This window comes from Lytechinus variegatus, chromosome 7 (assembly GCF_018143015.1).
Source record: "Lytechinus variegatus isolate NC3 chromosome 7, Lvar_3.0, whole genome shotgun sequence".
In the NCBI taxonomy this organism is placed as follows: Eukaryota; Metazoa; Echinodermata; class Echinoidea; order Temnopleuroida; family Toxopneustidae; genus Lytechinus; species Lytechinus variegatus.
The window spans coordinates 7409892-7468292 of NC_054746.1; the positions used below are offsets into that span (position 1 = coordinate 7409892).

Below are 58401 nucleotides of genomic sequence, written 5' to 3' on the forward strand. Positions count from 1 at the left end.
AGGCCATTCGTGACATTGATGAGTTAATGACGAGAGAGTATGGAGAGATTTTGGCCGGGGATCTCATAGTGTGACTCGTCATGCAGGACTGCGCTCCCCCCCCCCTGTAGGTATGCTAGTCCCCCTTCTTCTCGTGGAACTTTGGAGGAGGGACGGGGAGTGCCCCCAATTTCCATCTATGCTATCGTGTGTAAAACATGTTTCCTAATTCTTCATCACTATACGCTGTTGAGGTGACGGAGGTTTTGATAATTTAATTTTCAAATTCAATGAATGGCGCTATTTCAATTACGAATTCAATCGATCAATTTGATTATTTCCGTACAATGCAGGGGTTGGGTGCTGTTGTAAAAAACTCACTGAACAGTGTTGGGGTAGACTGATGCGGGGTCGTGATCAACAGTATTGTTAAATAACCACGTTGCTATGACAACTGATTTGTATACGCCGACGTGTGACAAAACGAAAACACATTCAGGCACAGAAGTTGAGTCAAAATGAGAGATATTTTGATTTCATGAATAGTAAATTGGCAGGGGTGATCTTGTGATATAATCGTAAATCATAATGGATTCTTGCTGGTATTTTTCAGTCAAAGCACTTTTTTTTTTACAGACGATATCATTTTAAGTTGGCGCATGAATTATTCCGATTATCTTTATTGTTTCATAGAAATTACAGGATCCTTTACAATCTCTGATGATTTGTTTTTTAAGAATTGCAGGCTCGATATAAAAACCTCAAATCCTTTTTTTCATTGTCATTATTATAAGTCTATGGTCACTTGGCATACAAAACATATCTTCGATTTTCGGCTACACATACAAACAATTTCGGTCAGTATTCTATTCGGGGAGTGTTTTATCAACATCTTTGTCCGACAGTTATCGGATTTAAAAAAATTTCCTTGACTTTTTTTTACTTGATAGAGAAGCAATGTAAACATGCCAGATACAATGCGACTTGTCAGATGAAACGTTCATAAAATCCTCTCGTGAAACGCTCTTTTCATTTTCTTAAACCCGTCTATAAAAATGTGCAAAGTTCAAAATCGCCCCGATCGATGACTGTGACCTCGGAGGGATAACTCAATATAAATGCTAAACCGAACTTTGAACGTTCAATGTGTTATTCTATTGGACCCTTTTCATGTTCACTATTCAATAATTATAGTCATGGCACACCGTATTCATAACAATATATCCGTTAATATTCGGGCATTATAATATATTATATACCCGGCTCCCCGCTGATAGCTGCAATTGTGAGGTGCTAATAATGTCTGTAAGCAAGACAGATATTACTTGTTATTGACTGGGTGAATGCGGAGCAAAGCGATTGCCTTGCGAAGGAGGACTGTCAATCGATCAATAAGCGGAGAGCCTTGGATGTTAAACCTCAACCACGGGATGTTCCATAGCTATCTCTATTTTTAATTAATAAACGAGACTGGGTGAATGTATAATATAGCCCACGCAACTCAGTGAGTGTTGGACATATGGAATTCCCATGTATCACTGTGAACAGTATTGATGATTGGTGTCGACTCTTGTCGATGCGTTGTTTTGACTGTTAAAAAGTGTGTTCACAACAGCTACCACAAGGACTTACGGTTTTAAGTTACAATTATTATTGGGATTAGTGGCGTGATTTTTCACAACCAAGATGATATAGTTCAAATCTGAAGCACTTACCTTTCTACTTAATTGATGACTATACTGAGCATGCCTGCTGAACCACTGTTTGCCAAGAGCTATATGCGTAAGTGAAAGACTGAATAATTTTCGTTGTCATAAGTCATCTAATCATGGCCTTAATTGTTGCATTGATAATGAATGTAGGAGTTTTAACTTCCATCTCCACAGTGATTTTGCAAACGGTAATATTTGACATATATATATACACCAATGGAATATTATACATATTTACGTCATACACAATTTCTATTGGACATCTCTCAGTAGCTAGTTTATGACCACGTCAGTTAGTTAGTTGCTTATTATCTTTAAACCAACGTTTTGTCACGTGCTGTCTAATAAACACTAAATTGGGCATTAGATGCCAAACTTTTGTTTATTGAATTTACCTTTTTTGACAAATTTCTTTGTAAGCAACGTTCAATGTTTCCGATTGACCATAATTTATATTTAACGAATTTGACCATACAGCTGTCCATGAAACAGTTAACATTCATACAGGCATTTACGCCCAACTAAGCATTCACTTACTATTGTGTTACAATTTCTCTGATTCTTAAAAAGAAAGTTTATAGCGTTTTACTGGACATACTTTATTCTTTCTTATCTGATTGATATACAAGAATGACAATGTCATCTCCGTAGGTCTGTATATAATTTCGCATGAGCTTTGTATTCAAGTATAAACCAGGCATACGTCAAGAATATTCATTTCCACAATTTTATAGTGCCGGCCGGAGTATCAAAAGGTTAAGCAATAATTTTAAGAAATAAGTATGCCAAGCGTATATGTGACAAGAAGTGTTGCATAATATTATGACCAACAGTTGGAGCATTTTTAATATTGCCCAAAGTGGCTTGATTGTATTTGGGCAACATTTACACATATGTGGTTAAAAAATTTTTAAAAAGAAAGCAGTGCGTTACTAAAAAAAACCTAGTAAACTTTTTTTAGGAGTGTACGGTTCTTGTTGATATCACAACTATTGATGCTGGACTTAAAAAATCGACTTAACTCACAGTTGTCAGATCTATTCATTTATTTATGCTATGTTTCATTTTCCAGGTGTAAATACACCAAAACATCAAGATTACAATAAATCAACATGTAGACATTGAAACCCTCGATGGACAAGGACCACTCTGAACTTACTGAAGATCTAGGCGAAAAATTAGTTACCACGCCATTCACGATGTAATAAGATTTCATGGTGGTATCTCGATCGAAAAGTGATTTGCTATTATTCTGTAAGAACCATAGTGAACGAAACCAAGCATGATGCGAAACGGTCCGAGCAGTGACAAGGTGGAGCTTCTTGGGGATACCTCGATCAACCACCGATTAGACCCTGCAGTCGAGTTACCCAACCAGATACCCGTCACTTCAGAAATTCCCAAGTCCTCTGCGATATGCAACGCAACCGTGAAATGGAAGTCTCGAATATCGACGACCCAGGCCCCAGACAGGAATCTGCTGGACGCGCCGCCATCGCCTGCAAAACGAGCAGCAGGAGCGGTAGATCATCCAGAGACCAGAGAGAAGAATCCGGAGGTGGTTATCACCGCTGTCGGCTCCGAGTCCAGTGTTCATACCGGAAGTGGGTTGATGAAGAATGACAAGCCAACGGATGTTGACAACCTCAGCCAGAACTCGGTCTGGACCAGGCAATCTAGGAATGGATCCATCCAGGGTTCGGGTTCGAGGCCAAGCTCAAGGAACTCACTTGCATCAGGTCGAGTGGCATCTGCTTTTATCGCCATGGGGACGGGGGCATCGTTCACTGAATTGCCTAAAGGTGGAACGGGTGATAGTCAGCAGCAGGTGTCTCGGGTCAACACTGTGGACAATCCCCTCCTAGCTGCTATTCCGTATCTACCAGTCAAACTGGCTTGGATCCTTCTTTTATTCAACATTCTTGTGCCAGGTTTAGGTGAGCATTTTTCAATTGAAAAGGACTGATATATTCCAGCATACTGTCATCAGAAACAAAAATAATATATAAATACACATTTACGAGGCGATTGAAACGGGTGTTCTAAGCGCACTGGCAAGGTATTCGTTTTAATCAAACTTGGTAATGAATTTAGGTGACACCCCCACACCATATACGGTGGTATATAAGTATAACCATGAACATAATCATTTTATCTTTCAAGTTTAAAGGGCTCTCACGATATTTTTTCAATAGCTATGAGAAGACTTGACCAAAATCGCCTTTCATGAAGTGTTATTATGGAATAAATGCGGCAAATGATCATAGCGATCGAACAAATTTTCAGTATGTGCACGAAAGAATGGTGTCCAAAAGCCTCTTTCAAGTGTAATTATCACATCACGGGCTATATTTGTAGGGGTATGTAACTGCATACATAACACTTCTATCTTCCACCTGAAGGACTCTCACGATGTTTTTTAATGGATAGGTTGTGACGCAAACTACTGAATTGCAGTTAATATCCAAATGCGAGCGAAGCGAGCTAGCAAATTTTCAATAGATGGAAGACAGAATGATAACCAAATCGTCTTTCAAGGGGCTTATATGGGAAAAGTTGCGGTAAGTGAGCGTAGTGAGCGAGCCTTTAAAAATTGGCTTCAGTCGTTTAAGATAATATGCATTTGTTACATAGGATGATAAGGGTAAATTATCAATAATGTAAACTTTAGAAGAAAAGGAATAAGAAATAAATAAAAAGAGCAAAATGGGTTTATTGTCCAGAAAATTTCAAATGAGATTTATTCCAACATGTAATGTTGAAATAAAACTCATTATAGTCGAGAAAATGTCAAATGAGTTTTATATAAACATTTAATGTTTGATCATTTGATCACTGGTTAAAGGTGAGATGGGAATGGGAAAAAATGGGATCATTATTATTAGAAAACAAGGTGATGTGATATGAAATGATCATAGGCCCTCACAGGCCAAAATATAAACTTAAAAAAACGTGGAAATAGGACAATGATGCATATGGGAAGTTAAGATTTTGAATAATCTTTAAGAATCATATTGAGAGATTATACAACATTCCAAATATTTAGCAAAATTCATATTTGAAATATTTATTACATTGTTGTATTAATCAATATGATTTAAAGTCCCCTATAAATTGATAAGTTTGTAAAGATGAGTGTTTCATTAACTGCATCGATTTGATCAATGATGATTATACAAGCCACCCTCCCCTTTCCTAAAATTGGGGGCATATATCCCCCATTCCCGGGATTTACGCCATTATGTTATGTCCAAGGGGCAAAGGAAGTTTGCTGGAGAGTAAAAAACACCAAACAGTCATCATCAATAGCTATGATTAATTACTTTCAGAATACAATAGAGAATAATCAAATTTCAACTTGGCCATAATGATAAGAACAGTAATAATAATAACAATGATAATAAATGAATACAATTTCTAAAATATTATATCCATCTCATAATGCTAAATGCTCAGTATGATGGATTTATAATATGTTTTTATTTTAATGCTTACTTTGATAATTTGTAAAAATCTATTTATCTAAGTATCTATTTATTTATTTTTTCACTCATTTTTTTTCATTTCTATATCAATACCTTCATTATATTTGTTTATTTATATTTTATTATATTTTGGGGTAGGTAGTTTTCCTAGGATACATTTTACCTTGCAGCTCTACTATCTTCCTTTTCATAATTTGATATAGGTTTGGTTTTTCATCAAAACAAGGTACAAAATAATTATTATTACACCGGTATTATACCAATAATGTCACAAAATGAAAATAACAGTTATATGGCAAACTTCAAACTTACAGGACCTTAAAAAAATCTACATAGCGATAGCACTATATATCATTTCGCTTGCACTTTGTTCGTGTTTGAACAGTTGGCAGAACTCGTTCTATACCTGCATCATCTGATGCATGCGAGAATGCATCGATTAATTCGATACGAGTCCGTCATAACGTTATTAAAAATGAATTACCCACGGATTCAAACAATTTGCGTTGCCCGAGGTATGAATTAAAATGTCAGAGATCAAGGTCTTCTTTTATTATATTGATCGCTTATAAATTCTGACATCTTTCAAACTAAATTGAAAGAAATGATGCATATCATAATGTTTAATAGGCTAGCCGGGCTACCGTTCTTATAATATTCCGTTATTTTTTTCATTACACTCTCCACTCATTTTATTGCCCAACAGCCATAGCTTTCCATCGAAAAAAGGAAAGCAGATCTTTTACCCCGCCGCATTTGTTAATTTCTTATTCGTATTTAACTTTGTACATTTTTAAAGTTCCATGCGGGGTCTTCGCCCCCACTTTTTCAAAAACCTGTTAAAAACGTAAAAACAACCATAATTATGATTGTGATTTTTGCATGGTCAGCCCCCCCCCCCCACTTTTGGCTCAGCCCCCCAATTTCAAAAACCGTTCCGCGGCCCCTGCAATATGCCTATATTCGTTTGAGCATTAAGCATGTTTTGAGAGTATGGAGCAGATAAATTTATGGCGGGGGGTGGGGGTAGGACCAAACACCTGCATATAAGTGATTAAAATTAAGGAAATAAAAAGAGAATGTATGCCTAAGGGGGCTAGGTCAGGCTATGATTTTTTTTGGTTTTTTTTTCAATGACGCAATAAATCACAACAAGTGGAATGCCTCTGGCCGTCTCACCTGCGGTTCAATATAGCAGCAGTGCTGACTTTGAATACTACTCTAACTCGCACAAGATGTTCAGTGATACATGGTTACTCTTATGTCCACTTTTTATGAACTAGACCAATAAACTTACAGAGATATGATGGTTATTCAACAAAAAAAACCAACATGGCTAAAGTTCACTGACCTTACATGAACTTTGACCTTGATCATGTGACCTGAAACTCGCACAGGATGTTCAGTGATACTTGATTACTCTTATGTACAAGTTTCATGAATCAGATCCATAAACTTTCAAAGTTATGATGGTAATTCAACAGATACATCCAATTCGGAGAAAGTTCATTGACCTTTGACCTTGGTCATGTGACCTGAAACGCACACAGGATGTTCAGTGATACTTGATTACTCTAATGTCCAAGTTTAATGAACTAGACCAATAAACTTTCAAAGTTATGATGGTAATTCAACAGACACCCCCGATTCGGCCAAAGTTCATTGACCCTAAATGACCTTTGACCTTAATCATTAGACCTGAAACTTGCACAAAATGTTCAGTGATGCTTGATTACTATTATGTCCAAGTTTCATGAATCAGATCCATAAACTTTCAAAGTTATGATGGGAATTCAACAGATATCCCAAATTCGGCCAAAGTTCATTGACCCTAAATGACCTTTGACCGTGGTCATGTGACGTGAAACTCATGCAGGATGTTCAGTGATACTTGATTAACCTTATGTCCAAGTTTCATGAACTAGGTCCATACATTTTCTAAGTTATGACGTCATTTCAAAAACTTAACCTCAGGTTAAGATTTCGATGTTGATTCCTCCAACATGGTCTAAGTTCATTGACCCTAAATGACCTTTGACCTTGGTCATGTGACATGAAACTCTAATAGGATGTTCAGTAATACTTGATTAACCTTATGGCCAAGTTTTTTTAACTAGGTCCATATACTTTCTAAGTTATGACGTCATTTCAAAAACTTAACCTCAGGTTAAGATTTGATGTTGACGCCGCCGCCGTCGGAAAAGCGGCGCCTATAGTCTCACTCTGCTTCGCAGGTGAGACAAAAAGGGTGATCTTGATCCCTTTCAAATACACTGGACATCGTCCCTGATACTAAAAACATGAGTATCAAATAACATCTTGGATCTCCATCTTCACCATTGTAAAGAAAATAAAAAATGTAAAATCAAATAGCGGATAGGGCGACCCCGTTTAGTTTATTGAAAGGGGAAACCATTTTAGGCGACGTCAATTTTTCTTTAAATTATTATTTAATAATATGAGTATCACAAAGTTACATGACCTAAACCTTCTCTCTCTCTCTTTTTTTTTTTTGGGGGGGGGTCTCCCCAATTTCTTTGTAAAAAAACTTGTAGGGGCGATCGTTCCTCCTCTGTCTTGATTGGTCCAATGCCTTCGCCCTTGGGAAACGGTCAGGATTATCAATAATTTTTGTATTCCAATCCCCAATTCTGGTCAGTATTCACAATATTTCTGATAGAGTACAGTAATCATTCCTTTGATAGCAAACCGGCATGAAAAAAAATCAAATTCGACTGGAGGATCACGTGATCAGTCTGGTTGCCATGGAGATACCAAACACCTTGCGGGGATACCGTGGAATCTATTTGCCCAGCATTGGTTAGATTGATGCCGAGATGCGACTTTAATAATGAAAAAAGCTGTGAGCATATTTAACAGAATCCTCTTGTCAATTTGTATGCATGTTTCAGGCCTATATTAATCCACTTAATCAAGCACAAAGGCTTCAACAATCTTTTATTCGCGGTGAATATGAAAAGTGATGCAATCCAATCTTGGAATGAACTTGCTGCTGCCGCCCTTATAAAAGGACCACGTAATGGATAAAGATTGTTGTTACAAAAAAAGATTAAGTGGCTTCACAAAATGTTTACCGGAAAAAATTCTGAATCTTTTGAAATGCATGCGAAATAACATGCTTTCATTTTAGATTACTTGCCCTAACATATTTCTCGTGATATTTCATTTCCTTTTAATTCTATTTATTTCTTAATCCTATTAATCTGTTAATATAAATTAATTAATAGATTAATTGATTTATCTATTTATTTATCTATTTGTTTATGTATTTATTCATTTATCTATTCATTCATTCATTTCATAAGGGGAGAAAGTATTCTGCATGTCTGATAGATTATTAAAAACTGTGTTTGATCGTAATTACAATGTAAGATTTAGTGGCTTCACAAAATATGTTTACCTGAAATTAGTCAGACTTCATTATCTATTTCAATGCAATTTTGAGCAGCCTAAATATTTGATGAAGGCAAACTTATCCAAAAACACCACATCAAACGGATTTCTTATCATTGCGTTTCTTTAATTTTGATTGCATACACACAGGTACAATACTGGCAGGTATTAGTATGCTATGCTGTGGAACCCGGCAACAGAACAACAAACAAGATGATGAAATAGGTCTGTGCTGTACGAATATCTTCGTGGGCGTGTCACAGCTTTTCACCGTAACATTCCTTTTGATTGGCTGGATATGGAGCATCACGTGGGGAGTCTACATGGTAGTCTTTGCAAGTAAGCCCAATTACACCACTTTCCCTTTTCACGTTTATATCGTTCATACATGTTAAACGTACAAACTTCCCATGACTGCCACAATCGTAAGACAAGACTGTCATTTAATCGCAGAGCATGGGACAGTCACACACCAACGAAATCAGTTCTGTTTCTGTTTCTGTTTGTGGTAACTCCCGTAGGAACTCGACAGGACTTTTCTGATCGATAATATCGATCCATAGGAAATAAAATGACGGATTTGATCGGTCTGGAGTCGGTTTCGTTTGTGTGACTGTGGCATCAACGAATAAGAACCCGGGATAAGAACATTTCATAAGTTCATACAGGAGAATCCAAATTTACATGCTATTGACATGCCCGCTGATTCTTGTTCTTGATGACTCGAATGATGTCTTTCCATAAAGGTCTGAGATGAGGGTGGCTGTTGATCATCAATGTAGCAAGATTGAATAAATCCGAATTATGAATAACGCGAGAGATATAGTGAATGATCCTCCCAAGAGAGAATATATCAGATTGGATGCTGCTGTACTCTCCATCTAAGATGTATTCAGGAGCGAGATGCTGATAGACCACACCCAATCTGTATCCTTCCATCTCGTGATTGGTCAGGTTGCGATTCTTATGTGGCATGGTCACCGTGGTGACATTACCCATGTCAATGATGTAAGCCTTCCATCTGTCATTTCTGTGGAGTAGGATATTGTTCGGTTTTATGTCGTTGTGAAGGAGGTCTCTCTCATGCATGGCGTGGATGCCTTCGGTGATATCAACAACGACGCTCAACCATTCTTGATCCGACAATGTAGGATTCTTGGTCTTGATGGCCTTGCTTAGCGAATGCACATCTCTTGTATCTTTGTCACCCAGGAACTCTAGGACGAGTCCTGGAAAACTGGTATACTTGGTGTACCCATGACATCTTGGGAATGCTTGGTGTTCCCCAAGGAGACGCAGTACCGCCACTTCCTTCATAGTCCTGGCGTGGTTCAAGGACATCGCTCTCTTGGCGTCGTCTTCGTTGACTTTCTTGCCTTTGTGTATACCTTGAACCTTGACGGCCACTGGATCGCTTTCAAGTCGTTTCAGAAAGACCACTCCGAATGTGCCTTTGCCAATTGCCTTGGTGTCGTCTTTGTCCCAAGGTTCTAGTTGCGATTCCATCACGGTTGGGATTTCTTCTGGAGGTATCAACGACAAGACAGCTCTGTCTACTGTTGGAACATCACTTGTTTCTAAAGATCCTTTGTTTGACAATGCACTCTGTTGAAACCTTCGAGAGAACAAATTTACAAAGAAGTTAAAAAAGCTGAATTATTCTTCTGTTTATTATTATTATAGTAACTGTATTATTATCATCATCACCATCATCATAATATTAAGGCTACAATGTATGCTTGACAAGATTTTCCCCAATTATTGACAGATGAAATCAAAAGACTCATGGAAAAAAATATATAATAATTAAAAATCATTTTGCATATTCCACGTTGTCTAACAAGAAAGTTTAAATGAGCTTTATGTATGAAACGTTCCTGTCACATTTTTTATTAATCGTTATTGCAACTAGAAAATATAATTGTAAAGTAAAGATAATCCGTTATCCAGGCGCTGCGCGCGCCATTTTTTTAGGGGGCTGAAAGGACCCTCTCCTATTGAAGAGGATTAAAAAATCCAGGGGCACTATACGCCCCTATGGTTGTATCATGCGGACAACCCTAATTTTCCTTGAGATGAACTTACGTTGATAAACTGTACCGGAGTTTGGTGATCATAATATCTTGGCAACTTATCTTGAATTTAAGTGCTTCTAATTCAGAGCCGCACTGCCCATCCTATGGTGATATTCAAAAGAGAATAAAATATGAATAAAAACAACGATCAAACAATTATAGTAATTACAGAAACATATAAAAAAACACAATATTTTATCACCACTAGTGCACTGTTTACTACCGCCAAGAAATATATATATACTGCCGCTAAGAAAATATTGCTCACCCCAGCCAGCAATTATAAACATGATGCATATTGTTTTCGAAATGTAATATTACATTCAGAATTAAAATATTTCAAGTATCTGTCTGAAACAATATCATGATATTAGACATTATTTTGATAGTGAATGAAGCATGGGGGAAATAATCATAATATATTGTGCTCGCATTTTGTCCAAGAAGAAAATTAGACCGATTTGAAAGTATTGATTAACATGACCGTATAGCTCCGTTTGCCAGTTATGGTCTTAAATTGTGGGAACTGTATGACAGAGTAACATACAACAAAAGCGCTTAACACACAATGTTTCTAAGAGCTGGGTACATAGACAAATATGTAGGTTTAAGAGTTATATAGAATTAACGAATTCAAGATAATCTACCGAAAATTAAAGGAAAACTGCACAATACCATCGAACTTACCGATGGAGATATAATACACGAAATCACCCCATCCTCGACCTGTGATTCAAGTTTCGAACACCGTTCTTTTAACTCTTGGTACGATTGAACTATCATTCCAATATCTATCTCTTGTTTGTCTGACGTGATCAGTCCAGTGGACAAACCAGCTGCTATCAGCATCTGATGGAAAGTCTAGACAAGAATAGATAATTCGAATAAAAGGTTGAAACGAGATATATTTACATTAAAAATTAAATTGTAATTGTAAAGTTTGCTTCGTATATCCAAATGTATCGCGAACAGATCTGACGGGAGCGGCTTCGGAGCCATTGAGCCCCAAACTTCTTACGATTAAGGAAAACAAGAGAAAAGTACATAGCTGTCATAAAATTGTTTTTTTTTTAATGAGGCCTGTATCATGTGGGTGCTGTATATACAAACTTCTGTCAGATGAAAAATCACCGTGACGATATGAACACTGACTGCATGGTGATATCGAAAAAGTTTATACTTAATTTTCAAAATATTGTTTTTTTTCTTTATTTGCTTTGACTTAATTGTATAATACATGCAAATATTATGTTTGCATATACAATATTAAAAATTATGATTCATATGCCTATTAGGCCTCTGTAGTCTTAATAAATAAGGAATAAAACGATGTCAAGTATAAACCTTTCTTTGAAGAAAATAATTTAATGAATGCAGGAGACCGTCATTATAAGTGGCGAAGCTTGAAATTGCAGGTGGTCTCATATAATATTAGGGACTTTTCGCACCGTGACGCTGAACAAATTCAAATCACAGTGAACAGTTCGGGTCTTTGTCGAATTGGTGAACTGCATGGAGCAGCATTTTATGGTCCTAATAAAGAGCTGACGAATAATTGCAAACATGTCGAATGTCTAGAGTCCAAGACGAAACTTCAGTTATTGATTCACCAATTCTCGACAAAGACGTCTTGGTTGCTTTTTGTCATGAAGGGCATTTGTTAATACATTTTCTATGTTCTTGAAAGCATGCTGCGTCCCAGTGCAGCGCAAAGCCCCTAATATCCTAGAGAGTAAAACTTTTTTCTTCGTGTAAAGCTATATATAGCAACATTATTCTTGACCCCCAAAATAATAATATTGGGAGTATCCTGAATTCTTACCTTCTGTTTAGAGCAGAGTTTCACATTTCCCTGCTCCAATTCAAAACACCTCCTTTCAAACTCTTGTATACTTTTTGATGTTTCAATCAGCTTATCAGACGAAATCTTCGGAAGTTCAGGAATAATAGAAGAAATATAAGAAATTTCAGTGGGAATTACAAAACATCCGATAAAGGCTAATCAACAATTAGTGTTATCAGAATTAACTTTAGTGTACATACAACATTAGCAAAGTAAATTGGAAATTAACAGTCATTAGATTATTAGCAAATGACGTATGAATGATTAAATAATTAAACGGTCTGTTTAGCATCCCTTTAATGTCCGTTTGAGTGTTTAGTATCGACTATTTATTTATACATAAATATCAATATTATATAGACCAACCCTATTCAAGTGGATGCCAATTTAGCTTGCAAGTCAAAACAAATATAGTCTTGCCAATTTTCAAACTAATAAAGTTCATATAAATCTATCTGTCCATTTTCAGGATTTATAGGGTTTTTGTCACTTTACAGATATTTCCCAACGCTTTTGGCTGTATAGTTGTCTATACAAGGGCACCCGCACATCAAAGTACAAAAAAGTAACATGAACGATAAAGCAAACTAAAAGCGAAATGTGATCGCGAATAAAACATACCTTCAGTTCATTTGACAGTCTTTCATTCTCGTGAGTAATATCACGAAAATGTTTCTGAAGTGAGTAATGTTCTTCATTTTTCATTTTGAGCTCTCTTTCCATTTCCTATAATACCAGAAAGGATATATACCTTAATTTTCCCTCGATTGCATTTTTTTATTATTAGTTTATTTAATTTCTCTATCCATCGTTTAACATACAAAGAGAAAAATACGTAAATGCAAATCAACCATGAACCCCCCCAAAAAAAATAATAATAATGATCTTTCAGTAGCAATTGCGTAGTATAAATATAAACAAATTCAATAAACTCATATCATTTTCTAAAGAATTCAACATTTTAAAAGTAAGAAAAATCAAGCATATTATGCTTTAAAAAGTAATAGAAATGAAAAAAGAGGCCAGTTAAGAAGCCATGAAAGTAAGTCGCTTATAGTCTCTCGACAACAACATCATCATACAACATATGAACTTGAGTCAATTAATTTCAACGATAACACAATAATATTATAAACAATATGTAATGAATTTTAATGAAGGAATTCATTATTTATTGATTGATTGATAATTGTAAGAAGTAAAGCGGCATTCAACATCTCAAACATCTGAGATAATATTGCTTCGATTGATTTGGAGGCCATCCCATAAAACTGGACACAAACGGATTTAATTTGCCTAACAATTAATTTTAAGCATATTTCAAGTGTGTCCTTTCAAGCATTTAGAGGCAATATTATGTATTTAGTCTATCAATATCATATCATTGCGGATGGTGCGAAATTACCATATAAAAAGATGAAAAAAAACAACAACGAAATCTCGGGGGACTTCAAGACCAACCCCCCTTTTTTTACCAACGATTTAATACGTACCAAACACTCCTCGTGCGCTGAATCTAACTGGATCATTAGCTCTTTATTTTTCTCTAAAGTTTTTCCGATATTGCCCTTCATTTCTTCCATTTTATCTCCAGTCAGCCGGTTATCTATTTCAAGTTTCTGAAACGGAAAGCATAATATCTTATGTGTAATTGAGAATAGCCATGGTATCGTGATGAGTTTCTTTTCTATTTGTTAAATTGCTATATAGGTACATGTAAATTTTTCACGTTTCCTCAATCAGAATATATAGCCTCCGTCCAGCAAGTGAAATGGACACGATCATGTAATAAATATAATCAATAATGATCCTCATCGTTATCAACGAAAAAAACAAGATCATTATCAACAGTAGCATCGGTACCAACGTCGCGACGATGGTACTGACGGGTCATTTCTATCATCATCGTCATCATCATCAGCATCATCGTCGTCATCATTATCATCATCAGCATTATCATCTTCTTCATAGCTGCTGTCGTCGCCATCTTAATTAGGTTTCATTTTATAACGTTTTGAAACTACATGCTTTATGAATATTCCACATCAAAAGTATATGAAAAGTAGCGTAAAAGATCGAACTATGTATTCACAGTAATGTACCACAACTATAACTTTTTATTTTCAATTTGTGTATGATAATAATTATTATTATTAATAGCCATACCTTTTGTATGGAGCGGAGATCAGTATTTTCCTGTTCCATTTCAAAATAAATCTTTTCGAAATCCTGCAGACGCTTGGCTTTTTCAGTCAGTTTTTCAGACGTTATCTGTTTGGAATCAATAAAAGACACTGAGTGCGAATTGGCGGAGTATTAAAGGCATAAGTTATGTACACACTCCATATTCCAGTGCTTTCCAATTAGATTGTTCACGTTTTAAAACAAGATTATTTCATTTCTCAACAATAATAACAAAGCAAATTGTTACACATTAAAGAAGATGACAATATAAATGAATATCAAATACATAGGCCTACGATTAAATACTAAGACCGTATACTATCTTATATTTCACGCTTAAACGCAAATAGGTTATAGGTTGAACATGTGAAACGGGGGTCGTGGATTTGAAAGTGTGGGGAGATGGGGGTGGGCTGACAATGCAAAAAAAAAAATCACAATGTTCATACGTTTCTGTGCACATTAATTGAAAAAAAAGATGGGTTGGTTGAAGTCCTCCCCTTGTCCTCGGCTCCGCGGCCCCTGTAAAATAAAGTCATTGCGGGAAAGGATCATAATCATGATAATGTAGGAACAAAATTCGAGAAATACAAGCTTTTCAGGATGGGTGATATCAAATGAGTGAAATCATTATAATTTGATACCTGTAGTTTTTGTTGGTATTCGTCTTTTTCTGTCTCCAGAGATGAAAGAGTTTTCTCAAGTTGATTGACGAGTTTCTCCATTGCCCCTGACTTCCGACTCAAATGCTACGTCATATAAGATAAAAATAAAATATCTAATCATTTTGAATATCCCATTCCCCCTTTTAGTTTTCAGGAAATACACTGTAAATTCCAAGGATTTGAAATAAATCCAGATAAACTGTGAATAATGACCAGCCGAATATATAATTAAGATTAGAACATAAAGCGAAACGATTTGAATTTAAATCATTAGAGATTTTAAAGTTAATCCTAAAGATTAAAAAAAAGGAAGAAGAATTGGCTGGTCACCATTCACAGCCGATCTGGATATATTTTAAATACGGCTCGTATTCTGAAGTCGGGTTTAACTTAAACTCAGGTTTAAAGTTGTGGTTTAAGTATGGATGTCCACTCGTAACATAAATCACTAACGGTAGAGATATCATATTTCAGCTCATTTGGCTCTTAAATCATTCATAATTATCTAAGAAGTATAAATAGAAGATTGTCTTCACCATCGATGAATCAGGAAAGAGCAGAGTAAACATAAGAAACATACAACTTAATAAAAATTTTGATACTTTTGGCTTCCCATACTTAAACCACAACTTTAAACTTTAGTTTAAGTTAAACCTGACTTCAGAATACGAGTATGCATTATTTTCTACGCATAGGCCCTTTTGTTTCAATCCATGGCCAGATGGGTATACGTTAATAATACAATTCAGTGGAGTAAATCTATATATTCAGATTTGACCATGCACTTACCAAAAAATCCAGCAATGGTTCAAATTAGCAACGTTTCTCAGTTTGAATTGTAATATATCTAGTTGGAAAATTGCCAGTTTGTCAGTCTTGCCGCATACATTCGTAATTCCGAAGCTTCGTAGTTCCGAAGCTTCGTATTTTGGAGGGTCGTAATTCCGAAGGTTCGTTTGTCCGAAAACGAAGTGAAGTTCGTAATTCCGAAGGTTCGTTAATCCGAAAACGAAGTAAGGTTCATAATTCCGAAGGGTCGTTAATCCGAAAACGAAATGAGGTTCGTAATTCCGAAGGGTTCGTCAGTCCGAAAACTGAATGATTAACGAACCCTATTTCATTTTCGGACTAAAGAACCTTCTTAACAACGAACCTTATTTCGTTTTCGGATTTATAACGAACCTTCGGAACATCGAACCTTATTTCGTTTCCGGATGATCGAACCTTCGGAATAACACCACAAATGTTCGGATTAACCAACCCTTTTACGTTTTCGGATTAACGAACCTCGAGGTATACGCAATTCACGTGTTTCGGAATTACGAACCTTCGGAATTACGAAGTGTAACCAGTCTTGCAGTTACCCGCCAAAGTTTCTTAATGTTGAGAGATGGTGCAGAGAAATAACAATTGTTCGCAAAGTTGAGTAAATTTGAATGGTGCGTTATAATGCAATGCGCGGACTATGAAAGTAAATTTGAATGGTGCGTTATAATGCAATGCGCGGACTATGAAAGTAAATTTGAATGGTGCGTTATAATGCAATGCGCGGACTATGAAATTCAACGAGCTGTTATAGTCTGATAGAAGTTTTGACAAGTGTATCCCACTAGACCTACCTCTATTTGTAATGTCATCTCTTTCTTGACCTCATCGGTTCGATATTTCTCTTCCTTAATAGCATCATCAGCATCACTCTCTGCTTTTGAAAATTTCATTTCCATTTCCTGCGAGCAGAGTGAATGAGTAAAAAATGTTTTTCCTACCAATGAATGTGGGGTGGGAGATTGATTTCATTCCCCGCCTTATTATCAATGATATTAAGGAAAATATATTTAATAAAGTCTATCTTAACCATTATGTAAAGGAAATGGGAAAAAATGCTCGAAAATACAAACTTTTAGAATCAAAATACGAAATCATTCTCATTATTTTGATCGCTATATCCAACCAGTGACAGTCGGTTGTATTATTTTGATTAATTTAATCTGATGGAGATGGGGAATAAAATTTGGTAATGACAATGCATTTTTTGGTTTATTTCAGTTAAATCCGTTTTATCTTATGTTATCAAAATTATATTTCGTTAACATCATGATCAAAGATGATGATATAAAGGATAGTTGTTTTTTAACATACCTTTAATTGTGATTCAAACTGCTTTTTCTCCGATTTCAAACGAGCGATTTCATCTTGCATTTCAGCAATTCTACTTGTAGAATTCACGTTTTGGTCCTGACTAGCCTGTCACACACAAAAAGTTAAAGGATATTGTAACTTCAAATCTTCTTCATATAGGCCTACACGTAAAGAACGTACTTCTTGAAGTGATGTATATAATTGCGAAATGTTATGATAAACTAGTATGCTGATGCTGAATATGAATGATATTCTTGTACATGTACGCACTTTTATGTTTGCATTATTAGTAAAGCTATTACATTATTGTCGGATCGCTGTCTCCTGTCATCAGGGGAGCGTTTCATCAATATTTTCATCCGACAAGTTGTCAGATCTGACATCTTTCCGTGATTTTGATTGGCTGAGAGGCACTGTTCCTATGGTAACTGTCGGATAAAATGGGACTTGTCAGATAAAACGTCCGACAAGTCCTTTCATGAAACGCCCCCAGACTGTCACATTGTAAATTGACTTCAAGTAGACTCATCCATTCATTCATTAATTCAAATTAATAAACACATGCACACATAAATAAATAAATATATACATATATATATTTTCGTAATCAATGAAGCGAAGATCTCGATACACTGATATACCTATATAACAATAACACAGCTTACTTCTAGTTGTGCTTTCAAGTCGTCAGCTGATTTGATCACTCCGAGATACTGTGTTTCTATCTTGTGAATATGTTCACCCTGGCCTGAAACTTTTTCTTTCTCCCTCTGTCATAATTGAAAAACAAAACACTCAAATTATTCACCTGAACGGAGATAACTCTATTTTAATTTATTTTAGTGAATTTTGAATTTTAAAACACGATAATATTTAAAATGTTCTTTTACTCTAAATTCATATGAAAACAGATAATTGATATAAACATAAATGAATCGGTTTTTTTTAAGTGATTCTCTATATTGTCACCAGAAAATTGCGTTTCTGAAAATCAGATTTACATGCATTTCAATTTTGCGAACACCATCAGGAGAATATTTTACAAATATGGCAATTGTAGGAAAATAATGATGTCAAACCTTTAGCTCTGAAACTAATGAAGTCTCTCTTTCTTTCGTTAGTATTAGTTCCTCCTCCATCCTCTGAAAAGATTTATCTGCCTCTTCCACTTTCAGACGCAATGACTATTTATGAAAAAGATTTAATTATAGATAGTAAATAGATATGCAGCAGGGGTGCGTCCAGTTATGGGAAGGGGAAGGACACATCAATTTGCAAATCTGTTTAGGCAATATATAAAGCAAAAGGATTAACCCAGGGGCGGACACAGGATTTTTTCCAAAGGGGGGGGGGGCACATTTTCCCGATGACAAGCCCCCAAAGTTGGGTAAAAACGGCATATTTACAATACAAATTTTGATTATGGCTCTCAAGGAGGGGGGCACGGGCTGGATCCCCCCCCCTGGATCCGCCAGTGGGTTAACCTTCCAAAAATGTATATTCTCAAACCAAAAATCGTCCAAAACCAAACCATCAAAATTTAAACAAATTTGTATTCAGTCAAAAGTCTCACTTTCAAAATGGGGGTGTACAACTTTGCACATGTAGGGGGGGGGGGGGGAGGGGGCTAGGTTTGTCCCTTGATTGATAGATAGGTTTAGTCAGAAAGAGTTTGAGAAGGTTTAGTCTGAGGTTGGTCTGACGAATTTTTTATCTTTCGGAGGGGCTTTGTCCTAGCTCGGATAAAATAATTTTATCACCCAAGTAGAAAATTGGATTGCATGATAATGTACCTTTATCGTCGAGTTTTGTCGTAGGACCTTTCTCCGCAAGTTTTTTACATCCTTCTTTTGTAAGAGGTAATTGGATTTTATTTCAACAAACTTTCGTCTGAGTTGGCAGGTTATGGAGTCATCATCATCTACATTCCCAGCACTTCCAATACCCAAGTCAATTGCGAGATTCTGTTTGATAAAAAGCCAGGAATTTGTGGATATTCTTTCATTAATAAGGGTAGTTATGATTTTGCAGAATTTCGACAAAAATGATCATTCACACTGCACAAAGTGTTCAATATTGAATGTATATAGGCCTATATAGTTCATCTCTGATCAACGACTCTCAATTTAAAAGGCTTTGGTAAACATCTTAATGCATCTCCTTACGCAATATTTTGCATTACTGAATCCATCTATTTTCAAAGTAACATATCAAACGGAGTATGACGGACGTTGACGATAGTGCAAACGCGGAAAAAGACATGTGACGTCATAATTATCTCAAAGCAGTCGGTGGGGTGGGTTGCGATACAACAGGGGAGCGTTTTATCCGACAACTACCATAGTTACCTCTCAGCCAATCAGAATCAAGGAAAGTTGTCAGATCTGACAACTCGTCATACAAAAATGTTGATGAAACGCTCCCCAGATCATCCCCTAAAAAAGATCTGTCCGAAACAGTACTCCAGCAGAAGAGACAAGGATATTCGAATTCAACTTTATTTCCATAATAGAAAAAAAGTATACAAATCATTGACATGCAAGAGATATTTTAGATGTTTTCTCAGCATTTTCTCCAATCCAATTGTTTTAATAGAGTATGAATTATCTTTTATTAAAAAATGAAAAGAAAAATAGATTGATTCTTTATTATTTGGATTGTACCTTGATGTCGTTGAGCTTCGGGTCGCGGTCAGCCATCTTCAGCTGTAGTCTACAAACTATATCAGCGGGGGTCGCGTTGCTCGGGAGACCGAGGGTGATTAATAAGAGTTCAATCAAAGCATTCACATCCTGTGATGAAATTTGAAAACCGTATGTTGTTATAAACGAATGTGCGATATTTTGTTTATAACACAATACTACTCCGAATTGACTACTGATGATGATGATGATGATGATATAGTGAGGACGGCGACGACGAGGATGATGATGAAAATGAGTATAGGCCTATTGATAAAAATTATCATGAGGATGATGATGATGTCATGATGATGATAACGATACTAATGATAATAATGATGGCGATGATGGTGGTAATGATCATGAAGGTGATGATGATGGTAATGATAGTGCTGATGATGATGTTGATGATAAGGAGGAGGAAGAATATGGTGAGAATGAGGATGAAGGTGATGATGATGATGACGACGATAATAATGATGATGATAAGAAGGATGGTGATGAGGATAATGAAGATGATGATGAGGATAAGAATGATGATGATGATGAGGGTAATGGTGGCGATGGTGATGATGATGATAAAGATAGGGAGGATGAAGATAATGAGAATGAAGGTGATGATGATGATGTTGATAACGATAATGATAAGGAGGAGGATAAAGATGATGAGAATGAAGGTGATAAGGATTATGATGATGATGAGGAGAAGGATATAATAACGATGATGAAGATGATAATGATGATGCTTGTCATGAGAGTGACATCAATGATAACAATCATACTTAATGCAAAAAATGACAATAAAACAATACATAAACGGGTATCATAATTGAATATATCCTTTCTATTTTTTTTTACTTACATCTTGTTTGAATCTTTGTATGCGACGGTTGATGATGCTATCTTTGGTAACCGGTGTCAATGGCTTTAAGATCACCGGACATGGGGTCCTATTAGCCATCACAGTTTAAGTTGCCGAGTTGCTGATAAAAAACATGGCACATTACGAAATCAAATTCTCCAGAGATCATTGAAATCATAATATTATCTTATTTTTTTTACATATTAATATTACATCTAATTTAGATCTAGTACTAAATTATAATTTCGACTTATTATTGATGCTTATTCTTGATAATCACTTTTTTAAAATTATCATAACAAAGAAGGTATACTGTTCAACTAAAATAATAAACGGTTGAATTTATTTGTCTTGAAATTGAATCACCATAAAAATTGTCGAATTCATGTAAGTCTCTGGTGTCCAAATTATGGATTGATTGCACAATTTGCTAAACAGTAAACTGTCACTTGAAAAAATATTGGGTAAAAATGCTCCATTAGGGTAATATTATTATGTGTGCAACCAACATTGGGCATTTTTTTATAAGGGGCATTTTTATTTATCCGGTGTGATGAACATTTTGCCCATTCTAAAGTACTTGCTGCTTAACCTTATGGACATTATGCTTCCCGCATTGGAAAATACTGCCCAAATTTAGTTGGACACATAATTAACCTCGTGCTAGTTAAAATTTTACCAAATATTTTTACAGTGTTGCTTAATATAATGTATTAATATTGGCTAGATAGAATACATGTAATTAAAACAAAAATAAGAATTACCTTTTGATGATGATCGTATACGGCATGTTCCAAGTAACTTCCAGATAATAAGGCTTGATAGTTCCTAAAAATTAATGTCAAACTCATTTCTTGTTTATAGAAACAATATTTATTCACGCTCAGTGCGCAGGACCATGACGTAACAATTTATTATCTCTAACCTGGTGTGCGCGCGTCGCTGATGCATAAAACCAAACACTGTTTTCTCGCTTCATTTTCCCGACTATTCGTATATAATTATAAAAAGTCAAAGAAGCCCCGATGTACTTCTCATGTCAAGTAGTCCGGCCGACTTCTCCGGTTTCTTGGGAATCAATCTGTGATTGGACTCAATGGCGTGTAGGGGGGCTTGGGGTGCTTGCCCCCACCCCCCAAAAAAAATCACTACCAGAAAAAAAAAGAGAAAAGAAAAGGGACAAAGGTGCAATACGATATTATTTTCTGAATATTATCTTAAAATCTATCACAAAATTTGATTTTTACAATAAAAATTGTCGAAATTTTTGCTACCTCGCTTCGCTCGCATTTTTTGTTGTTGTATACCTGATGCGCCATATCTGGCCCCCTCAAATTTTTTGGCTCATTACACCACTTAGAATAATAATTGTGATTGGGAACCGAACAAATCCAAAAGTAGATTTGGAAATTAATCATGGTAATTTTGTATTGTCATCTCGTTGCATTCTAAATAAATACATTACAGAGTCAATGAAAAAAACGTGTTTTCCAGAAACGACGAAGTCTAAGATGAATAAAACATTTTGAAATATTCGTGTATAAGGTTCTATACTACGTAATGAGCATAAGAACCAATTGGTACTAATTTACTTATCCTCAAAGGTTTTTTCGTTTCTCTCTTTTTTTCCCAGAGGAGCATAAAAGCTTGATTGACCAGGAAAGAAGATTGAAGCGAGTTCAGACGGCAGCTAAGGCATTCAAAGCTGGACGTTCTATCCCTGGATCCTACTAGAAAATTGGATCAACCGTCAGACCGCTTCTGAAGATCTCCCGTGAGAAGGTTCTGCCCCAGGATGCTACAAAAGAACTTGCCCGATTGCCCGGGGCAAGTAAAAGTTAGAATCGGGCAAGTGTTTCGAAGTGAAGACCAAAACTACTTGCCCGAATTGAGCAAGCAAAATTCTTACAGTAGAATGACCAAATTTCGGGTCGATGATATATTGACCCTAATTTTGGTCATGGCAGGTAAAGATAAAATCACTTTGGAAAAAGGAATGCAATAACAAGGTCGATCAGTTCATGTCAAAAGAGAGAAAAAAAGGTCAATGGTTTATAAAACCACAAAACTTTCTTTTGAAGAGGTAAAACTTTCTTTCAAGGATTTTTGGGGCAAGTGAAATAGATTTTTGGGCAAGTATATTCGAACTATTTAAAAATTTACTTGCCCGACTGGGCAAGTGCTTCTAAAAAGTTTTGTAGCACCCTGTACCCCAGTCGCACCGTCCAACTGAACAAACCTATTATATATTATTACAGCAAATATGTTCCATCGGTTGATGTTTATGTTCTATTGTTTGCTTGTTTCGTTGGTTTGCCATGTTATCTGGTTTGTTTTATTTCTCTTCCATTTTCAACATGTAAATCAGAAATATAGCAATACAGATCGACGAGCAAAAACAATGAGCTTACTGGGTAAAAGGTCGTGATTATAATTTCTTTGTATACACAATGCACCGGACAAAAAATTGAAAAAAGAAAAGAGAAAAAAATGTAATTTTCTGATTATTATGCCAAATCTACCATAAAATTTGATTTTTTTTGCAATAAAAATGTCAAAATATTTTCTAGCTCGCTCACAACTTTTTTATAATAAATTCTATGCGATAAGCCATATCCAGGCCCCTCAAAAATGTTGGCTCATTATACCACAGAATTCAGTGACCATATTAACTGCTGTATCAGTAAAAATCAGAAAGCCAAAATACTATTCTTATGGTCCTATTATCTTTGCTAATCACAAGGATGCATGGTATTTGAATAAATGGAAATGCAACTAAACATTTGTATTTTAATTGATAATATATATTTTTTTTTCAGATAGACCTACTGAAGAAACACCTTGTAGATATATTGTTTTTATTCCTTGTATAAGCTTAATTCATCAACACCTTGACTTTCCTTTATCATGTGCAAATATTAACTTACACAAAACTTGTATATAAAAAAGGCGTACTTCTTTGGGCGGTTTTATTATATTCATGAATACCAAACTCTTGAACTGACACGAAGGAGGAAAATGAGAGAAAATTAAAACGTATTTTGCCGTATTAAGTTTTGTAAGGCTATGTTTCTTACAGAATCGTCTTTAAATTCGCAATTTATATCGCTTCCTGCATGTAAATGACGATGCAAGGGCAAAATCAGTGCACAGACTTTGAGATACAGTTTGTGACGAGGAAAACGGCAAATTATTCATTATTCTGAAAGCATATGCCTATTCAGGGTTGATGCTACTGACAGTTGGTAGTATTAACACCCCCCCATTTTTTCTCTTAATATATAATTTCTAATTCACTTTTGTGTGTTCTACATTGTTATGCGCTTTGATATGGATTTTATGAAAAGCGCTATATAAGACTTAGTCGTTATAAAAAAGAGAGATATTGAACACTACTACCACTGGCGTACAGGTGGGTGAGTTGGGGGGGGGGCTTTCCCCCACCCCCACAATTTTTTTCATGACCAATAGAAAAAGAGAAAAGGAACGAAAAGAAAAGACTGAACAGCGAAATATATAATTTTCTGAATATTATGTCAAACTCTATCACAAAATTGGATTTTTGAAATAAAAATTTTGAATTCATTGGTTCGCTCGCTTGCAACTTATTATTTTTAAACAATATGCCAGACCGAGCCCCCTCAAACTTTTTGGCTCATCACCCCTGCTCAAAATACCATGGAAAACCCTCTCCCAATGTGCATGATCATGTGATTTGAATTTCCAACACGATCGACTCTCCGAAGAGATATATGAAGTCATTATTGTCATGATTTTACTGTCTTTCAGTTCATTTATTTATAGTGTGTGATAGGCCTATGATTATTCAATTGTCAAATTCATATTCATTTAATGCAGTCTCTACAAATTTGTTGTCACACTTATCATGCCATCTGTGATGACAGAACTTTGTGATATGAAATGTCGTCAAAGATAGTCTAATCAACAATGATATTTTCTCTTGTAGCGTATGTCCATTTCAGGATTGATAAAGTTTTGTTGAATGCCATGTCCATCCGAACAAAAAGTTGTTTTGATTAGTAAGAAAGGAAGAATAGAGAAACGCTACATTGAAGATTGTATTAAACTTGCATGAGTAATTTTTTTTGTTTAAATCCTTTTAATTCCACAGAACAATTTATTACTCTTATTCCTGTCTACTGTTTTTAACTTTAAGTTAGTTTGATTTTTCTTTATCTATTACTAATTGAAGACAACTAATATGCAATTTCATCATCCATAACACAATTGATGTAAATATTGATGATTGGGCAACAATGGAGAAATATGCCCCACAGGTCCAATTTCACCACAAAATTTGTCGTTTTGTACAGTTTAAGATTGTATTAGTATTTGATTTTATTGGCATAATTTTCACACGATTAAGTTTATCTCAAAATCCAACCAGAATGACTGAGTTGACAGTCTGACAACCACAGTCTGAGTTGACTCGGTATTTCCGCTATAAATACATGCTTCTGCAACTCATTTGGTACAGGTTCATTATTTATTTCTCTTCATTTATAAAGTCTTATGCAATTTGATCTGTATTATCTGAAATATTCTTAATAGAAAGCGTCTTTCATTATATTTGCTTCTTGTTAGACTTTGATTGTATATAGTAAATAAGTTGTAGGCTTGTCTATAGGGATATATGGATGAAAAGTAAGCAACTCTTGTTTCATGTGCTATCTTTATTTCATCAAAGTTCAAAACTTGTTTTATGGGGGTTAGAGGTAGTTGTGAGAGCATATACATCATAAGTAAATAAATATGAAGTTATGTGTTTTCTTCTTGTTATAGTGGGTATTAAAACAAAATATGTAACACATTTTGATGTTTTGTCTGATTGATCTTATTCCTTTGTTGCATGTAATAAATGTGATATCAACTGCAATGAGAGTTTCTCATTGGCCCAACCAAATACATGGATGATAAAAAATACTTTCCAGTTTCCAAAATACAATGTCATTACAATGAATCAAAAAGCCCTCTCATAATACACAGGACTTCTAATAATAATAATAAAAGCTGGATTTATAAAGCGCTTTTTGCCTGAGGATACAAAGCGCTGCTATTACACCCCGGCTTTAGCTCGAGCTACCATCACCGGTGCTCAGTGCATGCAAGGAATTACTCCTGCCAGGTACCCATTCACCTCACCTGGGTCGAGTGCAGCAGTGTGGATAAATTTCTTGCTGAAGGAAAACATGCCATGACTAGGATTTGAACCGACGACCCTCTGTTTCAAAGGCGAGAGTCAGAACCACTAGACCACGACGCACCCAAATACTTCTACACAAATTTCGAATTATAAACAAAAGCATTAATGTAAAAGCTCTCTTGTAATACACATGACTTCTATACATATTTCAAGTGATAGACAATAGGATACTGTACAATGATTTGCAGTAATTTATTTCAAATAATATTTTCAACACAGGTACATGAAAGTCATAGAAGTGTTTGTGTGGATATGGGACCTTATTTTTCAAAATCCCCATTATCAGTGAACATCCCATTTAAATGCAGGTTAATGCTGAAACATACATTAAGATGGAATGGCCGAGAAATCTGAATTAAAACTGTCATTCAAGGAGACTTACATCCAGGAAACTCTTCCACACACACTATGGGAACTTATAGGAAAGAAAACATCACATTTTCATCAAAATAACATTTATTGTTTGCTGCCCTCTATTCATTGGTAGATCAGGGGGGCATTTCATGAAAGGACTTGTCGGACGTTTTATCCGACAAGTCTCATTTTATCCGACAGTTACCATAGGAACAGTGCCTCTCAGCCAATCAAAATCATGGAAAGATGTCAGATCTGACAACTTGTTGGATGAAAATATTGATGAAACGCTCCCCTGTTTGTAACGTTCTTGAAAACAAGATCTGAATGGCCTATGATACAAACTCTTGTTTAGTCCAACAAATATCACTTTTCTTTTCAAGTGTAACCTTTTCCTGATAGTTCAATCAAAAGTTTGGTAATTTCACATGTTTGTTCAAAGGTTTAAGGACAAGCTAAGTATTGCAATTACTTAACATGTTCAGAAGCAGAAAAATAGAGAGATGATTTGAAAATGGGTCAATGAACAGAAAATGAACATTTTTAGAATGTGAAGTTAATATATAAATCCCTATAGTGGAGCCTTGCCCATCTGCATTTGGCGATCTGGCCAGAGTTTAATACAGTTAAGAAACCATTCTGAAGGAAATTGATGGTGGTTATTAAAGGACTACTTTTTGTAACATGTATTTATAGATTGTTATGAATAATCAGTAATACCTTTACTGTTTTTCTGAGATGGAAATATATGTTAAAAAATACAGAAAATCAAGGCTTTTAAGTATTTCTGATTCTGACATAGTAACTCTCTCTCACAGGAACTTGACACTGCAACTTTCTGCCGCAACACCAAGCTGGCAATTACCAATTACATTGAAAATATTTAATGCTTATCTTAGTTTTAGTTAATCAGTTGTAGTGTCTGGCCTTATGGATGACAGGAATTACTATATGGCCTTTTGTATTATTAAACTGGAGGTAAGAGGTGACCACCCTATTCCAATACTGTGTTCTTTTTAAATCTGATATCGTATATTATAATCTAATATTCATCACTCCAGTTTAATTGTTCAAGCATTTATTGTATGATATATATATGTTTTATTGGAATCAAATAAATTAATTTAATAGATGAATTGGATTGAATAATGGCCCAGCAGGAATTTGAACTGACAACCTCACATTCATAAATCCAATGCTCTAACCACTCGACCACATGACCCATGTTAAGTGAATTGGATGAGAAGAGGACCCTGAATGCATGACGGCCGGTCAGATAAACAAGGTCCATCTTCATGATTCTCTCTTCAAAAAGGTCTCTTAGGCCGTGCTGGTGTAAATTTCAATTTCAACACAACTTAAAATCAAAAGCAACTGTTAAGGTCATGCTTCTGATTGGATGAGCCAAGTAGTGCGTGGGTTTCCTGTGGTGATATCAATGCAAGGTTTGTGCAACAGGCCCCCGGTAGGTCCATTCATAAAATGAAGTGATTCATGAAAATTTTTTATAACCATCTCGTAATATCTCCATGGTATAACAGGTCCAGTAACACAAGGGAAGCAATTGATCATATGATTGATTTTTATGATTGAGGGTACATTGTGGCAAATGCAATCAATCATACAAATATTGTTCTTTGATGATTGCTAAGTTTTGTGTATTGCGCCCCTGGTGGGGTGTTTTCATAAAGCTGTTCATAAATTAAGAGCAACAACTTTAAGAACAACTGGTGAACCTTTCTTAAGCGCTAAATAATCACCAATGAATATTCAATGGTACATATCATTTACCACAAGAAAGGATCACCAGTCGTTCTTAAAGTCGCTCTTGACCTACGAAAAGCTTTATGAAACGGCCCAGGGCATGAATACTCATAACTTGGATGAATAGCAATTACATGTTTTTCATTTGAAAAAATATAGCATTTCTTCACAGCCATCTGCTAGATACTCATACATATGATATCTGTATGGAATAATATTCATGAAAGTCTTTGCTATATTTATACACTAGATTTCCCTTAGTGTTGGACAGTTTAACTGCTGAAAAACATTTTAATAAAACGAGGTACTCGACCATTAAAGTGACATTCTAATAGCTGTACAAAAATGGAAATATTCACAGGGAAAAAATTGTTGCTATGGTTACAAGTCATCCTCGTCAGAGCTTGATGGTTCTTCTAATGCCTCCTGTTGAACAAAAAGAAAAAAGAAACAAAACAAAAACAAGATGAGAAGAGTTAAATTGGAATCTAAAATTCATAGACATTGAAAATTCAGATTATTCAATTAAAAGAATACATGGGGCAATTGATACTGAGATATTCCCACGCAAAAACAAATCTAATTATTCTTCCATAATTTCAATGCAATGATAGCATTTAGTAAAGTTTATTTTTCCTGTTTTAAAATGGAATTTATTTTGAAAAATAGTTCTTTATCACTTAATATAAGTAGAGAATATTGTAATCTTTTTTCTGAATATCACTTTTTTTGTATTTTCCATGTGTACTTATAATTTTCAATAAACAATTTAAGAGACAATAATTATTAAAGTTTTAGACTTCATTCAAAGCACTTCATTGTGTAATGCAAACTGTTTTACATGTCCTAGAAGGTGAAACATGTCACATCCACATTCTTGTAATTGCTTGGGACAGTTTCGATGTTTGTGTTCATTTCATTTTCATTTCTTCATTTTTCTCTTATATCATCCATATCTCAGTTTTATTGAGGGGAGGGGCCATGGAATTTCCATGATTATAAAAAAACTTTGATATGACCGTTATTTTTTGATATTAGTATTCTTATATTATTTCAAACTATAGGTCCTGCTCGTACGTTAAATAGTAGGAAATACTTTAAACCCAATGGAGACATGCTAATTAATAATAAGCAACATTATATAGCGCTTAATAAAATGGTTCTAAGCGCTGCATACTATTACCCCGGCTTTAGCAGGGCTACCCTGATCGGGGGCATCGAGCATTCAAGGAATTTCTTCCTACCGGGTACCCATTTACTACACCTGGATCGAGAATGGCAAATGCAGATTAACGCCTTGCCAAAGGACGCTAGTGCTGTGGTCGGATTGGAACCCCGGACCTTGTGGTTCACAGTCCAGAGACTTATCCAAAGAGAGCCACAAACCTCTAATTAAGATAGAAACACAAATTATATTATTACCCCAGTGTGTATACATGTTTAAAAGAAGAAACGCCGTGGTGTAGCGGTTCTGACTCTCGCCTTGTAATCAGAGGGTCGTGTGTTCGAATCCCACCGGTAGGAAACAACCGTCATTGTGGTTGGTTTAGCAAGTTTGCGCCTAACAGGCTGCTTGGAATGCTATGAATCCAGTGACCGGGTAATGATAATTGTGAAGCGATTTGAACAGTCGTAGATTGATAAAGCGCTATATAAATGCCAATTATTAATAAAAAAAACTTGCTTACCTTGCCATACTTGATAGCTTCATCAGCGATCTTCTTTGGAACTAATTCATGACGACCATCCGTTACCTTACCAACCCAGCTAAGCTCTAATTCAAAAGCCTTATCCTTGATTTCGTCATGTACTATGTGAATACTGGAAAAAGAGAGAAGAATTATGAAAAATATTCATGAACTAAGCGTTTCTGTGCAGTGCAAGTAAAAGTGTAATCCATAAGAAAGTTTCTAAAATGAAATACAGGAAACTTTGCCCAAGTTGAATCTTTGAAACAGAAATCTTTTTGAATTGGGAGAAATTTGGAAAAAAAATTAACAGTGGAATATATCTTTTTTTGCATAATGTGGCAAAAAAAGCTTCAACCTGAGCGAATATTTAATTTATGGAAGTTTGACGCATGACAGTTTACCGGTACAATTTTCTTTATTCTACTACTGTTCAATTTTTCACTTTCATCATTGCAATTTTAACAAGATATCATTTCATTTAACATTTGAGAGGAAAGATAAGAATCTAGTCTTCACTGTCAACAGATAACCATTTATGCAACTTTTCTTAAAGTTTCTGTTACAGGGTGGCAGCAGAGCTCAATTGGTTATAGCGCCTGTTTCAGATAAGATTGAATGATCTCAACAACAGGTCCCGCTCAGACCAAAAGAAGTCTACCAAAAAAAAGATGACATTGCTCTCAGTGACAGCATGCCTCAACATTCTTTTCAGTGTAAATGCAGTTGGAAAACACTCAGTCCATCGAAATGCACGTAAATGCTAGTCCTGTGCAAAGGAGACCAGCAACTCGCAATCGAAAAGGACACTCATGCTGGTCCTGTGCAAAGGAGAACCACAGCCGTGTAAAAACTAATAGAATATTCATCACACAGTAGGGTGTTAAGCCGATGCATTGCACCTGCCGGTTCACGGCAAAAACTCAACAGTACGAAAGTACATGTACTCCAAATAAGGTGGTTGTACAATAAAATGGAAGAAGGAAGAAGTTTTTAAAACTCGTTCACCAATCGTTATTTTCAAGAATGGTTCTACCAAAATGATGAATATATTTTTTTATAAAACTCATACTTACATCTTGGCGACCTCTTTGAGGGCTTCTTCACACGTGAGGTCCTTGAGCTGTTTATCTCCCGTCAGAAGTTTCTCAATCTCCGTCTTTGCACCTTGCTTTGCTTTTCCTATCGCACATCCATAGTATCCCTAACGGAGACAACCACGGTAAAAAAAAATATTTATAAAGCTGTTTGAGATCCATGCCACTAGCTTGGGTGGTTACAATGAAAAATGTTATCAAGTAATCCAATATCAAACAAGTCTTCGAAAATAGAAATGACAGAGAGAAATTTGTTTTGCTACTGTTACAAATTACAAGCCAGTAACCGAGCAAGGCAATGTCGAGACCACAACAATGCCAACAATGCCATGAGACAATGCCATGAGACACGTTATATAATGTCAAATAAATTCAAAGTCATGGCATTAGTCATGTTACGACTCGTCTGTTTTACACTAAACATCCAAAGAATTTTATTGGACTATGTTTCTGGCTGTCTTGCGATAAGGACAATGCCTCCAACATTCTTTGATGGCTTCTATACCATCAGGCAATGGGTGGTATAGTAAATACAAAAATATAGGTTAACCCTAGTCTAAACTAGAATTTTGGACCATACTTCTAGGAATGCTTGTTTTAATAAAAAATTTTCCCATGTTAAAAACAAAGATAATGTACCAATTACAAAATTAAAAATTATTGTATTTTTATGTTTTCCTGTTCTTTTAATTTCACACGATAATTTTTGACAATTTTTTGCTTCATGATTAGAATGAGTTGACACTCCATAAAAAAAGTTTACCCAGGCTTAGCTAAACCACAGCTAATAGAATACAACCCACTGACTTTGTACACATAATTTTGCAGTGCTTTGTTATGCCATGTCTGAATGAGCCAATGAAAGAGAAAGAGAGAACTGGGGCCTGTCTTACAAAGAGTTGTGATAGATCCGATCAATCAGAACTATGGAAAATTAGCAACGTCAACATCTAAAATACACATTTGTTCAAAATATTTTCTAGTTTTAAATGATGTAAATTCATGTAGTCACTGTTTTCTTGACGATTCAGTATGCTTCTCTTTATTTTCAAAGGACACTGAGCAAATTTCCTAAAGAGAAAATTATGACATTGATGGATTTCCATATACTTGATGAGATTGATCTTATCAATTGTATCTCTTTGTAATCGGGGCCCAGGGCCCCGTCTTACAAAGAGTTACAACTGATCCAATCAACTGCAACTCTATGGAAATCCATCAGCATCATATAATTTTTTTCTATAGGAAAATTGCACAATGTCCTTTGTAAACAAAGAAAAGCACAGTGAACTATCAAGAAAACAATAAATGCATGAATATACATCATAGTTAGAAATATTTTGAACAAACATTAATAATACATGTTGATGTTGCTGAACGTCCAGAGTTGTGATTGATTGTAACTCTTTGTAATTGAGGGCCCAGAGATACATACCCATGAGACTCCTGATGGATCTATCATAAATAGGTTGGGTGTGTCTTTCTCATAGGATCCTAATAAAACACTGATGACAGATAACAAAGAGAAGAGATAACCATATAATCAATATTATCAATACATGATTATGTTTATGATAATAATAATAATAATAACAACACTAACAATCATTATCATTAACTGTATCAGACATCTGAGCAGGGCAACTTTAATACATAATTGCCTGCTTAAGACTTGGATCAAGTTGTTGGTCAATAAGTTTCCATATGTTTAACCACAGACAAATTTATTGCTCGCTCAGGAAAGTCTATGAGAAAATGCGTGGAAATGTAGTGGGCAATAAGGCAGAGCTAACATCCAGGTATTCTATGAATTTTTGTACGTGCTCTTGCACCGTGCAGTGCTGTACGTCAAGTTGAGACAATGCGCTGGATACTGCATCCCCAGGCCAGGGACGCGTCATGTCAATTACCTCACAATGGTAAAGTTCAGAGGCCTGGTCTGATCTATGTAGATTCCCATTCTTAAACTGTACAATATCTAGATTTTCACGATTTTTGATCTAGATGTCTGATTTGGTTAATAATAGCAATGATTTTCCTGGGGGTGAAAGGACATTTATCGCCCTCACTAAACTGATATCACCCTCGTCTACGACTCGGGCAACATAAATAGAGTTTATGCGATATGTGTTGTATCTCCCCGAGGCCAGTCAATATTGCTTTAATATTTAGGTGGTGCTAAATTCAAGAAGTACTATAGTGTGCACAATACATAGATATTTATATAATATTGACTAGCCTTGAGGGGAACATCAAATATATTGCCAGCAAATGAATCATATTGGCCCGAGTCTTTAGACGAGGGCAATATGGGTCATTTAAGGGCAATATATTTGATGTTCCCGAAAGAAGAGCTAGTCAATATTTTTATTATCATCCAAATCAGATATCTAGAGCAAAAATCATAATAATGGGGATATTTCTTTTAAAAATAGAGTTCTATTGTGTCATGTTAATATCGGTCTAGGCTCTGCACTTTACCATTATGACGTACTTGCAAGCGCTCGGATCCAGCGTTGTCTTTATTATGACGTATATTGTTGGTGCGCAGATCCTTATGAAGCGTATCTCTTTATACGCATCCTAAAATGCCCGGATGTGAGACCAGGGAAAATACAAAGGTATATTTTGTGTCGTCTCTGCATGCAAAGTAAATACGCGCATTGAGACCGAGGGAAATACAAACAATATACCTACCCTTCCCGATATTCAGAAAATGTAGGGCAATACGGTTTTGTAAATGACCAGCTCAGATGTCTGATACGGGTGATAATAATTAATAATCAATAATAATATAATTTACAATGATAACCGCAATCAGTCATTCAAGAAAAATAAAGAAATAGATTAATGAGGGAAAGCCATGTTCTAGGTAAGATCTGAAGCCGACAATACTGGAAGCATTCAGAGTTTTTACAAAATGTACTGATAATACAAAAAAGACTGAAACACCTTAAATGTTCACTGGTTAACCTTTGATCTGGAATCAGTTAAATGTCAATGATTTTTTTAAAATAATTGTTTCCGCATGTATCTAACTCGTTCTGCACCTATTTATGAGAATCAAATATATTCAATCTTTCTATCACTGATTAAAAATATATTTAAAAGATTGATTTAAACAGAAATATTAGGAATCTACAATTTGTGCCCACATTGACTTCAAAATATACCTGAATTATGAAATGTTATGAATTAAATTATTGAATTATCATTCTAACTTTTCCAACTGCCTTCATATCAAATTTCATTATTTGAATTCACCTGTGGGCACTGCTCCAAAATTTTAAGCTCCCAATTGATATTTGTAATACAATTAACCCATGTTCCTTGAGACAGGGCTGTTAACAGTTTAAAGAAACTTTCTCAAGCCTGAAATGAATCGATAAGACTATGGATTGATAAACAAAGAGAGTACACTGCATAAATGAGACAATAAGGTGTACTGGTTTAAATTCAACTGCCCGTTTCATTACTGCGGTAACTGTGCCATTATGGTAACTACCATGGTAATAGGGCTCAGCAGCCAATCAAATTCAAGGTTACCATGGTAGTTGCCATAATGGCAAAGTAAGGACAGTCAGACCAGCCAACCTCTGGGAATGAAAAAATGTATTCTGTGATAAAAAAAAAAACTGTATTTTTCCACAAAAAATATATTTTCTAATAAAATGTGTGGCGCACGCGCTCTTCGCAGCGCTCAAGCTGCATGCAAGCTAAAATGCGCATTGCTCTTGCAGATGAAAAAAGAAACATTGAAGTAAGTGCATATCTCACCCTGGTTTTAACAAAATGATTGAAAAAAAAAAAGTTGATTGAAAAAAAACAAGTTACCTGAAATTACATTGATCTAATAACCATATTTGAGTAAGTTTTATGAAATAGAGACATATAGAGATGAATTTTCTAAATAAACTACGATTTTGTAAAAAATTTTTTTTTTACAAAATCGTATTTTAAAAATAAACAAGTGGAATGCCTCTGGCCGTCTCACCTGCATCACGCGATACAACATAGCAGCAGTGCTGACTTTGAAAACTACTATAACTCGCACAAGATGTTCATTGATACTTGGTTACTCTTATTTCCATGTTTTATGAACTAGACCAATACACTTTAAAGAGATAGGATGGTAATTCAACAAATACCCCCAATGTGGCCAAACTTCATTGACCTCACATGACCTTTGAACTTGATCATGTGACATAAAACTCTAATAGGATGTTCAGTAATACTTGATTAACCTTATGGCCAAGTTTCATGTACTAGGTCCATATACTTTCTAAGTTATGATGTCATTTAAAAAACTTAACCTTAGGTTAAGATTTGATGTTGACGCCGCCGCCGCCGCCGTAGCGGCGCCTATAGTCTCACTCTGCTATGCTGGTGAGACAAAATCGAACTGTCGTATTTTGGTTGCAAAAATTTACTAAATACATCAAAAACGTACTGGTTGGCAGGTCTGAACAGTTGTAGCTCTTTATGAAATGGGTCCAGGTCTCTGCGAGCAGTTTGTCTACTTTTCAGATACTCTTTCCCACATGAGCTAAAACCCATTTGGCCAATTATTGATTTGTTATAGTTGCTGGTTGGTCTACACAAACCTTGGTCTGACACCCACATAGTCTGTCATTTAGTCTAATACGCTCAGATGGTCTAAATCCCACTTTTTCATATAATTACTTTTCACTTTAACAAATTAGACATTTGGTCAATAAACAAATTAATCTACCCAGGGGCGGATCCAGGATTTTTCCGAAGGGGGGCACATTTTCCCATTGTAAATTAGACAAGCAAAAAAAAAGAACAAAAAGAAAAAAGGGTTTTCATCTAAAAGAGATGGTCATTTCGTCCACAGAAAATTTGACAAGGTCCTCACTTTCAAAAGGAAGGGGGGGGGGCACACTTGGGTAAAAAAAAAACTGAGTGGTGTCAGATCGAGCAGATATTAGATTTTTAATGGGTATAGCCTAACTAGAATATATACAATAATAAATGAACCTGTTGTAGACGAATTAGGATTGGACCATGTGGGAGGGGACCAAATGACAATTAGACCAAGTGGGTGTAGACCAAGTGGCAATTTATTGTGTATGTAATGTCTTACCTGCTTCCAAACGGTCTGATTGCACTGTAGAGGGTATAGGCATGTGCATACATGGCAACTCGATCTGTCAAGTGCTGTGAAAAACAATCAAAGTCATTACTTTTTTTTCTCACATTTGCAGTTATATGCACGGATATACATGATTACACTCACAATGTAAAGGGATGGTCCAGGCTAAAAGTATCTATAGTTTGATAAATAGAGTAGAATTCACTGAGCAAAATGCTGAAAATTTCATCAAAATCGGATAACAAATAACAAAGTTATTGAGTTTTAAAGTTTAGTAATATTATGTGAAAACAGTCGTCATGAATATTCATTAGGTCAATTTAGGTGGGTTGATGGTGTCACATCTCCACTTGTTCTTTTGTATTTTATTATATGAAATTAGGTTTATTCAAATTTTTTCCTCCAAGAACTAGAAATATTGGATTGACAACTGATTTAGTGCATTAGATATTTATTGCTGCATCTTATTTCATTATAAGGGAGACATATTATTCACACAAGTATGAAATAATGAAAGAAATATGACTTTACATAATAACATATAATAAGAAAACGGAAAGTGGAGATGTGACATCATCAGCCAACCTAATGAATATTCATGATGACTGTTTTCACAAAATGTTGCTAAACTTTAAACTTATTTGTTATTATTTGTTATCCGATTTTGATGAAATTTTCGGCATTTTGCTCGGTGAATTCTACTCTATGTATTAGGATATAAATATTTTCAGCCTGGACCGTCCCTTTAATCACAAGCATCACATCATCTTCCATGAATAATACTAACATAACCTACTGCAAGGAAATCTTTATTGATAACTCCAATAACATCTGAAATTATCAGTTTATGTGTATCCAAATGGCAAAGTTAAAATCTTTTGAAAGCATCTCTTTGAACACATGCAATCCAGTTAATCCATTTAAAATAATCTCATTGTTATCACAACTCATTGCTTGATCAACAAGAAAAGTAATGACACAAGAAAAGATATTGTCAAGATATAAATACCTCAAGAAAATGTGTTATTTAAAATTGCCAAAAATGTTGATACTTTGACAGATCTCCAGTTCAAGGGCATGAAGTATTTTACATGACAAGGTGGGCATTTCATAAAGCTGTTATGAGAGACAGCTTCATGAGAGACCCACCTGAATTGAAGCAAGAGCATGATATGGGTAACTCATATTTGCTGAGGCCCAGTCAAGGGACTTTGAACCACCGCAGCGCTCACATCCTTTGGCAAGATCTATCTACATTTGCCACTCTTCACTCAGGAGAAGGAAATAGGTACCAGGCAGGAAGGAATTCCTTGAATGCTTGATGCCCCCGATCAAGGTAGCCGTGCCAAAGCCATGGTAATAGTATGCAGTGCTTAGAAACATTTGTATTAAGCACTATGTAAATGTTGCATATTATTATCATATACATTGCATTATTGTTGTTGGCGTTATCATCATCATCATCATCATCATCATTATCATCATTATTCTTAATGATGATTATTTTATTGGATTTATTATTATTATCATTGTTATTATTATCATTACAATTATTATCATCATCATCATTATTATCATTATTACTATTATTACTGTTGTCATCATCGCCATTGTTATTATTATTATTATCACTACAATTTTCATCATTATCATTGTTACTATCATAATAATTTTTAATCAATTTCAACTTACTTTAACAGGAATGGGAGTGCCATAGGATGCTCTGTAATCTGATGCCTCGTCTCTTGCAATCTCAACAACCTGGAAAAAAAAAGAAAAGAAACACAGATATCATTGTGTGGACTGCTCATTGAAATTCTTCTGGGAAATATTTAATGAAGCATCTTGTTAGCAGTTTTCACTGACTAAGTTGCTCTCAGCCAATCAGATGCAAGGATTTCAGTAGCTTATAACAGTTGTCAGTGAAAAATCACCATTTGTTTCATTGAATGCTCCCAGAATCTTGTAGTTCAAAAGAAATAATCAAAAGAATAATCATAATTTTATCAGGTGATTCTAAAAACACAGTGGAAGCATTTCCAACTTTACAGTTTATAAAAAGTATCAAACTTGATTTTAAAATTCACTTATTCAATTTCTAAATATTACTTTTATTCTTGCATATTTTATTGTTTTTTTATGCCTGAATGTGATACAGAATTTTCAATATCACTAACTTTGTAGGAGTAATTAATAGCTTACTATGTGAAATTAGCAACGTTTTGTTTCAAAACTTACAGCTTATGCAAATTTTGTGCAAGGAGAGGGTCAAACTGATGTACACCAATAGTTAAGTAACTTGTTCAGTAAACCAATAAGTTTATTTAACGAGTAGCAGCAATTTACTAACCTGCCTTGCATCAGCAATGAGACCAGCAACAGCCTGTCAAATTAAGGAAAGAGGAGACATATAATCATAATTTTTCAAGGTTGATTTAAAATCTATAACCCCCCACCCTTTCAATTATGATAAGTAGTGAATTCCAATTTCAAGGGCGTAGGCCATAGCATACATATTCTATATAAATAATAGCTCAGATGGAATCTATGGCTGGCAGCAAAAGGCAATTCTTGCTAAAAAAAAATGTCAAAAATAACAAATTTCAAATTACCCATTGAAAATAGTGACTGCATTCAATAAAAAATGTCATTAGAATGGGAAGATGTTGGAAAAACAGCCCCCATTCAGAAATACTATTTTCCTCTTGATCAGTGGTGGTAGTTTCGTTTGCTTAGTTGTATTTTCTTGCCTCAAATATAAAAAGAATCGATTATACAAAAGCCTCAGATTTAAATAAAGCTTGATTTATCTGTATTTAACAAAGGCCAGATGTAGCTTACCATTCCAACATGCCTGTCGACTGTAAATATTCTCTTGTTGGAGCCCTGCTCATAAAGTTTTGATGTGACTAACTTTTCGACGCCAAAGACAACACCATCTTTGCATCGCAGACCTACTGCCGTGCCGCTGTTCTCCACAGCTTTGATGGCATACTCCACCTGGAACACCCTCCCATCTGGAGAGAACTGTGAGGCTGATAAATCATACTGAGGATAAAAGAGAGAAAATACAGAGAAAATAATATTTGAAAACTAAAATTATAATTTAACGCAGGATCAGCTCAGCTTGTTGAATTCATGAATGAGAAACCAAAGAATAGTAAGAATCCATGACATGAATTAGATCTAGATCTATATCTTTAACATTCAACTGATACACGCATGCAAATTAAATTCCAAAAATCAAAGTACTAGTCCAGTAGACGGTCACATAGGGCATGTATAAGACCTGGAAAAGTTTTTAAGTACAAGGTTTTTTTGTTGATCCGTGTTCTAGATGGGTATTGAAGTAAATTCAGCTTGGTTGCCACCTTGGCAACCTTGAGCATTTTTTTTAATTAGCCTTATTAGCATAATCATCTAATTAGCATATGAATGATATGTCATATGCTACTTCTCTTAAAGCAGAAAGACTAAAAACATAAATATCATTTTTCTAAGAGGTCCTGTGACGATGAATCCATGAATAACAATGTTATAAATATTGAAGTTATGCAATTATCGTAATCAGCCTAATTAGCATAATGAGCTAATTAGCATAAGTGTATTACACTCTATATATGTATTTGTGGATGTCTATCCAGAAAATGCCCAATACGTAGATAATGCAACCCTATTTGGTTTTCTATAGCGAGGAATTAATTTCTGACATTATTTTTCAATTTTAACCAATGTAATCGTTGTAATTAGCATAATTAGCATAATGCACTAATTAACATATTTGTGTGTAATATATTTCTTTGTCATTTCATAATGATAATGCTCGAAAAAAATGAATACAGCTATCCCTGTCATGGGAATCATTTTTTGTATTCACCAAAGCGCTCAAAAACTTGAATTTTTGGCATATTTTTGTGAACGCCCTCTATTGGTGGAAAGTAATATGGCAAGAAAATTTTCATTTTTCAATCTCTAGTTTTGATTCAGAAAAAATGATTTAAAGAATCAAATTTACATAAGAGCCAAATTATATGATGAATAGCTGTAAATGACAGTGTAAGAAAATCAAGCATTTGTCCCACAGAGAAAGAGAAAATAAGCCGAAATTGACACCCTTATTTTGCCACGCATAAAGATGTAATGAGAACAAGGTTGTAACCTTGTTCATTGAATGAGTGCTGTATGTAAACTTTTGGCCCTAACTGTATACATGTATGTCAAAATATTAGAAAATATCATCATGGAGTCCTCAAGGCTAGTAAGAATAGATCTACATGTGTCTAATTTTAAGAATTTATCATAAAAGATTGCAGAAAATTGTAGAAATCTGGAGGTAAAAAAATTGGTGAGTTAAAAATCTTGTCATTAAAAGTATAACAAAGTTAGTAGTACCGTAAGTAACGGAGTATAAACCGCACCCCAAACTATGGACTAAAAAAAAAAATCCTTCTCACATTTACATGCATATTTGAGGTACGAAGAAACAAGAACTAAGTTAAATATTTCAAAGTATCCAAAAGAGATTACCGGTATGCGGAAATCTGCTGTTCTTGATCAATTCATCTACAATGTTAGCAAGAAAGAAAGGTCCCGAAAATATTGGCCACTTACACACTCACCTCACAGTCACAGTGTACACACACACAGCACTGCCGTTCTTGTACATTGCAAACTACGATACAGTACCAGTATACATCTTATAAAATTATGATCTGTGTCTTTGACGGCATAGGAGGAAGAAACATTCACATTTCTTGCATCACTACCTCACAATCACTTTCAGAATTTGTCTAGCATTCGATGTCTTACCACAAATTTTAGATAGGGGATTACAGGAAGGTTCAAGAAAAAAAGAAATTTTCATTTTTTCCAGCTGTTTTTTATGGCTTTGTGGCGTCTCTCTCGTGCGTGGTGTACATGATATCTTATGAAAGGCAAGCGGTATGGGAAAGAGAAAATAAGCTGGGAGGGGTTCAAATGAATAGCGCCAGCTTAAGACGCACTATAACCACAATACAACGCAAGCTCTCAGCGCACTCAACTCTCACTCAGCTGTGACAAAAACAAAATATTACCAAGTATGCTGAGTAAGTATCTCTTTGAACTTAGACAGGGAATTTTGCTGCTTTGAATCGAGAATGAAGTCAAAATTAGTGTCATGAAGGTGGGTGCGTTTTATGGACAATATTTGATTAAGATCGTAATAATCGCTTCCCATTACCCGCGGTTCATACCCCTCTAAACAACATTGCCCTGACAGAGATGCCAAGTTCAAAGACCAGCTATGCGTGAGATTTCCTGTGAATCTGAGTGAGATCACAGACATTGTGTACAATGTATATGGGGATAGGCTGTAATAGTTGCGTGAGACAGAGATTTGATGGAATGAACAAGAGTCCAAAATGCTTGAGTCTCACGCATAATGCGTGAGACTTGGTAGCTCTGACTCGATGTGTTGTGAACTGGCAGACGTCTTACATGTACGGAAGGGGTTACGACGGGCTGGCTCAGACCCGTCACCGTGTATAAACCTGCCGAGAAAAAGGTGCGGTTAACAGACCGTTACTTACAGTATTTGAATGCATGCTAAGTAGAGAAAAGCCCAATAGTAAATTATAAAAAAAAGGTTCAGTATGGCAAGTTTACCAAAGTCTGCGCATACGAGTATCTACGCGATTCTAGTAAAACTAAAAGAAGATCGCTACGACCACCAACTTTACACATGCAATACGGTACATAGAAAGATATTCATTAAAAAAATCTGACTCAAAATGGTGGAAAAATAATGAATTTGGGGCATTTAATGTGAAGTCCTCAAAATGCAGCCTTTTTCATCAAAACCCCTGATCGCATGCAAAGTGAATGGGTGTGCAGACATGGGGCACCGGTACCATTTTTTGGTTCAATCTGAAAATGACTGCCCGAGGTTTTTTCCAAGAAAATCGTATATTTCTTTAAAATCTTTATATTTGGTACACATATAAGGAACATTATCAACTGAAAGATTTTGGGAAATAAAATGAAATTCATGTTAAATCTTAACTCAAATCGTTAGGTGCGCAGACTTGTCCATTGAATGAGTGGGACCACCATAAATTTTTTTATTGCACTGGTTGCATCTCTTTTCATCATGTTCGTTGAGAAATTTATCAGTGAATTTTATTGTGAGAATATAATTTATGACTATGTCTGTGACTAAATACCAAAGTGAGAGAGTCATGAATCATGCGAGGTTTGTATACTTATACTAACCTCGCACTAGCCATTGGTGACAAAAACAATGGCCGGTTGCCGTCCCTGATATCCTACGAGAAAATAAATAGGTGGGGCCGAAATAAGGAGACCCTGAATAAGTCGTGCACTAGTTCAAGGTAAATTTATACTATTTTTGTTCATTCTGTGTGATGAAAACATTAATTCACTCTTAAAATCATATGTAGATCGACTCACCCCTGCTCCTATCGAGCTCATAGTGATGTTAGTGTTACAAAATCTGGGTAAAACGACGTCAGTTTTGTTCGCAGAATCGTCCTTTCGTCAGAAAATGCTAGTCACGTTACAACAGAACGACAGAGGGCGCAAGACCAGGCGAGAAACCGCGAGATACGATCTTACGTATACGTAAGCTCCCGAAGGGAGCGGCGAGAAACCGCGAGATATTGGCGACTTCTTTGCTCGAATGCATTTTTCTGTCTGACTGACATGCAAAAAAATGTTACGTAACTTCGGAACCGCGTCCCAGAGACTTGAAAAACAGTCATGCAAGTATGAAAAACATGCACTGGCATTATCAATAAATTATTATTATTTACAAGTTGTAGAAAACTCGACAAACTTATTAATAAATAATGGAAACCAAAAATCATTGTTTATAAAAAAATTGAATCGAAATTATTTATAAATAAAGAAGTATGCAATGTCATTAAGATATCATTAATTACAAATATTGGAAAAATGAATTGCAATTATTTATAAATAATGAAGTATGCAGTGTCATTCTTTATGAAAATCAAAAAATCATTATTCATAAATAATGAAAATCAATTAATCATTATTTATAAATAATGAAAAACAAATAACCATTGCTTGTAAATTATGGAATATGTCGAACTATTTATTATTTACAAATAACGAAGTAAGACTTGGAATAGAAAATTAGAAATGTCATTTTATATAACAGTAATTTTTTACAAATAAAATGTAAATTACATTTAAATAATTGTTATTATTAGATAAATAATGATTATATAACAAATAAATGTTCTATATAATATTGGTACAACGGCGCCTCATCATATGCAAGACTTGAATGATAGTCATGAGGTACGTGTCTCGGGGCAATATTTTGCGCTACAGATTTACAATGAAAAAAATAGGGGGGCTATAGGTTTAGGCAAAATTCACTTTGTATTTTCATGAAATTTCCCCGAAATTGAATTAAAAAAAATGTTTTGCACATCGTTAGGAAACTTGGATTATAATTACACCAAGTCCACAAAGCTCAACTATATGCCCCATCTCATACTTTTGTTTCATCCCTTTCTAACCGTCGTATCATTATCAAATCTTATTTCACAATCTCGGTCATCCCTGAGGCTCATTCCTTATTCCAAACTTGCATCTCAAAGCTCGTCTCTAAACTTGTCCGTGATTATACCCTCTTTTCAAATAAGAAACCCCGGACTTCAAGACATTGGAAAAGAGGAAACCTAGAGAAAAAGCCGTAAGGGGGTATATATATATATATATATATAAGCCCCCTTACTCCATGTCTGGCCCCTAAAAAATGACTTATTTTGGGGCGCCACTTATATACACGAAGCTCACCTAGAAAAACAAAGACATTTAAGAAGTCCACTATGACGTATCCTTGATTTTTCATTAAAAAAAAACACCTATTCATCATAACAGGGCTATTATCATGTAAAATAACACAATTATGAGGGAGCACAATTCGCAGTGCCGTCAAAAACTAAAAATGCCAAACACTCTACAAGTTTCTCTCGTTTTACTTTGGTCAGAACCATCCAAAAATCGGGAGGATTTCTCCCTACGATGAAAATGCAAGAAGGGCTTTGCACGGGATGGTTTCCCAACTCTTCACCAAGTGATTTAAACATTATCATTTAATGAATGAGAGAGAGAGAGAGAGGCAGAGAGAGAAAGGGAGAAAAACACATGATCTCATTAGCATTTAAAGTTACCAATTAAAGAGAGGGGGGGTGAGGGGTGGGATGGATTGAGGGGAGAAGGCAGAAAGACGGGGGAGAGAGACAGATAAGGGTGCTGGGAAAGGAGAAGGGAGACCGAGCACACACACACACACCCTCACACAAAACAAGAGTGGAATACATGATAAGAAAAAAAAAAAGTTTTAGAAAGATAAAGAAAAATCAAAATATCTGGATGCAATTCAAGAAACCAAAAAGAAACAAGATATTTTCCTAGTCATATGAAAATTTATTATAAATACATGTACAAGTATCTCACAAATCAATTATAACCAGTATCAAAACATAATGAAAAACTTCATTGACAACAGCAAAAATATACTATTTTGTATTATTACATGCAGCTGACATCCGTCTTTCAAATGCAAGAAATTTGAGAAAGAAAAAAAATGTTTCCATATGTATTTCAGATGTCATAAATCCAAATGAATCATTGTTCATCAATTAAAAGTAAATGTATAATACAATACATTTACTAAATTAAATCTTGTACAAGGGCGTCATGAATTTACGTTCAATTCTTTTTGTTTGCATCGCATCCTGAAGATTTCCACTACACGTTGACGATTTTAATTCAACAAAAGACCTTGTTGAAATTTACATTATACACCCCTGAAGATACCATTTTAAGGGTGAGAATACCAGTAATTTGATACCTTGCACCTTGTAGAAGAAATCCCTAAAGAAGCTCTTCCAACGAGCTAAACTGGGATATTAAGTTAAAAGGATATCACTTTGCATGCATTATGTGTTGCTCCGTGTATGACCCAGAGACGTCTAAAAGCTTTCAAGATGGAAGAATGTCTTTGCTACTGAGTCAGTTGAAAAATACCAGTATTCACACATAAAAACACATAGGAGTTTAACAGTGTGGCAAATAGCTACTAATGCATTCTCAAAATATCAAATATTTCCGGATGAAAACCAGAAAAGCATGAGTCCCTTTTCTAAGAATATCAATCTGCAAGTTGAAAGTTTTAAATTGACATACCGATAGCTGTTCACCTTGTAAGTAACATGGAAGTTAGAAATAAAAACCCACTTGCTGTGTGTTATAATTTCTTATAATGATTTCTCACAGCACTTTGCCATAGTATACAAATAAAAAAAAATAACTGAAATAAATTTGCAAGTCAGATAAATGAGGCCCAAAATATCTCCTGAACATAAAAGCCCTGTAGAATCACAAAGCAATATAAGAAATGTCTTGCACTACCATTACTATAAAAAAGGAACAAGAAATAAAACAGAATTATAACTATAAGATCTCAACATCGTGCAAATGACCTTCATTCACATACTTGTATGCATCATGGATTAATTACACTTCATACGGCATAGAAACTAGGAAGAAAATAATCTATTCACTGTGAAAGTCAAAGTGGACGACCACAGTCACTTTGTAAAAAAAAAATTCACCTCTCACTCTGTTCAACAAGGATATATATTTTGGAATATCCAAATGTGTACCCATAATTCATCCCTTATTTTATACAAAAAGATGTATCGCAATAGAATCCAAATTGCACTTTTCATCAGACCTAGTGCAATTTTGATTCTATTAAAACTCACTCACTTTTAAAAGAAAATTCATGTAATCATCAATATCTATCTAGGTCTTCACATGGTCAAATGAATATCACTGAGAAAACTAAAAGGAGCAGGTACATGTTCAGTATTGTTTAAACAAAGGAAAATGTTTGTCTTTTAATGAAGAATTAGCAGTACTACAATTTATAGTCAGTGTTTCAGTCTGCACTCTCCATTATTAATACATGTAGAACTGTTGCTAGGATAGCACCGTGAGCATCCAGGGAGAACTGCATGTGCACTACTGCCCTCAAGAAGCCTCCATTCTGAATCCCTATTTATAACTATTGTAATTAAGCAAAACACCAAGTAAAATATATAAAATTATGGCGAAATTGAATACCACCCAGGGGCCCTGTAGCATAAAAGTTAATATAATTCTGGTAACTTTGCCCTCCAATGGTTAACTACCATGGTAACGCTGATCAGCAGCCAATCAATATAAAGGATTCCATGCAAGTTACATTTACATGGCCAAGTTACCATAATGATAACTTTTATGCAAAGAGCCCCTCGTCAATAGGTTCACGCAATTATCACAATACCATAATTACATGACATCCATTCAAAATTAAAATTACATGTAACTAAGAATAAGGAAGAATCTTGAAATTTTGTTAGAAAGAAAGCCCACAATATGCATTGAACAAAAATGTTCACATTCTACCTTACCCTACAGCCCTACAACAAATATTCTTGGCAAAAGAACTTGATTATCACTGGAAAACAAACGGTTCAAAGCAAGCGAGGAAGGGGGATGGTGCGGGTGGTGAAAGACGACTATCTTCTCAAATTGTACATTGCACAGAAAGAAGAGGAAGTACCTTTTTTGGATTTTCTTTCTTTTCGTTTAAAAATACTGAACGTTAAAAAGAGTTTACACTATAGGCAATGCATTTTCCGATCCGGGGAATGAGGCTATGAAACATAATTCATTGGAGATTCAGTAAGCTATTTCTTGGAGAACACAGTTGCACTTGAGAGCAGCTGCTGATATCATCAACACTTTCCGCCCGACCAAGTTGTCATATCTGCCAACTTCCCTGATTGGCTGAGAAGCACAGTTTCTATGGCAACTGTCGGATATAGCATTTTGACAAGTCCTTTCATGAAACACGTCATCCATCAGCATTAAGCCTCTTCATGACATAATAATCCCTTCAGAGTTTTGAATCAAATGTATCTCATCCTCGGCCATTTTGTTACCAGTCCCACGTATCCAATCCTCTGTCATGTTGTCGGAGAGGCGGCATCAAGCAACCCAAGGTATCCAAGTACCATGGCACAGTGAGATGGCAAGTAGATATAGGTGGTGTAGGCAGCGGTTAGAATTGTCAGCACGATGATTGAATCTGGGGTTCCATCGTTAAGGAAAACAATCACTCTTGTGGGAATCAAGAAATTTAGTGAAAACAGGCATCAAATCCGTGCACTGAGATCTTCTTTAGCATGCCACCCCTAATATTTTGATAACTATCACCCCCACATTCAAAATGGTATGATCGAAAGCAATGAAATTGTAAACTCCATTTTGATACTGGTCAACTATTGGTAACTTGCATCAAACAGCAGATCGGGACACTTTGATTGATGAGTAGAGGCTTCTCAAACCATCGCCCGAGCAAACTTGGTTGCTAATATTCGGACAATAAGGACCAAATGAGAAGCAATTAAGTCAAACTATGACTGCACTTGAGTCCTTCTTTTTTTGCTCGATCTTGTACAAAAATCCATGCTGTAGGTAACATTCAACGATTGATACCATATGTGATAAGACCCCTTTCTTTAACAGTGACAATGATTTATAAAACCAATATGGTCAGAGTAACAAATGAGTGACACAACAATTGAATTGCTGATGGCGAACTAACAGACTGGCTGCATATCAATATAGGATGGGGGTCTGATATCAAAGACACTTATAATAAATACATCACCATCACCTTTTTTCAAAATTCATATCTCATGCATTTGAATACAAAAATAATTGTGAAATTTTAGCTTTTTAATGTTATTGTGTAATATCATTACATTCAAAATTTAATTTATTGATGAAATATTGACCGAAAAGTTCCTGAATTTGCCGTTTTGTCTGGACAAAGGACAAACATAAACGATCGGGTATATGCCACAACAGTTAGATCGACTTAAAAGGTACTAACACTAACGGGTTAAGAAATAATCTTTTTTTTTAGAATTAAAATAGTTGGCGATGTCATTGATATTTGTTCCGTCAAATAACATACCATCTCTGATATTACTATCGCTGGGTGGAAAATAGATATTTGGTTGTTTTGGTAAAAAGTTTGCCTTCTTGCACTGTTTACATTCCATAATGTGTTAGTTTTATTTGCCGGTTTTCTGGGTCAGACCAGCTGTGTTTGGAATGTGGTAGCGAAGGAATTCAAACTGAATAGTTGCTAGGTGTTTGGGCTGTCTGGGATTTAGAAAAAGTATTTTTCGGGACTCAGTGGATTTGGAAGAGTAGAATTGAATACTGAATTAAAATTTATAGACGGTCCAGCTGAACTTAAATATTTTTCTATTCTGCTTCTGATTTCCTGTTCTCTGGCTCGCTTGCATTCTTCAGCAACGAGAGAGAGATAGAGAGATAAAACGGACAGGTGGAAGAGATAACTGGGGTGTAAGACATGAGAGTCACTGAACGAGAGAATTGAGTAAGAGAGTAGATGAGATGGAGTGGGAATGGTTGAAGTGTGAGTCGCAGCGGGGGAAAGTTGATTGAGAGAGCAGTTGGGGGGGGGGTGGTGAAGAGAGTTATGTACATGTAAGAGGGAAGAATAATGGAAAGTCAGAGAACTTGAATTTGGAATCAGAGTACACACACATTAATAAGTTCCATTTTATACACTATATTACAGGAGGATGAATTTGGCACATTGCACCAAAAGTGATAGGACCGATTTGGGGAAGGGTTTTCTCACATGGTATTTGAGCCATGAAGGATAAAAAGGGCGTGTGCTAAGTTGGGAGGGTAGTTCTTTTCCTTTACAATTTGTTTTGCTGCCGTAGGCCATGTCGGTTTAGTCATACTCCATTGTCGAATCCTCTAGTCCAGCTTATTGATTTGACACTGATTTGAAATAAACATTATGTATGACTTTACTTCATCTCTTCGTTCGAACTTGTCATTTTTTTACTCCGTCTTTCTAAGAATCATCAATGAAGAAATTGATCTCATTGGTAATCTCTCTTTATATCTACTCTTCAAAATGGGAACCATCTAAGAAAATTCTCCTGATGCTGGTTCCCATTTTCACGAGTAGATAAAGACAGTTTATTAGCTAGATTTATTTCGTCAGAATCACTGAAGAAATAAATCTCATTGGTAATCTCTCTTTATATCTACTCTTCAAAATGGGAACCACCTAAGAAAATTCTCCTGAATTACACATGCTGGTTCCCATTTTCACGAGTAGATAAAGACAGTTTATTAGTGAGATTTACTTCGTCAGAGAATCATCACTAACGAAATAAATATATTAGTAATCTGCATGTCTTTATCTACTCGCTGAAATTGGAACCAGCGTGTACAACTCTATGGAGAATTTTCCACACTGGTTCCCATTTCAGCGAGTAAACTCGCTAAATGGGAACCAGCGCGTACAACTCTATGGGGAGTTTACCACGCTGGTTCCATTTTGACGAGTAAACTAGTTTACTCTACTTGCTGAAATGGGAACCAGCGCGTACAACTCTATGGGGAGTTTTCCAACCCGGTTCCCATTTTGGCGAGTAGATTAAACTAGTTTACTCTACTTGCTAAAATGGGAACCAGTGCGTACAACTCTATGGGGGAGTTTTCCATGCTGGTTCCCATTTTAGTGAGTAAACTAGTTTACTCTACTTGCTGAAATGGGAACAAGCACGTATAACTCTATGGGGAGTTTTCCACACTGGTTCCCATTTTGGCGAGTACCGGTAGATTTATAGTGAGATTTATTTCGTAAGAGAATCATCACGAACAAAAAAATCTTATTATCTACTCTTCAAAATGAGAATCAGATATGGAAAACCCTGAATTGTGCTGGTTCCCATTTTCACGAGTAGATAAAGACAGTGCATTTATAGAGAGAATTATCTCGTCAGAATCATCACTGACGAAATAGATATCATTTAATGTGTCTTTATCTACACGCTGAAATGGGAACCAGCGTGTACAACTCAATGAAGAATTTTCCACGCAGGTTCCCATTTTAGCGAGTAGATTAAACTAGTTTACTCTACTCGCTGAAATGGGACCCAGCGCTTACAACTCTAGACTATGGGAAGTTTTCCCACTGGTTCTCATTTTGGCGGGTAGATTTAACTAGTTTTCCACACTGGTTCCCATTTTAGCGAGTAGAGAATGCTCGACAAAATCAATCAATCTGATCTAAGCTCTTTGAAGGATGCGCGCCAGCTGCAATGAACTAGTGAGCAAGCTTGAAAAGATAGGTCATGTCTTGTTGTGAAAAAGTGTCCGGTGAAAATTAGGAACTGGTTCCCAATTTCAAGATAATGCCGTTTATTTAATCAATAAAAGATATTAAACTTTATACTAAAAGCCTTACACCGTTACAGTAAGTCGAGATCAAGTTAAGTTATTAACCCAGCCATGCCAACTGTGCAACACATACCGTGGCGCCCGCCTGAGAGACCGGCAGTGGCAGACGTAGTGCACAGTTCAGTGAGAGCTGCAAATTTCCCACCATGCACCACCACATAATTATAAATGTGTGGGACAATGCATTTTGAAAAGGATACTGAAAGTATATCTTTCTGCTGGTTCGAGCATATAAACAGCAGTCACAAGGGTGTATTGAGTATATAACCAACAAATATACTCTTTCAAACGACGAAACACTTCCATTATAGACTTCTTGTAAATCTAAGGCCGGTAAATTACTTCTCTCCAGACTCTGCAAAAATCGCTTCCAAGTTGTTTACGTTGTTTGTTTTGTTTTATATTATTTCAGAACCACGCCCTTGCATGCATGCTGCGCATGCGCGACAGTATGAATGAATGGTTGTTTTATTTCCACCCCCCCCCAAAAAAAAAAAAAAAATTAAAAGGGGACAAACAACATACATAGCCTAGCTCGGGGGAAAAAATCCAGGAGTGGCTTTCAAATAAAATCCCTCCATTCAGTTGATGAGAAAACTTTGAACTATTTGTACTATCATTTTGAATCGGCTGCTTTGTACGGGGATTTGTACTGTACGCCCGCCCCGGGACTGTACGTCACTCCGTCTCCGATTATATAATTTTGTTGAATGGAAATGAAATGAATAAATCTAAATCTTGGGGGGGGGGGGAGTAACAAACATGAACACGAGCGCTTCTACTATGTAGATCGACTTTATATAATGACATACATGTAAGTGCATGTCAAAAATACGTGGCAATTGCCAATAATATAACACTTTGGAAGGATTGTGCCATATATAAGGCATATATCTCAGAAGTCTTTTGTTCTAATTATTCCAGGAGGAACTTTATTTGATGAATCGGATGTTAATAATTTCTCCCCTCTCGATCAATTTATTTATAATACTGATTATAAGTTTACTATGCACCGTCAAATGTGGGGAACTTATTACAAAAATAAACATTTTTTCCTTTTATTTTCTTGTGTTCTTCCTCGGCTGACATATCTACTCTTGGTTCATTTTTCTTCTTCTCCTCTGCTACCCTTCCTCTTCTTCTCCCTGTCCCCTCCCTTTCCTTCCTCTAATCTTCTACCCTCCTTCATCTTTTTCTACTTCTTCTTTTCCTGGACTTCCCCTTTAAGAAATCCAAGTTTTATCATGTTTATCGGCAATACCCCCTTTCCTAACTCCTCGTTTGCATGGAAATTTCAACGTTTATTACACACAAATTCGTGTATTTCACAATAAAATTCAAACAGATATGACACCAGTGCACCACAAATCAACAATAGCACTCACTAACCAACCAACGCAAAGCTTAATTCCATCCATCAATCAAAGTATTACAACACTGCAACAGAGAACAGCTGCCATCCCTTTGCACTTTCTAGTTTATCTGATCACTTTTTTCTCTTTTTATCTAGCACTCCAATTCTATCGCTGAAAGAAGACAATTCTCTTCATCAACTACTAGTTTCACATCTAAGAAGTGAATATTGATGAACAGTACATGAAAGATCGAGGCAAACACCTTTAAAAACAAACAAGTGGAATGCCTCTGGCCGTCTCACCTGCATCACGCGGTCCCGGGGGGGGGGGCACTCGACCAAAAAAGTGGTGGGGGTGTGCCGCGGGCGAGACAAAAAACGGGGGCCTTGGAGCGGGCTTATTGTAAAAAGGAGGGTCCTTGGAACGGGCTTCGGAACGACAAATGTTTGTGAAAACGGGGGTCCTTGGAACGGATCGCCAGCGTGTGAGCGCGTATGCATCCCTACGGAACGGTCATGCGTGCATGATGCAGCTAGCGCGGCCTCCGCCGGCGAGCTCTGCGGCCGCTTTTCACCAAAATTGCAGCTCATTCAACGCGATCGGAGCGGCGTAACGAAAAATATGCGAAGCTTTGGAGCGGATTTCTCTCATCTTTTTTCTCGATAAGAAGAAAATGCTATGCCTTGGAGCGGCTTTCTTTGTTCTTTTTCTCAACAAGGCAAAAATGCTATGCCTTGGAACGGAAATTTGAGTGTAAAAATGGGGGTCCCCTCCGCGGCACATACCCACTATGCGTTATATACTGAGTGCCCCCCCGGGCACGCGGTTCAATATAGCAGCAGTGCTGACTTTGAATACTACTCTAACTCGCACAAGATGTTCAGTGATACATGGTTACTCTTATGTCCACTTTTTATGAACTATATATAGACCAATAAACTTACAGAGATATGATGGTTATTCAACCCAACATGGCCAAAGTTCATTGACCTCACATGACCTTTGACCTTGATCATATGACATGAAACTCGAACATGTTCAGTGATACTTGATTACTCTTATGTACAAGTTTCATGAATCAGATCCATAAACTTTCAAAGTTATGATGGTAATTCAACAGATACACCCAATTCGGCCAAAGTTCATTGACCTTTGACCTTGGTCATGTGACCTGAAACGCGCACAGGATGTTCAGTGATACTTGATTACTCTAATGTCCAAGTTTAATGAACTAGACCAATAAACTTTCAAAGTTATGATGGTAATTCAACAGATACCCCCAATTCGGCCAAAGTTCATTGACCCTAAATGACCTTTGACCTTAATCATGAGACCTGAAACTTGCACAAAATTTTCAGTGATGCATGATTACTATTATGTCCAAGTTTCATGAATCAGATCCATAAGCTTTTAAAGTTATGATGGGAATTCAACAGATATCCCCAATTCGGCCAAAGTTCATTGACCCTAAATGACCTTTGACCTTGGTCATGCGACGTGAAACTCATGCAGGATGTTCAGTGATACTTGATTAACCTTATGTCCAAGTTTCATGAACTAGGTCCATATATTTTCTAAGTTATGATGACATTTCAAAAACTTAACCTCAGGTTAAGATTTCGATGTTGATTCCTCCAACATGGTCTAAGTTCATTGACCCTAAATGACCTTTGACCTTGATCATGTGACATGAAACTCTAATAGGATGTTCAGTAATACTTGATTAACCTTATGGCCAAGTTTTATTAACTAGGTCCATATACTTTCTAAGTTATGACGTCATTTCAAAAACTTAACCTCAGGTTAAGATTTGATGTTGACGCCGCCGCCGTCGGAAAAGCGGCGCCTATAGTCTCACTTTGCTTCGCAGGTGAGACAAAGAGTACAAATGTTTTTAACCAAAATAAAGACAAAGACAAACAAGCTATTAAGTATCAATAATTATATTTCATATACTACGGACAATTGCGTTAAGCTAAATACAAAACTATAGTCACACAATCAAAACCAAAACCCCATGATGAAAATTAAAATATTGGTACATAGTAGACCAGTACAAGACCACCAGGCTAAATGTACCCCTAATTGCCAACTGCTCCTGGTCAAGATTTTTATTTCACACACAAGTAAAGGCTTATTATATGGGTGAAAGTAAAATATGAATATCATTTTTATTTTCTATTCAGGCATTTCATATCAAACTTTCATTGATACCCAACAACAATGCACAATACACCTATGTGATTGATGACAGTTTAGATCTTGTGAATTGCCGATTCTTTAGGCTTATACAAAAACAAGTGGAATGCCTCTGGCTGTCTCACCTGCATCACTCGCACAAGATGTTCAGTGATACTTGCATGTTACTCGTATTGCCACGTTTTATGAACTAGACCAATACACTTACAGAGATAGGATGGTAATTCAACAAATACCCCCAATGTGGCCAAAGTTCATTGACCTCACATGACCTTTGACCTTGATCATGTGACCTGAAACTTGCACAGGATATTTAGTGATACTTGATTACTCTTATGTCCAAGTTTCAAAAGTCAGATCAATAAACCTGCAAAGTTATGATGGTAATTCAACAGATACCCCCAATATGGCCAAAGTTCATTGACCTTTGACCTTGGTCATGTGACCCAAAATGCACACAGGATGTTCAGTGATACTTGATTACTCTTATGTCCAAGTTTTATGAACTAGACCAACATACTTTCAAAGTTATGATGGTAATTCAACAAATACCCCAATTCGGCCAAAGTTCATTGACCCTAAATGACCTTTGACCTTGATCATGTGACCTGAAACTTGCACAGGATGTTCAGTGATACTTGATTACTATTATGTCCAAGTTTCATGAATCAGATCCAAAAACTTTTAAAGTTTTGATTGTAATTCAACAGATACCCCCAAATCGGCCAAAGTTCATTGACCCTAAATGACCTTTGACCTTGGTCATGTGACGTGAAACTCATGCAGGATGTTTGGTGATACTTGATTAACCTTATGTCTAAGTTTAATGAACTATATATAGGTCCATATATTTTTTAAGTTATGATGACATTTCAAAAACTTAACCTCAGGTTAAGATTTTGATGTTGATTCCCCCAACATGGTCTAAGTTCATTGACCCTAAATGACCTTGGTCATGTGACATGAAACTCTAATAGGATGTTCAGTAATACTTGATTAACCTTATGGCCAAGTTTCATGAACTAGGCCCATATACTTTCTAAGTTATATGATGTCATTTCAAAAACTTAACCTTAGGTTAAGATTTGATGTTGATGCCGCCGCCGCCGTCGGAAAAGCGGCGCCTATAGTCTAGTCTCACTCTGGTATGCAGGTGAGACAAAAACCCCAGATTTTACAGGTTCCGCTATAGGTACATCCGTACATGGATGTAGGATCCTCTATTCCTGTATATCCAGCTTCTGGTGGTATATAGTGACATAATAAGGCCACCGCACACCTTACGACTGTTTGCGATCCGATTTTGTTCTTTTATTCTAAGGATGATAGCATAGTCACATATTTGAACATAGGTAATCGTACAATGAATTAGAACATTACACAGTAAGATATTCCAAGTCTCAATATTAGCATCAAATTCTACTACATTTTATTCTGAAACTGGGTCGCTGACCAATCGTAAGGTGTGCGGTCGCCTTTGAGAGTTGGCACCGTCCACAGAATATCTTATGATCAAATTTCAATTCTACACTACGAGATCGTGAATCTCTTTTTATTGTAAAACATCCATCTCAGGAAGACTATTCCATACCTGCCATCTCTGAGAGCCAAGAAATAGGAACAAATTACAACAAAAAAATTAATTTCCAGAAATAGAACCATCCTTAGATATGCAATACTACATACAAGTTTTCTCGATAACAGAAACAGAAAAGTTAAAAACAACATTGATTTCTTTCCCAAATAAGGAAGATTCCTATTTGATAAGAACAGTGAGCAGGTACACTATTCCATAAACCAAAGATCCTCAAAGTAAAAGAGTCGATTCTTGTGAATATTCTTATTAGCTCTCATCTTACAAAGTTGTTCTCAACAGTTAGTGAACCCCCAACCACGAAATACACTGCTTCATTTCAAGTGTTGAATGTAGATAACAAGACTACAATGTTCATGCGAGCCCAGAGAAACAAAGTTCATTCAATGTAATATTTTATGATCTGATTTCACAATTAAATATCTAAACAATGTCAGAACTTGAAACACTTTAAATATGTTCATTATCGAGTGAGGTTCACTAACTTTTGAGCACCACTGTAAAGCTTGTGTGCATGACCCTTTGTGTTGGTCTGAGTACGAAGCTGCAGAGGGTCAACACCATACACTTATTTCTTACTTAATATTCATTATGAAAACTAAACTAGAATTTAATTCGTCACGAATTAGGTGGTCTGTCATGATTTGTCATTCAGTGTCTGCTGATGTATGAAATAAATCATTTAGATATCATTGATAATCTTGATCGTAGACATCCTAAGAATAAGGTTTGACCATTACTAAATGTGATTATTGATGTGGTGATGACAATCGTCAGACATACATCTTCAAACAGATACATGCAAGATAGATGATTATACCTCACGGATCAACACGGCAATGCCGGCATGATCCGGGGAAGTCCGGGATAGTTTTGCCCCAGATAACTGTGAACACGGCATCAACACGGCAGCTTCACACGGATCTACACGGATCATGCCGGCAGAGCACGTCGTCAACACGGACCAATACGTCAGCAACACGGACCTACACGTCAGCTACACGGACCACCACGTCAGCAACACGGACCTACACGTCAGCAATACGGACGAACACGTCAAATGCGTTATCCATTGAGCTAGCATATTCCCCATAGAGATTACACGTAAGCAAATTTGAGAATTACAATTCCAATTTCGCAAGCAAAATACGGGCATGATCCCGGCATCTGATCAAAAAATCGAGGGCTATTTTCGAAAGCTTAGAATCTCGGCTACAACATACTAAAAGCTCAGGGAAAACTGACAAGAAACAATGGAGATATAGCTCACGAAATAGAGGAATGTCGAATCTAGTTTTGAGAAAAGGTCATGTCCCATAGAGATTACACGCAAAATACATGTGATATGAAAAAAGTAATTATAATCTGTTTTATCTTGCTAAATTTAAACTTTTATACCTTTAAATTATCATAAAGGATCATGTAAGAAGCGGCAAAAAGAAAAAAAAAGTGAAAAAAAAATTCATCTTGTTCACCCCAGGACTCGAACCCGCGCCCTTTAGAAAGCAGTCAAAGCCACGATATTCCCCATAGAGAATACACGTAAGCAATTTTGAGAATTACAAGTCCAATTTTGCAAGCGAAATACAGGCATGATCCTGGCATCTGATCAAACAATGGTGGGCACAGTTGCGAAAGCTTAGAATCTCAGCTACAACATACTCAAAGCTCAGGGAAAACTGACAAGAAAAAATGGAGATATGGCTCACGAAATAGAGGAATGTCGAATCTAGTTTTGAGAAAAGGTCATGTCCCATAGAGATTACACGCAAAATACATGTGATATGAAAAAAAGTAATTATAATCTGTTTTATCTTGCTAAATTTAAACTTTTATACCTTTAAATTATCATAAAGGATCATGTAAGAAGTGGCAAAAAGAAAAAAAAGTGAAAAAAAATTCATCTTGTTCACCCCAGGACTCGAACCCGCGCCCTTTAAGAAGCAGTCAAAGCCACGATATTCCCCATAGAGAATACACGTAAGCAATTTTGAGAATTACAAGTCCAATTTTGCAAGTGAAATACGGGCATGATCTCGGCATCTGATCAAAAAATGAAGGGCACACTTGCGAAAGCTTAGAATCTCAGCTACAACATACTAAAAGCTTAAAGAAAACTGACGAGAAAAAATGGAGATATGGCTCACGAAATAGAGGAATGTCGAATCTGGTTTTGAGAAAAAGTCATGTCCCATAGAGATTACACGCAAAATGAGGAAAAATGACATGCCTCTTTTCATCGCTGTTTTACGCAATGATGCGTTTCTCAAAACGAATATTCATGTGTACTGAGGAGAAAGAGTTCATTCTAAACTACAACATATCGAAATCTGGGCGAAAAACGATCTATATTCGAGAAGTTACAACCAAATTTGCATTAAATTGATGACGTCATTTTTGAAAAAATGAAATTTTTAGTTTAGGCGCCATTTTGATGACGTCATGATATAATTTAGGGACAATGGTGACATGAAATCAAATCTACAACTCATACTCTATCGATATATGAAAAAAAAATTGGGGGTCAATGGACTATTTAAAGAGCTACAGTGAATTTTCAATAGGCATGTTTTTGCCCATATA

At 35.9% G+C, this 58401-nt stretch overlaps 3 protein-coding genes and 1 long non-coding RNA gene across 5 annotated transcripts; 1 reads left to right on the plus strand and 3 right to left on the minus strand.

Annotated features, from left to right (window-relative positions):
• Window positions 1-1139: 1139 nt before the first annotated feature.
• Window positions 1140-22980, plus strand: LOC121418333. The gene is made up of 4 exons (XM_041612147.1): window positions 1140-1761; window positions 2764-3628; window positions 8741-8929; window positions 22673-22980. The coding sequence occupies exons 2-4, from the start codon at window positions 2974-2976 to the stop codon at window positions 22771-22773; spliced, it is 945 nt and encodes a 314-aa protein (XP_041468081.1). The 5' UTR covers window positions 1140-1761; window positions 2764-2973; the 3' UTR covers window positions 22774-22980.
• On the minus strand, window positions 9089-17077 carry LOC121418332 (probable serine/threonine-protein kinase irlB). 2 transcript variants are annotated; one of them, XM_041612144.1, is made up of 8 exons: window positions 16977-17077; window positions 14675-14779; window positions 14002-14127; window positions 13130-13234; window positions 12488-12592; window positions 11353-11526; window positions 10676-10767; window positions 9089-10205 (listed from the first exon to the last, which is right to left on the minus strand). In XM_041612144.1, exons 1-8 carry the CDS (start codon window positions 17073-17075, stop codon window positions 9278-9280), a joined length of 1734 nt encoding a protein of 577 aa, XP_041468078.1. In that variant the 5' UTR covers window positions 17076-17077; the 3' UTR covers window positions 9089-9277. The 2 variants fall into 2 exon arrangements, with proteins under 2 accessions (XP_041468078.1, XP_041468079.1); XM_041612145.1 differs by lacking the exon at window positions 13130-13234.
• Window positions 22981-28399: 5419 nt separating the features above from the next.
• Window positions 28400-42857, minus strand: LOC121418334 (proteasome subunit alpha type-3-like). The gene is made up of 9 exons (XM_041612148.1): window positions 42733-42857; window positions 39124-39330; window positions 38633-38665; window positions 37975-38043; window positions 36274-36347; window positions 32602-32671; window positions 31146-31273; window positions 30070-30202; window positions 28400-28807 (listed from the first exon to the last, which is right to left on the minus strand). The coding sequence occupies exons 1-9, from the start codon at window positions 42751-42753 to the stop codon at window positions 28763-28765; spliced, it is 780 nt and encodes a 259-aa protein (XP_041468082.1). The 5' UTR covers window positions 42754-42857; the 3' UTR covers window positions 28400-28762.
• A 1813-nt stretch (window positions 42858-44670) lies between these two features.
• Window positions 44671-51092, minus strand: LOC121418335. Its single transcript, XR_005970453.1, has 2 exons — window positions 50871-51092; window positions 44671-47455 (listed from the first exon to the last, which is right to left on the minus strand). It is a non-coding gene; the product is annotated as an uncharacterized LOC121418335 (long non-coding RNA).
• Window positions 51093-58401: the final 7309 nt, after the last annotated feature.

What these genes read in the sequence shown, in the direction of transcription:
- LOC121418333 (XM_041612147.1), top strand. Translation starts at nt 2,974, where the DNA reads ATGATGCGAAACGGTCCGAGCAGTGACAAGGTGGAGCTTCTTGGGGAT. An exon ending in CATTCTTGTGCCAGGTTTAG is followed by an intron (nt 3,629 to 8,740) that starts GTGAGCATTTTT and finishes GCATACACACAG; the next exon opens with GTACAATACTGGCAGGTATT. An exon ending in CTACATGGTAGTCTTTGCAA is followed by an intron (nt 8,930 to 22,672) that starts GTAAGCCCAATT and finishes TTTTTTTCCCAG; the next exon opens with AGGAGCATAAAAGCTTGATT.
- LOC121418332 (XM_041612144.1), bottom strand. Translation starts at nt 17,075, where the DNA reads ATGAAATTTTCAAAAGCAGAGAGTGATGCTGATGATGCTATTAAGGAA. An exon ending in AGATGACATTACAAATAGAG is followed by an intron (nt 14,780 to 16,976) that starts GTAGGTCTAGTG and finishes GATTCCAAACAG; the next exon opens with ATAACGTCTGAAAAACTGAC. An exon ending in ATCTCCGCTCCATACAAAAG is followed by an intron (nt 14,128 to 14,674) that starts GTATGGCTATTA and finishes TTTCCGTTTCAG; the next exon opens with AAACTTGAAATAGATAACCG.
- LOC121418334 (XM_041612148.1), bottom strand. Translation starts at nt 42,753, where the DNA reads ATGAGCTCGATAGGAGCAGGG. An exon ending in TGAGCTCGATAGGAGCAGGG is followed by an intron (nt 39,331 to 42,732) that starts GTGAGTCGATCT and finishes TTTTATCCTCAG; the next exon opens with TATGATTTATCAGCCTCACA. An exon ending in TCGACAGGCATGTTGGAATG is followed by an intron (nt 38,666 to 39,123) that starts GTAAGCTACATC and finishes TTAATTTGACAG; the next exon opens with GCTGTTGCTGGTCTCATTGC.